General features: G+C 47.3%; 2 protein-coding genes across 6 annotated transcripts; both read left to right on the top strand.

The window, feature by feature from the left end:
- Positions 1-5,659: 5,659 nt before the first annotated feature.
- On the top strand, positions 5,660-17,121 carry LOC142824389 (interleukin-13 receptor subunit alpha-2-like). Of its 4 annotated transcripts, none has more exons than XM_075916254.1 (5): positions 5,660-5,873; positions 9,299-9,449; positions 11,917-12,068; positions 15,429-15,582; positions 16,591-17,115. In XM_075916254.1, exons 2-5 carry the CDS (start codon positions 9,371-9,373, stop codon positions 16,869-16,871), a joined length of 666 nt encoding a protein of 221 aa, XP_075772369.1. In that variant the 5' UTR covers positions 5,660-5,873; positions 9,299-9,370; the 3' UTR covers positions 16,872-17,115. The 4 variants fall into 4 exon arrangements, with proteins under 4 accessions (XP_075772369.1, XP_075772371.1, XP_075772368.1 ...); XM_075916253.1 differs by lacking the exon at positions 5,660-5,873 and adding an exon at positions 6,161-6,452 and having other exon boundaries at positions 16,591-17,120; XM_075916255.1 differs by lacking the exon at positions 5,660-5,873 and adding an exon at positions 8,225-8,545 and having other exon boundaries at positions 16,591-17,121.
- Positions 17,122-19,264: 2,143 nt separating this feature from the next.
- Positions 19,265-69,351, top strand: LOC142824388 (leucine-rich repeat and calponin homology domain-containing protein 2-like). 2 transcript variants are annotated; one of them, XM_075916251.1, is made up of 15 exons: positions 19,265-19,914; positions 20,188-20,282; positions 20,367-20,434; positions 20,660-20,764; positions 23,209-23,286; positions 27,492-27,560; positions 29,469-29,517; positions 30,801-30,917; positions 47,490-47,534; positions 50,533-50,583; positions 52,150-52,207; positions 54,754-54,866; positions 56,312-56,449; positions 56,760-56,837; positions 58,159-69,351. In XM_075916251.1, exons 2-15 carry the CDS (start codon positions 20,256-20,258, stop codon positions 58,276-58,278), a joined length of 1,116 nt encoding a protein of 371 aa, XP_075772366.1. In that variant the 5' UTR covers positions 19,265-19,914; positions 20,188-20,255; the 3' UTR covers positions 58,279-69,351. The 2 variants fall into 2 exon arrangements, with proteins under 2 accessions (XP_075772366.1, XP_075772367.1); XM_075916252.1 differs by lacking the exon at positions 23,209-23,286 and having other exon boundaries at positions 19,287-19,914.
- Positions 69,352-70,421: the final 1,070 nt, after the last annotated feature.

The following is a 70,421-nucleotide window of genomic DNA, read 5'->3' as shown; positions in this document are numbered from 1 at the left end:
CGAGCAGCCAAGTTTCAGGAGCCTTGAAAAACCCTTCCCGGGGTTTACTCCTCTTCCGCTGCTTCATGTGTGAGTTGTGTGGGAGTAGAGACGGCAGCTGCTGGATAGCTGTGGCTATCTCCTCACAGCCGCATCTTAAATCCCCGGGGTCAGGCCTAGCCCAATGCGGCAGGTTGTGACACAGACACCGCCGGCGGCTGGGCATTGTAGGGTTCCATCCTGAGGAATGCCCTGGGTGTGGGTCGGTGTGTGCCCTCCACCCCCCACCCCCGCGAGCTTGGGGGGAAACCAGACAGACGGATTTTGGAAGGGAAGGCGCCGGCGTGTTATGGTTCTGTAACGACCCCTTCCCACCAGAGTATAAACAACAACCAGACACACATCCCTTGCACTCCTAGGCCACGACTGCACTGGCCCCCGTCAGCGCTGTCACTTCCAGGCTCAGGGGTGTGAAAAAACACTCCCCCGAAAGCAACACGTTCAAGTGCCAGTGGGAACCGGGCTACCATGCGAGGAGCCGCGCCCCCGCCCGGTTAGCGACTCCCCTTATTCATACTGAAATATGTTGAGGTAGGGCGCACCCCAAACCGCCTTTCCGGGACCAGAGTGGAGGAGCCAGACACACTGATGGCCCATTCAAGGGAATCCCCTCTCCCCAGGCCATCCCAAAACACTTCTCAGAGAGGGCGTCTACAGTGGAGAATGTTTGACCGCTGGGAGGCTGCTGAACTTGTGAAGAGGGGAAGTGACATCATCACTCCCCCTGTAGGGTAAACTGAGGCAGTCCATGGTATCTTGCTGAGAACTGACAACTCAAACCTGAAAGTATTAGGCCAGCTTGGGAAGTAAAACAGTTCAACAGTTACTGTGACCCTGGTTCCCCTGGCAACCACATTCAAAACTGGCCTCACTTCGATAAGGCCGGTACCAAACAACCGCGCGGGATTGTTTTTCGTTATCTGCTTTGTTCCTAGAAAATAAGCTTAGATCCCAAAGATCACGCCAAGGCAATACCACCCCCGCAGTAGACGCATTAGATTTCCAGCCAACAAAATGACCATCAACATGTCTTTGTTTATGTTGGCTTATTTAGCTTGTTAGGAATAATTATTTGTATTAGTGATAACATGTTTAATCGGCAATGGGCGGAGATGCTGTGTAACTGTTGTAGACCATTGGCTTATGTTCATATCTCACTTCCACTGCTAGACCTATCAGATTACTTCTTCTCCGTCCTTCTGCTACCTATATAATCTAATGTATGTGTTGGTTCAGTCAGTGCTCACCGGGTTAACCCCTGATGGGTACTCCACCAGCTGTGTGAACCAATAAATCCTCTGCTTGTTTTCACCTGCACCCAGTGTGTCCAAGAATTATTCCCAACACCCCCTACAGCTCAACCCCTGGAAACGAGTCAGGAGCACAACCACCTCCTCATTTCAAAGCGGGTCCCAGGCTGAAGGGTGTGCTCCCCCCTGCCTGTTGAAGATCCATGACCTGTTGCTGCCACCGACATGGGTCAGGCACATCTTGATTCCCGCCCGGCGTGGTTTGCCAATTTCCCTCTGTTTCTGAAGTCCCCAGCTTTGGTCTCTACACCTGCTACTCAGAACCCCTGAGAACCTGGCTTCCTGCTGGGAAGCAGTTTAATATTTTACCTCCAGCCGCGTGTTTTGATTGAGGTGCTTGCGAAATCTCCGCTCCGGTTACAAAGTGCAGCGTGTGGCCCCCCCCCCACATTGAGGGAGGGGCAGAGTGGGCAATGAATTTACACCGGTCAGGGCTCTGACCGGCTGGGGATTAGAACATAAGATTGGGGGAGCCCCCCATCAATGGTTCATGAGTCTCTGGGAGCTATTCCGTGGCTCACGTGGGCGTGTCACCCTCCCTGTGGGTGTTTGTGTGAGTTCAGTAACTGCCAGAGGTTCGTGGCGTGACTCGATGTCAGTGAGAGGTCGCCCAGGTGGGGGCACAAGCGGGTGCCGCGGTTGCACAGACCAAATCAACCTCGCAGGACCCCATCCCAGTCACCCAAACCAGCTGGGGGCTCTAAAAATCCCGCCAGCCATGGGCAGCTCGTTACCGCGCTGGCCAATGACAAGTTGTGTGTTCTGTGGTCAGACGCCTGTGGACGGGTGTCCCCGGCGTGAGGCCCTGGCCGGGTGCTCAGAGCTGCTCAGAGCTGTCGCTGCGAGATCTCCCACCCACCACACACCAACAGTCACGCAAAGGTGCTGCTGTCCACGCCCACGGCTCCGATAGTCCCTGGGGTCACTGTTGGCCTGTCAGGGATGTCGGCAGAGAGGGCTGTGGGTGGGTACCCCCAGAGCTGGGTAATTGGGCCTGTGGCGCTCTCCGCCGGGGAGGGGGCGATGGGTTCCCTGTTCCCGCTGCCGTTCATGGGAGCGGCAGTTCAGGGAACTCGCGGGCTGAGGCCAGCGGCCTGACCCTCATCCTGAGGTAGGCACGGGAGAGGAGAGGCGCATTCGAAAGGGGGGAGGCAGAGGGCATCCGGAACGAAGCTGCCAAAGGCCTCGGCCAGCCCAGGTCTCTTTGTTTGCGAGGGGCAGAGGGCAGGTCTGCTGCCTGGCTTAGGGGCAAGGGGATCGGGGAGCAGGGTGTGGGCAAACAGCGGCCAGCGCCAGGCACGGGCTTGGCCAAGCTATCACCTTGTACTCCGGCTCCGGGGGTTTTTGTGTGTGGGGAGGGCCGGTGCGGGGAATGTTGGATTTTTATTCTGGCTTGACGTGTAAAGAAGGGCTCGAAGTGACCACGCAGAAAGTGGGAGGTGCCGGCCCCGTTGCTCAGAACGACAAGTGCTTCCTCTTCCCCGGGATCAAATTACGTACAAATAACGAATTGTCTCGGCCAATAAACCAACGCAGGAGAGCAGCCTCTCCCCCCTCCCCCCGCTGCCCTGCTGGGTCAACCTTGGGCCAGTGGCTCAGCACGTCCTGCCCCAGTGGTGCAACGCCTCGCACGGGACTGGTGCAGACTTTGTCCCCCCGGGCACGGCGGAGCCCTCCCCAAAGCAAACAAGCCGGGTTCGGAGAGCAGGGGCCCACAGCCAACACCTGGCTGCCTACCCCGCACCCGTGGGGGCTTCAGAAACGAGTCAGGCCACGTGCAGTGGCTCGTTCCGTCCGGGACACGCCCGTTAGCTGGGTCGGGAGATTTCACAAGGCCCCTTCCCCCAGCTCAGGTGCAGGAGGCCGGGGGAGAGTGAAGGCTGCTTCACTGCCCGGAGGGGGCAGCCCCCGGAGCTCAGAGAAGGCTGATCCTGCTCCCCGCTTGCTCAAGCCAAAGGAGAGAGTCTCGAGCAGGCTCAGGGCTCTTTGAGGGGGAGCAGGGTCTGTGCCCAGCAGCCCTTCCTGGCCGTGCAGCAGAAGAGGACCTGAGCGCCTGGCTCCCCGATGGAGTCAAAGCCCACCCTTCCCTTCCGCTGCTCGCTGCGCCTTCCCCCTCGCGCTCCTTCTCACGGCACCAACGGCTCCGGGCCTGCTCTAGGCCAGGGGATTGTTGCCTTGATTTTACCCTTCTGCGCCAAGGGAGGCGCCCCCAGGGGCTGGCTGCGGGACCCAGGGTTGCCGTTCTGGGGAGGGACAGTTTGTGCTGCTGTCGCGGGCGGTTTGGGAGCCTCTGTGGGAGCCGCAGGCAGCCCCAGGCCGAACGCGGTCGCAGGCCTCTCTGTCTATCACCCCACCATCCCCACTGGAACCTGCTGCTTCGCCGGCTGAACACTCCGGAGCCCTGGGGGGAGCTGGGCAGAACCCCCCTGGGCGAGGGCGGGGCAGGCACGTGGCTAGAGCGCTCAGCCCACCCGTGGCCATACGCCTGGCCCAGCTTTGTCGCCCAGCAGCCACGGCACAGCCCGAGTCGGCCATGTTCACGCTGCGTGTCGGGAGCCCCTGAGGTGGGGGGAGGGCGATTTTCTGGTGCTGTCCTGGCGAGCGAGTAGAACGGCCACTGTCCCGTGCACGAGGGCTTTGCCTAGAACAGGACAGCGGTACAGAGCCCCGGGATTTACCCACAAGCTAACTAAGCAACAGCTCAGGACTTCTCATCATGAGGGGCTTCTAAATACAACCCCTCCCCCCAATCTGTAATTGCGTCCTCGTCTAGGCACCGGTGGATGCGCCAATCTAAAACGTCTTCGTTTCTACTTGCGGTGTCCTTCCTGTTAGACTCACGCACAGCTGGGGGGACGCGGTGGGGCCTCTTCACTTGACATCGCTCAGGGCCTCAGCACGTCTTACTCCAGCCCTGCTCTCCAGCTCCAGCGGCCTCCCGTTAACTCCCACAGGAAAGGCTGAATAGCCACGGGGCGCCAGCTGGTCCTGCAGAGCGAAGGGGACCGGCCTGTTCCCCTTGTCCCTCAGAGACCGCTCTGTCCTGGCACTGACACGTGCAACAGCGTCCCCGCACCGATAGTCTGGTGGCAGAGTCACCCCCCCGCTTGGCGCAAACATTTACAAACCCTTCGTTCCTCCAGGCTGTGCCTGGCCTGCACTGAAACGCCCCAGCTGTGTCACTCAAAGGTGTGACAGCCCCACACCCGTCCGTGTGGGGTAGTTACGCTGACCTCCGTCCATGGGCAGTCAGTGACGCTGGGCTCAGGGAGGCAAGCCCCTGGCCCCGCCCCCGGCCCCGCCCCTTCCGCTAATGTGCTAATTTAGGAAGGCAAAGAAGGGGCTTTTGTTACGATTCCTCCCCCTTCCCACTTCCTCTTAGTTCAGTGTCCCTTCCTGGCTCGAGCAATTGCCATGCCCTGAAGGATGCAACGTGTGACTCATCGCTGGAGAGGACGTTCCCACCAAGAATTGCTGATCCTCGTATTCCAGCCCTGTCCAAAGAGCTCCAGTCGGGCGACTCGTGGCAGGGGACTGGACTCGATGACTCTTGAGGTCCCTTCCAGTCCTAGTGCTCTAGGATTCTATGTCAAATGCCACCATCCCACTGGGCTTCATTTCTCAGCTCCCATCAAGGGTGCCCAGCTGGACTCTTTCCCGGCGGCTGGGAGGGGTTTCAGACATACCCTTCCCCTGCAGGGACGAGGCAGAATTGAGGCTTTAGCCCTGGCTGTGGCCTGGAGGCGTACACATCAGGTGCAGATCTAGTGTCCGAAACCCCTTTTGGCAGTGAGGACTGTGCCAGAGTCAGGCCAGTGGGCTACAGGGGGAAAATACATTAGCTCCAGATTAAACAGGTCCCTGTTCCCAAGGTAAACTAGGAGGCTGCCTCGACACTGGCATGATTTTGCACAAATACTTTTAACGGAAGAGTTTTTCCGTTAAAAGTATTTGTGCAAGAGAGAGTCTACACTGGCATGTGCCTTTGCGCAAAAGCATCCGTGCCAGTGTAGACGCTCTCTTGCGCAAGAAAGCGCCGATGGCCATTTTAGCCATTGGGCTTTCTTGCGCAAGAAATTGATGTTACCTGTCTACACTGGCTTCTTGCGCAGGAGAGCTTATCCCTGAGCGGGAGCGTCAGAGTATTTGCGCAAGAACCACTGATTTTGTACATTACAACGTCAGTGTTCTTGCGCAAATACTCGCGGCCAGTGTGGACAGGCAGCAAGATTTTGCGCAAAATCTTGCCAATGTAGACACAGCCGGAAGGTCAGCAGGACCCTGCTCGAATCAATCAGGGGCATTAGGCCGCTGGAAGCAGCTGGAGCCAATGAGGGAAGGTTTCCAGAAGCAAGTGAGTCATCTTAGTCAGAACATCAGGGGCCAATTAAGAAGCAGTTGAGAGTGGTTAAAAAGGCTCCTCTTCTGCTAGCTCAATGTTCATGAGGCACTGAAGCGAAAAGGGCTGAAGGGGCCTGGAGGAACAAGCGCAAGCAGGTACCCGGAGGAAGACCCTGTGGAAAGGTTGGTGCTGGGGAAGGGGCTCAGGGGGGTGTAGCTGTCCCATGGCTGTTACCAGCATCATTACAGGCAGCTGCTAGCACAGGGTCCCTGGGCTGGAACCTGGAGTAGAAGGCGGACCCGGGTTTCCACCAATTCCCCATTTCAGGACAAGGAAGAGACTGACTTTGGTCCAAGGGTTTGCCCTCCCCTGTATCCCAGGGAGGGGCCCGGGGCCCCAGGCTGGCGGGTGCTGAGACGAGCTCACCAGCCGGCGAGCAGCGTGCAGCCTGCTCGGGGGTGAGGAGGTGCCGGTGACACGCCCTGCCCTGCTGCCAACCATGCCCTGCCAGTGGCCTGTGTGCTCGGAGCTCAGACCCCCTGTGGCTCCAGGCACCTGCCCTGCCCCCCAGGGCCCTTGAACAGGCTCTCGGTGAGGCAGCTGCCCCCTTGGCCAAAGGCAGAGAATGATGCAATCCCCCGTAGGCAGCAGGAGTCCTGTCGTGGCGGCCAAGGACAGTCCCTCTGCCCACATAGGCAGGCTGAGGACTCTCCGGCCTTCATCCGGCGCAGCGGATGGCCCAGGGGCTGAATGGGCAGCCGGTAAAGCCAAGGGCCCTGGGGGTGGGGAGTTCTTCCCTTCAGGGCAGGGTGGCTGGGCTGGGTGGTGCTGGAGAGGTGAGCGCCGGGGCTCGGCGGCTCGGGGCCAGGGTGCGGGGCTCGGCGGCTCGGGGCCAGGGTGCGGGGCTCGGCGGCTCGGGGCCAGGGTGCGGGGCTCGGCGGCTCGGGGCCAGGGTCCAGGGCTCGGCGGCTCGGGGCCAGGATCCGGGGCTCGGGGCCAGGGTCCGGGGCTCGGCGGCTCGGGGCCAGGGTCCGGGGCTCAGCAGCTCGGGGCCAGGGTGCGGGGCTCGGCGGCTCGGGGCCAGGGTGCGGGGCTCGGCGGCTCGGGGCCAGGGTCCGGGGCTCGGCGGCTCGGGGCCAGGGTCCGGGGCTCGGCGGCTCGGGGCCAGGGTCCGGGGCTCGGCGGCTCGGGGCCAGGGTCAGGGGCTCGGCGGCTCGGGGCCAGGGTCCGGGGCTCAGGGCCAGGGTCCGGGGCTCAGCAGCTCGGGGCCAGGGTCCGGGGCCAGGGTCCGGGGCTCGGCGGCTCGGGGCCAGGGTCCGGGGCTCAGCAGCTCGGGGCCAGGGTCCGGGGCCAGGGTCCGGGGCTCGGCGGCTCGGGGCCAGGGTCCGGGGCTCGGCGGCTCGGGGCCAGGGTGCGGGGCTCGGCGGCTCGGGGCCAGGGTCCGGGGCTCGGCGGCTCGGGGCCAGGGTCCGGGGCTCAGGGCCAGGGTCCGGGGCTCAGCAGCTCGGGGCCAGGGTCCGGGGCCAGGGTCCGGGGCTCGGCGGCTCGGGGCCAGGGTCCGGGGCTCGGCGGCTCGGGGCCAGGGTCCGGGGCCAGGGTCCGGGGCTCGGCGGCTCGGGGCCAGGGTCCGGGGCCAGGGTCCGGGGCTCGGCGGCTCGGGGCCAGGGTCCGGGGCCAGGGTCCGGGGCCAGGGTCCGGGGCTCGGCGGCTCGGGGCCAGGGTCCGGGGCCAGGGTCCGGGGCTCGGTGGCTCGGGGCCAGGGTCCGGGGCTCGGCGGCTCGGGGCTCGGGGTCCGGGGCTCAGCGATCCTGCTTGCACAGAGGCTGCTCGATTCCTGCCTGGTCTGTAACAAGGATGCTGGTTCCTGTGGGCCGCTGGCAGGGCACCGGGGCCAATTAGCCGGAGTGTGGCGAGCGATGTCTCCCTACACGTTCGGGACGTACCGGTTCTGCTGCAAGCCCAGCCACCCCAGCCTGGCGGCTGCCCCGGGCGCTGGCTCCAGCTCTGTGCTGCAGCGGAGGGAAATGCGGGAGCTGAGCACTGGGGATGGGACAGGAAGGCCGGATGCGGTTCCTCACTCGGCAAAACTTCCCCGGACTCTGGCAGAGGCGCCGGGGGGGGGCGTTTGAAGCATTAGTCCGGGAAAGCCCGAGGGGGTTTGAGGTCAAGTCTCCCGCAAATCCGGGGAACTTTCCAGGCTGCTCTGCGCTTCCCTCCCGGCTCCTAGCGCGGGACCTGCCGGGAGCGGGGGGCTGCGGAGCACGCGCCGTCCCAGTCGAAGTGTGGCTGTTTGGCAGGCGGGGGGACGCTGCGGCTTGGCCGCCCCCTCTGGTCCCGGAGCGGGGAGACCGGCGGATGCTGACCCAGAGCGGGGCAGTTTGGTTTGGCCGCCTGGGGCGCTCCAGGGTGGGCGGGCGGCGGCGGCTGCTGCCCACGGGGCACACGAGACGGCCCGGGCCTGGGTCTTGCTGGGACCCCAGGCCGAGGCCGGAGGCGCTCTAGGGAGCAGCGCCCGGGTGGCTGCAGGACGCGATGCAGCGGGCGGGGGGGACGCTGCTCAGACGTGCCCGGCGGGGGCAGCTTCCCGTGGCCTGGCCCCAGCGAGCCGGGGGGCGGGCCGGGGCTTGGCGGGTCTCGGGAGGGCGGCCCGGCCCGGCCCTGCCGAGAGGAGGAAGCAGGAGGCGCTGGGCAGCGAGGGGGGAGCAGCCGCGGGGCAGGCCCGAGCGGAGGGGTTGGGACGGGAAGGTGAACGAGGAGGAGCGCGGCTGTCGGGGGCTGGCTGCGGCCGGAGCGAGGTGCCGCTCTCGCCCCGCCCGGCGCACAGCGAAGCGCTCTGCGGGTCGCCCCGCGCCAGGTGAGCGGCTCGGCGCCTGGACAGCGCGGCCGGGGCTGCCCGGGGGCCGCCGCTCGGGGATGGGGGCGCGTGTCCGTCTCCCCGGCCCCGCCCTGACTCGCCCTGGCCCCCGCGCACCCGGGGCTGCCGGTTCCCCGCGCGACACGAGCGGTGCCGGCGTCTCCAGAGCCCCGTGTGCGCGGCGACTGCGCCCCGCCACGGGGCCTTTCCGCGCCAGCGCCCCCGCAGCCGGGCCGCCCCACTCGGCAGGTGCTGGGAGCCAAAGGAGCTTTCAGAAAGAGACTTCTTCCTCCTAGAAAGAGGGTTGTGAATGTCGGGAAACCCCCCTGCTCTTTGATTTCCTTTCTAAAGAAGTGATCGCAGTGTGGACGGAACTCGGGTTTTGTCAGAATGGCCATTTTTCTGACACAACTCTGTAGTGTAGACATAGGTGTGGGTAGAGAGAGGGGGGGGGGGGGAGAGCTCTTATTGACCTACCTTCTGCTGGGGAGGGAGACCAGCTTTCGAGCTGCACAGTGCTGGGTAAGCTTGAAGCCTGGTCTCTCGCCAACAGAAGTTGGTCCCACAAAAGATATTCCCAGGCCCACCTTGTGTCCCCACTACGCTGAGACGCACCTGGCTACAGGCAGCTAGGACCCAAACTGACCAAATGCTCACCAGGCTGTCCTGGTGCTCGCAAGGCAGGTGAAATCTGCTTCGCTGGGGTAGCTGGCTCTGCGCCTTAACTATTATTCCGCCTGGTTTATTTTGCAGGTTTCTCCGGTGCAAATATTTTCCCAGCGCGCTCCAACTTCCCCGTGGGAAGCGTTGAGGTTTTCCCCACAAATGGACGCCCGGGGGATTTGGGCTGTCCTCCTAGCCCTAGCATGGCTCGGCAAACGTTCCTCCGCACACCAGACATCAGGTAAAACAAGGAGCATTTGTGATTACACGGGGCAGAGGTGGGCGTTCGAGAGAGGCTGGTCTCAGTGGTGACAGAACGAGGAGCAATGGGCTCAAGTTGCATTGGGGGAGGTCTAGGTTGGAGATGAGGGAAAGTTTTCCCTCAGGAGGGTGGGGAAGCGCTGGGCTGGGTTCCCTAGGGAGGGGTGGAATCTCCATCCCTAGAGGTGTTTAAGTCCCGGCTTGACCAAGCCCTGGCTGGGTTGGCTGAGTTGGGATTGGTTCTGCTTTGGGCAGGGGGCTGGACTTGATGACTCCTGAGGTCTCTGCCAACCCTGGGATTCTATTGTCTAACGCTCGCTTCAGATTAAACAATGGGCAGAACTTACCACAGTATCTACAGAGCACAGCAAGGGTCCGCGAGGGCCAGTCCGTCTCCCCACTGTCAAGAGACCGGATTTGCTGTGTCTACATTATGATGACAATTATCAGAGAGGTGGCCTGTTGCTCCGAGCCACACCGTAATCGCAGCCGTCTGGCTCCCTGCTGAGCCTGGGCCATCCACACCGGGCTGCTCACAGACCTTGCGCTGAGCTGGGAAAAAATGGGGCCCGACAGCATTTATGGGGTTTTGGGGCCTTGGCTACAATAAGCCAGTCCTCTGCGAGCCGTTCTCCGGCAGACTCCCCCAGGGAGCACTTGGACTCTGATTTAGGAAGTCGTCTTCCATTAAAAGAGGCAGCTGCAGGCAGCTTTCCTAAGGCCGCGTGGAAATGGGAAGCATATGTGAATTTTGGCTGAGAGCAGGGAAGGCACAGAAGCCTGGGACCCGCAGGAAAGCGATCTTTAAACACTGCACTGAACCCCGTCTGTCGGCCCAGGCAACGGTGAATAATCGCTGTCATGTGACCGCATCGGCACAAACCCCAATTCTCCAAATTGTAATCCCGGGTCTCCAAACAGTGCGTAGAGGGAAAAAGAAAACCCCTTAGATGATGCGAAATCGACTCGGGACTGATCGAGGAAAGATAAGTGGCAATGAAACATACAAAGCCAAAGAACTGGGAACGGCCTTTTTAAAAAATACGCAATGTGTCTGCAAGGCACTCTGCCGTGTTCCGGTACGGCAGCGACTGTCATGTAGCACGTGCTGGACATTTGTAAGTTGGCGTGAAAACAAGCCTAGAAGTGCTTCTGTGTGATGGACAGTGCCCAAAATAAGAGATGATTTTGGTTTGCATCCTAGGCTGCCCCGGGGGGTACGGTCCTACATCCCCGTGCTCCACAGAAATCTAACAGGCTGAATTGAATATTTAAGGAGAGATGGGCTTCTTGTCTGTGACTTTGGGTAGCTACTGCATGTTCTCTTAAAAGGGGAAAAACCACTGTAAGAACGGCCAGACTGGGTCAGACCAACGGTCCATCTAGTCGGCCGACAGTGGCCAGTGCCAAGTGCCCCAGAGGGAGGGAACACAACAGGGAATCATCACGTGATCCTGCTCTTGTCGCCCATTTCCAGCCTCTGACAAACGGAGGCTAGGGACACCTTCCCTACACAGCTTAGCCATTGATGGACCTAACCTCCATGAATTTATCTAGCTCTCTTTGAAGCCTGTTAAAGTCCTGCTCTTCACCACATCCTCTGGCAAGGAGTTCCACAGGTTGACTCTGTGCTGGTGACCCCTAGTTCTTATATTGTGGGAATAAATAAATATTTTTCCTTATTCACTTTCTCCGCACCTGTCATGGTTTTATAGACCTCTGTCACATCTCCTCTTAGTCTCCTCTTTTCTAAGGTGAAAAGTCCCAGACTTTTCCATCTCTCTTCATATGGTCCCTGTTCCAAACCCCTTCTCACTCGTGTTGCCTTTCTCTGAACCGTTTGCAATGCCAATAGATCTCTTTTGAGATGAGGCGCCCACACCTACACACAGTATTCAAGCTGTGGGTGCACCATGGATTCAGAGGCAGCTGACTTGTGATGGTTCTGCTAGCTCTGTCCTTTGAAATTGCAAGCGCTGACTGCAACGGAAAAGCGGAGCTGTGATGTTGCACAACAAAGTTCGGAAGCCAAAGCAGGCAGGGGAGTGGGGTTCCTGCACGTCCAAAGTGGCTTTCCCGGCTGTGTTGGCGTGTGCAGGGAGGGAGTCGGGGGCGGGCGCGTGAGACGTCGCCTTTTCCCCGGGAGCAGCGTTAGGAACCTAGAGCCTGGCCAAGGTCCAGCTGTCCCGGGCAGCCTCACCATTCCAGTGGCTCCGACATTCCTGCTCACCTGTTCTGCACTGACCGTCCTTAGACACTTGGACCCGCGCCTGGGAAATTCCTGCTTCTCCGGCCGGCAGCTGCGGTTTTATAGTGGGGTCGTGACCTCGGAGCAAAGCATTTTGAGACTCTGTGGCTACAAGGCGACGTCTCCAAGCACGATGCCGGTTTGCGCTTTTTCTGTCTCTAAAGCCGCTTGCTTTACCCAACGGCTTTTTCTCTTTCAGTCGAGCGTCCCCGCAATCTTCAGATAATCGACCCTGGGCTCCTAGGCTATCTCCATCTCGAATGGCTGCCGCCGCCTTCCCTGCCCACGCTGGACCAGTGCACAGTCAAGTACAAGTTAAAGTACCGCAGCACGGGGGACGCAGACTGGCAGGTAAGGCAAAGTGCCGGGCGCGACGGAGCGCGTTGCTCCTGCTTCGATCCCTCTGCTGCTGCCGCTTCTGGGAGTGTTCATGACACCGAGCTGGGGAAACAGTTAAAGCCGCTTCCTTTGACACGGTCAAACGTTAGACCGACAAGATGAATGGTGCAGCCAAGCGGGTCTGGGAACAGGCTGGGAAATATGCGAACCGCTCAATAACGGCAGCCATGGCGCGGATTCAGGGCCTGCAGCCACCGTCACTTTCACTTCGCATTCAGTCCCACGACACTCGAGCGTTTCTTTCGCCCAGGGTGGTGGGTTTTGGTTGCCACTGACACCGGGCTGGGGAACCTTTTTTGGGTCGGGGGCCGCTGCCCCCCAGCACAGTCAGTCGGGGGCTGCACAACACGCCACCCCTCCCTGACGTGGCCCCTGACTGAGGAGGAGAAAGAGCCCCCCCCCCCCACGTTTTCCTTGCACAGGACGCAGGCGAGTCGATTTTGTGCGCTCCAGTCCCATGGGGAGGCAGCAGAGGCTGGAGTGCCAGGCTGGGCACTCAGCGCCGTAGGGCCATTTCCAACACCCCCCGAGGACAAGGGGCATCTCCCCAGTGCCCTCGGGGCTCACAGAACAGCCACGAGGGGAGAGCCAGAACGCGGACTCGCAGAGGGCAGCCAAATGCATGGGGACCAGCCTGGCTCACCCTGGGCGTGGACAGTGGCGTCTACACTGGGCACACTGTCATGCTGCCTTGAGCTGGTAGGCCACAGACTTGGCTGGCTGACGCGTCACAGGAGAAGAGGGAAGGGCGCTTTTAACCACTCCCCCAGGAGAGCAGGAATTAAATGGGTCGGGAAAGGGAAAATATGCGGTTCCTCGTGTCTGGGTTTCTCTGCTTTGGTTGGAGGAAGTCAAAACTTCCGTGCTGTAGGGACATCGGAGGGTGCTCGTTTTTCTACCGTTATTTTAGCAGCTGCTCAAAAAAAAAGTATCAAAATAGGAATCGTTGTTGATAAAGGCCAGCATTCCTTCCATTAGCATGGGCGATGGGGAAGAAATAACGAGACAGCCTAGGCAATCAGAAGCCGGCTCAGATGAGGCAGCAAAAATATTTTGTAAAACGCAGCCCAGGAAGACAAACAGCAGCAACACATGAAATACTCAGCGTCCTGCCAAAAGTTTTGATCTGGGCAAGGCTTGTTAACTAAATTACTGTCCCGGGAGCCCAGCGCGCACATGAGCTGAAAGACGGAATCCCAGAACCAGAGGGCTTCTAAAAAGGCCATAAGTGTCCGAGCACCTCGCAGAAGCGAAATTAGCTGGAGATGCTTGTTGGAAACACATGGTTCTTTTGTTATTCACAAGCCGTGAGTGTGCATGTCCATTACAGGGGGGAAGGTGAGTCAGGAATCTGGCGATGTTCTCTCTTCCCTTTTTTCTGTGAATAAATCCCCCTCCTTTCATTTGAATCCTTCTCTATTTCACCTCCCTGTTTAAGCCCTGGCTTGCTTTTTTTTTTTTTTTTTTTTTAACCAAGTTGAGAGCTGGTTTGATGGATTTTCATGTTCAGCAAATATTGTAAAAGCATCAAAACCTGTAAAAGTGCAAGATCGGATGGGAACTAAATCCTAGCTTCCTCGCATGGTCAAGCATTAACTAGCTCTATCTTCCTGACCTAGGCTCTGTCTACACTTCTAAGTCAGCAGCGTGTTAACACGGCAGGGTGGTCCCAGACCCAGCCCTGGGGGAGAGATCTCCCAGCGCTCTAAGTAAACCACTTCCATGAGGGGAGTAGCTCATAGTGCTGGGATCCTGTTTACACTAGCGCTTTGCAGCTTAGAAAAGAGGAGGCTAATGGGGGGATATGCTAGAGGTCTATAAAACCATGACTGGTGTGGAGAAAGCAAATAAGGAAAAGGTATTGACTGGTTTCCATAACATAAGAACTAGGGGTCACCAAATTAAACTAATAGGTAGCAGGTTTTTTTAAAAAAAAGGAAGTACTACTTCACCCAGTGCACGATCAACCTGTGGAACTCCTTGCCACAGGATGTTGTGAAGACTAGCACTTAAACTGAGTTCAAAAATGAATTAGCTAGGTTCATGGAGGTTAGGCCCATCAACGGTTATTAGCGAGGTTGGTAGGAATGGTGTCCCGGGACTCTGTTTGTCTGGAAATGGGTGACGGGATTACCTGATGTGTTCCCTCCCTCTGGGGCATCTGTCAGTGGCCGCTGTCGGCGACAGGACACTGGGCTGGATGCGTCTCTGGTCTGACCCAGTGTGGCCGTTCTTGTGCTGTAACTCGCTGTGCCGTGTGTGTTTCGGAGCCGCACAGGCAGGACAGGGCAATGCAGACGAGCGCAGAGGGAGGTTGGTTGCACTCTGCCACATGAAGATTGAGAGAGAAGGGAAGGGGGGTGGGTGATTCATCTCCTTTCTGCTGGGTGGTGCGAGGTCCATCAGGCCGCACAAGCGCTAGCCATAGCATCTCCGTTCCACTCTGCGCCCCGCCCTGGCAAACGGCCCCCGTGGCCGTGAGACCCTTACAAAGGGGGCAACGGGCCCTGGGGGCTTGAGGGCAGACGCCTTCCTTCTGGGCAGGTGGGTCCGCCCTTGTCGACTCCCCTGCAGTAGCTGGTGCTGGCTACTGTGAGACAGGACACGTGGGCTAGGCCGTGGGGTGACTGGCGGGGTTTCGTTAGGGTGCCTTGGAGGAAAGCCACAGCCTCAGAGCAGGGGTGGGCAATCCTTTCTGAACGGGGGGGGCACTTCATGAATTTCAGGAGTGATTGTGGGCCACCCCAGAAGGGGCGGGGCCTTAGGGGCGGGGCCAGGAGACTGCTCCCCTGCCCACAGACCCTGATTGGCCGGGGGAGCGGGAGAAGCGGGTGAAATCTTTACCCTCCCGCTCCCACCCTGCCGCCCACCCCTGGCAAGGGGGAGGAGACTTCACGTACTTGCCCCGCCCCCAGATCTTGATTGGCCTGGGGGGGAGAGGGGCTGCGGGTTGGATCAAAGGGCTTGGCGGGCCTGATCCGGCCCACAGAGGCTGACTTGCCCCCCTCTGGCTACCTCTGCCTTGGAGGGAGGTGCAGAAATCTGAACTGGTGGGTGCTGGGTAAGTGCTGGGTTGTGCAAATTCGGTAGAAATGGGAAAGATCTGGTGTGTGTGTGTGTGTGTGTGTGTGTGTGTGTGTGTGTGTGTGTGTGTGTGTGTGTGTGTGTGTGTGTGTGTGTGTGTGTGTGTGTGTGTGTGTGTGTGTGTGTGTGTGTGTGTGTGTGTGTGTGACTTTGTACAGTGCAGAGAACAAGCAAACTGCTGCCGGTCTGAGGCCCAGCAGCTTTGTGCGATGTCGTGTCTCCTCCCAGGTTGTTTTTACGAAGCGATTGAAATTCGGGGGCAGCTTCGACCTCGGCAGGGGCGCGGAAGCCCGGGTGCAGACGCTGCTGTCGGGCCGCTGTGTGAATGGCTCCGAGGTGCAGAGCGACTGGACTCACGCCACCTTCCCGGCGGCAGCCCACGGTGAGGAGCCGGCTGCTGTTCCACGCGCCCCCTTCCCCGCCGCCGACTTCCCTGGCAAACTGGGGAGCCCGGCCGGCGCCGCGCCCATGACACTGCTGTCCCCATGCGGCTCCATCGCCAGAGGCGCAGCCGAGCCTGGCGGGGGCTAGATGCAGAACCCGTTCCATGGTTTAGCTGAGCAAACTGTGACTGGCTATGGAAGGGTTGTGGACTTAGGGCGGGGGGGGGAGAACCGAAGGTCTGGGGGCGGCTCCCAGCTGGCCTGGAGCCGGCCCCTGAGGCTAAGGGCTCCCCCTCCGCCGTCACACCATGGGGCTGGAGCACACAGCGTCTACTAGCTTGGCCCCCCCCCCGCCCCGGCTCTGGTGTGGGAGGGGCATGTGGGGGAGGGTCTTGGCCCCCCAGGATCTCGTGTGTTACGGCCCCGATCCTGCTCCCCGCGGGCCTGGGTCAGTTGGCACCGGCCACCCGCCGGTGTTGTCGCAGTGTAGACACGTCCCTGACCGTCCGGCCCCCCGTGCCTGTGCCCTGCTAGCAACCCCTGGCTCCACCTCCCTGCCCACACGCGGGCCTGTCCACACCCTGCCGCCGGAGAGCCCTGCCTGGCAGCGTGTCCGGCAGGGTGACCAGCGGCGCTACCTTCCCCTCCGCCTCTCGAGCCCCTTTGCAACCGGCTGCAGGCGGGAGAGGTCTGGGACGCGCACCCAGCCGGGCCCTGCTGCCTCCTGCACCGAAATCCGCCCAAAGGCAGCAAGGGGCCGCGGTCTCTGCTGAGCAGTGCGCCAGGGCGGCTGCCCACCCTCACGCTGCCGCGAGCTCCGGGGAGATGGGGCTGGGCTGCCCAGGCTCGCCGCAAGGGAGCGTTTGGGGAGCCAGGCCGCCCCGCGGGCACTCGCCCTGGTGTTCCCGTGGTTGCATGTTTCCCTCGGTCGGGACGGCCCGGGGAAGGGCGGGGCTGTCCCTCGGCTCCGCCCACTAACCCGCTCGCCTTTCCTTTTCCGTGACCAGGGGACCCGGAGTCACAGATCCGCGACTTCCACTGTGTCTATCACAACTGGGAGCAGCTCACGTGCACGTGGCGGCCGGGCCGGCTGGCTCCCCCCGGGGCTCGCTACCAGCTGTACTATTGGTACGTAGCAGCGCGCCGGGCGGCAGGCCCTCGGGACACACAGTGCGCTAGAATCCCAGCCACCCGCGAGACGGGGAGCAAAGCTGGGCGGGAGGGGTCTGCAAACAGCCTCCGTCTCACAAATCCAGCAGAGACGCGCCCGAGCCGAAGGCGAGATTGAAGCGCCCCAAACGCCGGAGCTGGAGCCGCAGTTTGCAGCTTGGTGCCTGCTCTCTAAACTTGCCTGCCCCAGGGTCTGACTATCCCCGAGCGGTCAGTGTCTGGGGCTGGATTCTGCAGCTCGAGCCCGTCTCTACAGCCGCATTGCTGCCCTGCCGCGAGCGCAGGATAGCCCCATGGGGACACGTTCCTCCTGCCGCTGCCCCGCACCCGCCTGGCGAGAGCCTGGAGAGGCCCAGCTGCCATGCTCGTGGTGCCTGAGGCTGAGTTCTGGGGAGGAGGGGGAAGGGTCTGGCCATGTCTCCACACCCTGCAGAGCCCGGTCCTCAACGTCAGGGAGGGCGTCCTCCGCGGAGAGCACAGCACGCACGGCCCGAGGCTCCCCGTGTGGGTTTCGAACTACCGCGGCCCGGAGAGCACTTCCTGGTTTGAATCAGCTGGCGATCAGAATAGCATGCGGGCGAGATTATGCTAATGAAGCGTGGGATATTTAAATCCCCGCTTCATTAGCAATTTTGGTCGCCTACATTTGCATCCCTAGTTCGAACTAGGGTGCAAGTGTAGACGTACCCTAACAGAGTTTAAAAAAGAGCTAGATAATTTCCTGGAGGTTAGGTCCATAAAAGGCTATTAGCCAGGGGATAAAATGGTGTCCCTGGCCTCTGTCTGTCAGAGGCTGGAGAGGGATGGCAGGAGACAAATCGCTTGATCATTGTCTTCGGTCCACCCCCTCTGGGGCACCTGGTGCTGGCCACTGTCGGCAGACAGGATACTGGGCTAGATGGACCTTTGGTCTGACCCCGTCTGGCCGTTCTTATGCCCCACTTCCCCGGGCTCTGAGCATGTGAGAGCGAAGGGGATTCCTCCATTAGCCCTGCTGGTGGAGGGGGACTTTGTAACCCTGGGATGAATCCCCGCGGGTGATGCCGGTTCACTAGTGTCTCTCCTGCGTGGCGTGGCCGGAAGGAAAGGGCATCCGGTCCTCTGCAGCTTAGGGTTAGTGGAGAGACAGGATTGTCCAGGTTTTCCAGGAGCCTGGCCTCCGGGCACGGGCGCTTGGCCATCTTCCTGCTCCACGCGGCCTTGTCGCGAGAGAACGTTCCGGCTGTGCGGCTCCACCGCAGCCTCCGTGTTCTCGCACGACGCCAAATGGCGCCACAGCCGCACCCCAAAGGACGCCCGTCCGCTGCCTGGTCGGGTAACCTGGACATGCCTCTTTCCTAGAATGCCGCAGGCTTAGTCACACGGCACTGCCTGAGTCAGGTCGCCTTTGTCAACATGTTTTGCATCCGGCTTGTCCTGCGACGTCATACAGGAGCAGATCAAAATACGAGATTTTTCTTCTGCCTCCTTGCCTGACTCATGAGCTAGCTGCAATTGTTCATCGGACCCCTTCTCCAACAGGAAATGAAACAATTTCTTTCTCTGTTCCAAATGACTGTTCACTCTCCCCAGCCAGGGAACACAGAGGGCTGTGTCTAGTTCGGGGGGCGGGGGGGCGGGGGGGGGATTGTATGATCATTACTATTGATTCACTCTGAGTAACGATGGAAGAGGGCTTCTTAGTGTACGGTGGGATCGACCTCTCACGTACTTCACTGACTCATTGGCTTGTGACTCTGCCTCAGTGACCTGCCAGACCTTTCTGCAGAATGGGCAGCTGAGCAAATGTGTCCCAAGCCCCCGATTGCAGTGCGGCGTGTCACAGCATGTCCCTCCCTGCTCATTGTCAGGGTGTCTAAACTCCCTGGTGCAGGTAGCTTGTTGGCACTGACTCCTCTTAGCTTGGCTATAGACATCCAGTCTCCTGTCTAGGTTTCTAGGTCCTGTGGTCAGGGTCTGAAACGGGTCTTGGGCTGGAGCCTCCACCAAGCATCCTTGCTCCCTGGCAGTCAGCCTCAAGTGAGTTGGGCTGCTCCCTTTTATAGTGAGGCAGCTGTTGACACATGCCCAACACGGACTAAGGGACACGGACTAATGCCCATAATGTGAGGTTAACCCAATCTCGCCTAGCCTGGAGTATGCACAAACCATCATGGTCCCTCTGAATAGCTAGCCCTTGCACAGTGTTCTGTCAACCCATCTGAGCTTTCTAAAACAATTGTGGCTTCTTTGGCCATTTTCCGATAAAAATCCAAGATCGGTTTTTATAACCAGGAACAATTAATTTGACAGTTGTTTTTGTCTAATTTCTTGTTTTTAATATAAATTGAAGTACAGTGTATATTTCTTTGCATCAGCTGTTTATTGGAAGCTGTTGACTGACTTTTTAGATATATATTTATGAGCAATATTTGAAAACTATAAGGGACTTTGGCGCTTTTGTCCTATTTTTTCAATAACTTTTGTAGCTGTATAAATCTGTATAAACGACTACAGTTTGAGTAACAGAAATACTGAAATTGAATGCAGTAAAATTAAAAACTGGGACTAAGGGAAGATTTAAATATAGTCTAAAAATATACTTGCAAATTCATCTGGAGTATACTTAGATTGTAGGAAATTGTGAAGTGTGGTAATATTCCAGGATTATGTCAAGAAAGATCAAAATTTATTAGAAGTAAAGTGGCCACACAATCTTAATGGACAAACCCAAAGCTCTTTTAATTAAGTGGGGTTGTACTGGGTGATTGTATAGAGAAATGTTGCTGTGTTTCTGGAACTGTTGATTTGGTAGGTGACACACTTTGCTCAGTTAAGAGACCGGTGGTCCTGGAGTTGTGCTGCAGAGCACTTGTACATGACAAGTGCTGTTTTTCAGATGAAACAAAAAATGTCTAGACCGAACTTTGCATTCATATAAGTTTTTCACCTGTATCTCCCCTCATAGTAGCCTCCTTAATGTCACCCAGATTCTGTATTGTTATTTGTGGCTTTTCAATAGACTGCATAATTATTATACCAGTCAGGTTTTAATTCTGATTATTTGCAGCCATCTGATGATGACACAATCAGCCTTCACTCTCAGGTATCAGAATCGACAAGGGAACAGACAATAAGGAACGACAATCATTTAATAGGAAGTAAATTTGACTCCCCTAAAGGTAATTTTTAAATACACAGGAATGCGCTATTGTTTGGGGTGCAGATAATTTCTATTAAGCCCTGTACAAGATTAAATAATGGTGTATTAGAATTGTACATTTACACTTTAAGCAACATTGTAATAAAATTATAAATAGAACACTAATATGCAACAAGAAAAAAACCCATCTCTTGAAAATCTTTTCCAGATATAGCAAGAGCTCCCTGCATTAGTTATATTTGACTGTGTTACAAATACCTTTTATTTATTTTTCAAATTTAATCATCCGTAGACCAGGAGGTGTATGATTACATTGACCCTAATGCAGAAGATGCAGCCATTCCTGAGCAAGATGTACAAATGGGACCATTTGTCTACTACCTTAAGGTAAGGTAACTTAAATGGAAAAAATTAGATGGCCGGTCTTGGTTATTAATGTCTAAACTCTTATTTTTTTCCATTCTATATAAGGAACGAGGAAAACACCCTGAGAAATCACAGAAAATAGAAAGGAATGATGAGTGGGGAGAGGAAAAAAGGTAGGCCTTCTAGACATCTCTTTAGAATTCAATATTTCCAAGACATAGCTCTGCAATAGTGGGTACAAGCATCTCTGGTTGGGCAGAAGATCAGTGTGTAAGAAGGGTTTTTTTAAACTGCTGTCAACTAACATGATCATTTGCTTAAAAAAAACAAGGCCCCAAGAATGCATTCATTTCCAGAACCGACTGAAAACAAAAAAATTAGCCGAATTAATCTTTCAGGCTTCAAAAAGAGAAGCTGTTGGCAGAGGAAGATGATGAACTGAAAGAGGTGACTGACTTGAGAAAAATAGCAGCTCAGCTACTGCAGCAAGAACAGAAAAACAGGTAATACAAAATCCAAATAAGTTAAACAAGTTGTGTGCCATATTTAATTTATATTTACACTGAAGGTGTCTAGTTAAAACTCATTGCTATGTTAGAGCTTTGAGGCTAGACTTGTGCAATTAGACATGAAACAGTCAAGCACATTCATGCAGACTTTTTAGGTGTATGTCTTGCATGGTTTTCATACAGCTGCTAGATGACAGAGAAGCAACAGTGTCCAAGTATACCATCTATATTGTGATAGCAATTAATTTTTTCATTGTTCATTGGGAGAAAAGAGGAAAACCATTTGATGTTAACATTTTGTTTCATAATGTTGAGTTAGTCATTGGGTACTAAACACCTGATCACATAGTCAATGGAAATTAGTAATGTCATTATTGTTATTGTGCTAAAATGCTCTATGCTTAGATTATACATGAGTATTCAGCACTATGTGCTGCTTCTGTGTGGTTGGTTATTTTTGTAGAATATGAAGTTTTCCGTGAATGCAGAATACCAGATTTTAGAGCCATGGTGTCCAACCAGTTCTGAAGCAGTAGCCACTTTAGAAAACTAGCCACACTCAACTGGCCAAAAAGCCACATATGGAGCATAAACGCCTCCATTTGGACCACAACACATAACATTTTGTTAAAGTATAAGGAAAGAGGACTCTTGTTCAAGCACGAAACTTTTACATGATAAAACACATAAACAAGTTGAATATCTGTAGTCTGTCCTGGCCATTTACTTAGCTGTTAACGGTTTCCATTGGGCATTGCAGAGGAAGGGGCTCTTGAGAGAGGATTCGGAGTGGGACAGGAGAGTGGCTTTATGGACCGCTTTGTGCAAGGTATTCTACTTATAGGTGTAGCAAGGCAGAAAATGAAATGGTGCCCATGGAAATGGAAAAACAGGTGACAGAGGCTAGCTACCGTATAGTGATAAGGGGGAAGAGAGTAATATGAGAAGATACAAGGGAGGATAAGTGGGGAAGGGCTGAGTTAACAATAAGGATCAGAAGCTGGGATTTGATGTTAGGGAGAATGGAATGTAATCAGCGCAATCCTGAATGGAAGGGCTCTCAGAGGATTACATGGGAGAGTCATGGCATGTTGGCAGATGGGTTTCTGGGGGTAGTATTCAGTGATGGTGAAGAAGTCACGTATTATAAAGAGCATGGCACAACTAAGAGGAGTGAAAGTCTATGTTGTCGGGGAGTCTTTAAGGTCGTGGGATTTCCCACAAATTTGCTCAGCTGTGTAGGAACAAACCCGAACGAAGCAAGAGTGTGTACAGTGATGTAGCAAGATTATACATTGCATAATTGGATGAATACCGTTTAATTAGTGTCTTAAATTTCAGCATAGCTGGGGATGCTACACATCTGTTTTTCATAAAGCATTGTGAAGGATATCAGTGCTGATATTGCAGCTGCGTATTGTCAAGCTTTAGAAACTCACCAGTTTTTTTTAATCCCCATTGAGTAATTATTACATCACAACTAATGAATTACTGTTAGCTGAGTTTAATATTAATTGTGTGAAAAGATATGACTGTTTCTAGAGCTTAAATTACTTGTAATTCTAATTTAATGTATTTAGGAATGTGGATGTCCACAGGGAAGGGAAATACAATTAAGGGGGATAAGTAGGAAAGTAACGTTTAGTCCTGGTTAGCTGGCATCAGGCAAAAAAATACTCATAGAAGAAAATATTTTGAAGCCTTTCTGAACGATAAAATATTATCAGTATTTAAAAATTATAGTAAATGTTTAAAAAACATTGTCATATTAGGTTTTTAATGGTGATCATTATATTGGAAAAACTTTTCCTGTGAAGATCGGACTTCTAACCTAGTGCTGTTTAAATTACTTTTGCTGTTACTATTCTGTATTTAATAATTTAGTTCAGAACTCTAAATTCTGCTTTGGTTGGCATTGCAATGGTTATACTTGCATGAACCTGTTGATTTGCTAAGCTTTCCTTCTGTATCTGTGGCACTTGCTTTTAGTATTTCTGTCTATTTTTAAAAATGTGGAGACGAACTCAGCATTGATTTAAACTCTATGCAATCAGCACAATACAGCAAGATGCAAGTCAGCCCTGATTTTTGGCTCATAATTTTTTGTGAATCTATAATTCCTTGTAGTGACAGCAGTAAGAATTGGAATTTGAGATTAACAGTTGAAATATTTCTGGTTTTGAATCTGCAAATTTGTAAATGTTTGTATTAAGCCATTCTGACCTGAACACATGGACTGCTCTAAAATTTGTGCATCCTAATAATTTCTTATTAACTGTAACTCTGATCACTTAGCATGTTTTCTTTTTAATCCTGTGAAATCTATCCTCTCTTTCCTTTCCGCTTGCTATACTAATTACTTCCCTGTCCTCTCCCATCAACTTCTCCTGCTTCCTTCTTCCATCTCTGGGTTTGGTGTACATGAAATGTGAATGCAGACGGAGACCATTAAGCTATAGAACTTCATTCAGTGAAAAACTCTTCCAGAGGACGAGGGCTGCAGGACGTGCATCCAGGTATCTAATGTTTGTGGAGCTTAAAAATCTAAAGATCACATGCTATACAGAATCCTAGAACACTAGAACTGGAAGGGTCCTTGAGAGGTCATCGAGTCCAGTCCCCTGCCCTTACATGATCAATTCTTGGCTTATGCAAAATAGAACAAAATAATTGAGTGAATTAGTGTAGAATATTTAATGGCCAAAAATTGATCAGACTAAATTATTATGAAAATGTAGAAGTGTGTTTCAGAACACTAGGTAGCTTAACATTAGCTATTCAGAGGTAACTTCCAATTATAAGCTTTTTTTCAGTTTCTACCACTAACTTCACCAAACTTAAGCAGCCAAGCTGAAATTTTAAATATTATGTCTTGCCTTAAATTAAATTTTAGGCAAAGTTCAAGATGGAGGGAGTGGTAAACAGTAAAAGCCGTGCTGGGTACAAGAACTTCAGTATTGGAATATGAAAGGCAGAGACATATATGAATTTGGGATACTGCCTTGAAAAGAAAGGAATCTTTCTGGCTATTGATTGTAGAGTCCATATGAATCCAATACACCACTTACTGCACACACCAAAGTCTTGTACACCTGGCATATTCTTCAGAGACTCCTTTCCCTGAACAGTTCTTGAGTATTTTAATTTAAGGGGACTTTGAGGCAAAAAAATCTTTTAACATCCAGTTAAGGTGTCATGACACAATTTTTCATTTGGCTCAGAAAACACTTGAGAATAAAATAGTGTATTGAGGAAACACAACCATTAGAGAACCTACAGAGGCCAAGTGAAAGTTCCATGTTTAAAAACAAAGCTCGCCATTAAACTTTGGAAAGTAAGCCGAGGTAAGGTCAGCTTTCTGTCATTCCTTCTAATCTGAAGTTGGGAGATGATGCTGTAATTGTCATGTCTGTCAATGGGAGACTAAAAATCTGAGTGATTTCCATCTGCCATGCAAAAACCAGAGCTTCATGATGGTGGTCAGATGGAGATTGCATACACTAGTTTGTACAGCAATATTCATGTAATTGTCAAGACAATGGGATCTTACTAAACAGAAAAAAATAGTGGTACTCATGCCATCTGTTTTACAAAGAAATTCTGATGTATTCTTCTAGTGATAAATAAGGCCAGATTCCCTTCAGCTACTGATTGTTGTGTGTTACAAAGAGTCAGGCTTCAGTATGAAGAGATGTGATCTGTATAGAAATAGTGGAATGTGCCCTGCTAGCATCATTCTGAGAATAACTTGAGTTAAGAATTTGTGAGTGAGTTGAAACCTTCATTTTGCATTCCCTGCAATTTGTTGGCTTTAAAAAAAAATAAAATGGAACCTTAGTGTTGGAGTTATAAGGCTTCCTACTATTTGGTGATTTGTTTGGTTTTTGAGGAAAGTATAAAGTTCTCGGGGGAGGGGGGATGGAGATACTGAGAAATGTTGTGAATGAATTGATGACTTTTTCCAGTTCAGAGCATTTTACCTTGAACTAGGGATAAAAGCGACTAATTGACTACCCGATAAGCATATGCTTATCAAGTAGTTGAGTAGTGACTCAACTAGACACTTCCCTTCCACCCTCCTGTTGCCTCTCTCAGGGAGGCAGCAAGCGGGGAGAGCAGAAGCCAGTTCTGGGGCGGAGCCAGCTTAAAAGCTGGTTTCCCCCAGCACCGTCTCCGCCAGGGTGGGGGGGAAGAGGCGTGCATAGCAGGGGGACCGGGCGCGAGTGGCTCTTAATACATTTAAAAGGCAGAACCGCAGCGGGGTTGGCTCTCAGGGCCAGGCACTAACCCTGCCGTGGCTCTGCAGTTTGCCCCCTTTTAGACTAATTGAGTAGTTGATGGAAATTCCATCGACTTCTCGATTAGCTGGTTAAACGCAATTTAACATCTCTATCATGAACTGTTGGGTTTGAAAACTTAGTAAATCTAGATTAAGTAACTTCCATGCAGTTTTATATACAGGTTGTACACCATATTTTCCCAGTGAACCTGCAAAAATCTGTTTGGCTCTATCATTCAGTCTCTCAGAAAATTCAAAAGGCCCTGACTAGTCAAACAACTGACCACAAGACTGATAAATAATTAATTTGATATTATGTACCACTGAATTTAAGAGTTTGTTTCTGAGTAAACTATTCCAAACTATTTTCAGTATTGGGGGTGGGAAGAGATCTGAATTTATTTTTGCCAAGTATATTATTTAAAATATATTTAAACATCCATATAAAAGTCGTGATTTTTAATGATTGAATGTATCAATGACTGGTATAATTAATAGCAATAAATGGCAATATGGCATATAATTAATGACAATATGCACACATCTTTAGAATGGTCTCAAATGGCTTATTTCTAAAACTGCATGTAATAGGGTATGTCTACACTGTGGTAGTATTTTTGGATACTTGCAGTATCCCAAAATAGCTATTCTGCGTCTTTGAAATTTAACAGGCTCACTATTCCGACATCCCTGTAAACCTTGTTTCATGAGGATTAAGGGACATTTTGGAATAGTGTTTTATTTGGAAATTAACTTGAAATAAACTATGCAATTTGCGTAGCTGAAATTGTGTAGTTTATTTTGGGCTAAGAGTGCAGTATAATTGCACCCATAGTTTAAAATGTTTGACTGGCTTGTTTACATAAAATCATTTTATTTACAGTGATAATTTCAGTTGTGGCATCAAAGGTTTTTTTTTTAATATTTAATTTTATTCCAAGGGTCTTATTTTGCTATCAGTATCCTCTAAATTGCCCTCTGACTTCAATGGGAATATTTCCTGAAAACTCATGATCCTAAAATGGTTTAATTACTTAGCACAAAATTTTCAATCTTCTGTAAGTATTTGTTCTGGAGAATTGAAGTTGTTTTTTCCTATCTCAGAATGCCCCAAAATATCCAGTCTTTGCTGACTGAATCTTGAGAATGTGAACTGGAGAAAGTGTATTTTCCAATTAGAGGTCAGTCTGCATGACTTTGAGGTAAATGAGATTGGTAAAGTAACAACACTATACAAAACTTACCCTGCCATTAAAAGGTAGTTATAATACCAGGAAGCTGAGCCTCTGTGATAAGGTTGAATGGAAACCTGTGATACAAGTCAGCAGTTAAAATAAATTCACGGCTACTAAAGCCGTTTGTAAGAGAGCGGTTCATCTGTGACTTAAAATGTGGGTGGCCATTTTGCTTTTCTAACTTTACTTTTTCTCTTCTAGTACATAGCTGTTTTAAGATTATTATAACTGCTGTTGTCACTATTATTATTGAGCTCCATGTTTGTGTCATTTCAGGCTACACTTTTTCTCAGTCCTGCTCACCATGAAGTCAATAGACTATTACAGTGCAATATTTTCTGTTCTAAGAATTCAAAAATCCTAAATCAAATCCCAAAATACACTGGGGCTTGCTTGAAAATCGTTCAGTTATTGGTTTGCCTCCCTTGTTTTTAATCCTCTAATGGCAGGGGTGGGAGGAAGGGAAGTTGTGCCATCTCCTTCCACTCTGTGACTCTGGTGCTGTTTAATAATCCACCCCCCAATACGCACACAGCATAGGCCACCGGCTGCTTTGTGGGGGGCTCCACTTGCCCTTTCCAGGGCTCATGAGAGTAATTGCCATTTTATTCATCACCATTTTGCTCCCTATCATTTTTCTGATACCCTTCCAATTCTCTGCAGTCTCCTGCTCAAAACCCCAGTACCAGACTCCTGTTTATTTTACATTTCTCCTGATCTCTCTGCCGGGCCTCACTAGCCTTGCACATTCTTCCTGAGTGCTCCCAGTCTTCATTCCCATTCATTTTCTCTTCCCCACATCCCACTGGCTCCTGTCTTTGCTCTTTTGGTGAATGACTGCTCCTCTAAGCCAAAGGCAGTGGCTCTAAACCCAGTTAGAACAGTTGGGTAGTAGCCTCTCTCATAAAAAATGAGGAAAGACACCTTGCTTTTCCTGAGATCACGCAGCATTGTGCTTAGGGTTGGTTTTGTTCGGAAAAGAAATACCTGCTATTGTGGGATTTGAGAGCATAGAAGTTGCTGTTGACTTCAGTGGATATGGGACTGGGCTCTGGTTTCTTTGTATGAGCACATTCAGATTCTATGTAAAATACCACTTAAATGTTCAGAGTATTGCTTTGTAGGAAGAGTTTAAGGGAAAAGGTGTTTAAGGGAAAAGAGGTTGCTAATAAGAGAGCTGTGAGATAAATGTGTGTTTTCTTTGTAGGCTTCTTAATCATTCAACCTCAGTAAGCACAAGAAACAGGCCAAAACAGACTGTGGAATCTGAAAAAAGGTATTAAGAAATGTACTGGGTTTTTTTAATAATACTGAAATCATGTCTTTGGTGATGAACATGTTATACAGGAGAGTAGGGATGTTAACATATAGTCCTTTAAACTATATGCCCTGAGCTTATCAGTTAACCCAAATGACTGCATGCACGTGCACCCACACACACCCTTGCTGCCTCTGGACCTAACCCTCTTCCCCCACTGCCTCCCACAGAGTACAGGCAGTCCCTGGGTTACGTACAAGATAGGGACTATAGGTTTGTTCTTAAGTTGAATTTGTATGTAAGTCGGAACTGGCTCCAGATTCAGCTGCTGCCACTGAAACTGACCAGGGGCTGACAACAGGAAGCTGGAGGCAGAGTTGCTCTGCCTCCAGCTTTCTGGAATCAGCCTGATCAGTTTCAACAGCTGCTGAATCTGGAGCCTGGGACAGAACAGCTGGGGCGCTGCCCGGTAGGTTTCCACAGGACCAACCAGGCAGCACCCCAGCTGCTCCACCCGAGGCGTCCCGCAACAAAAGCCTGGTCTGCTGGGGGGGGGGGGGGGATGCCGCCTGGGCGGCTTTGCTCCTGTCCCCCTGGTCTGCTGGGGGGGGCAATCAAAGCCGCTGGACCCCCCCAGCAGACCAGGGGGACAGGAGCAAAGCCGCCCAGGCTGCGGGGGTCCCGCTGCCTGGGCGGCTTTGCTCGGGTGTCCCTGGTCTGCTGTGGGGGTCCAGCGGCTTTGCTGGACCCCCCCAGCAGACCAGGGAGACCGGGAGAAGCTTTTCTTGCCCCAGAGGACATGGGCGGCGACCCGCCGCCCATGAGCTCCGGGGCGAGAAAAGCCTCGTTCGTAAGTGCGGATCCGACATAAGTCGGATCCGCGTAAGTCGGGGACTGCCTGTAGCAGGGGGACAGGGCGGGGCAGTGGGAGCTGGCTTAAAAGTTGACTGCCCCACGAGCACTGTCTTTGCAGAATTGGGGAGGGTTGGCAGGATGCCAGAACAGTCTTTGTCTGCTAGGAGCTTGGGCCCCCCGTAGACTGGAGCTGCCACTGCCCCACGCTGCTGCCTCTGTATTGGAGCAGCAGGCAGGAGCCGGTCTGTATGGGGAGCCGATTTTTAAACTGGCAACCCTCGCAGGCAGGCTCCCGCCTTCCACCCCGTGCTGCTGTGTCTGATACAGAAACTGCCTGTGCGCCTGGTCCTACTACATTTAAATTGCAGAGGCACAGCAGGGACAAAAATGTTCCTCTGCCCTATTGTGCTGAGCCACATGTGAAGACTAACCATATGGGCAAAAAGCAAAACTGACTATATAACAGGGCTGTTGCAGAAGGTAAAAGCTCTGGAAACCATAGATAATTTTCAGTTGTAGTAATCTTAATTCTTAATATTCAGTTTTTAAAAAGTATACACGCTTAAACTGAAAGTGCCCGTTCTAAATGGCATTAGAACAGACTTTATTTTTACTGTTACATTTGAATAACATATGTTTCTCATTCTTACAAGAAGTAATTCAGTTCCACAATTCACAAGTAATATTTTATAGATTAATGTTATCAGTTATAGTATGTACTGGAAACAAACTTGGAAACTAATAAGCTTAGTATGGTAAAACTATGAAGGAGTTGAAATGGATTTGAAATCTCAAATTTAATTACATTTTAATCAAATGCTCACAAAGTTACTTTTGATAGCATTGGTTATAAAATTGTTATGCAGCACACATCAAAACAGTGTTGATAGCCATGTGTATTTTAACACTGCATTCCAACTGCTAAAAATCGCCTTAAAACAACAACAAAAATTTGATACTTGTATAATATATTTGGCAGTCTTGTTGTTAAAGTGTGTAATAAGTAGTAATTTAGCTAATTAAAATCCAAAAAACTATTTGAATGTGGGTTTGTTTGTTTTTGTTTTTAAGCGTCTCAACAGATGAAACAAATTCTCCAGTATCTCCTTACAGCTGGCAGGTAAATATGTGCATGTAAAATTGTATAGTCTTTATTAGCCCTTGATAGTCATTTCATCCACAAATGAGCTACTGGTACAGCATAATTTGCACAGTGCTTGTGTGCCCAAATGTATTTGTTTACATGTACCAATAAACAAGTATTCATAATTGTGGTTGCAAATGTAAAGGTAATCTAAAAACATCCCTCTTAATGCAGACTTCATTTTGCATCACATTTTTAATACAGGTGGGTTTTTTTTCCAAACATTGCTTATTAATTTCAAGATCTTTGTACTGGTTTTAAGGCATTGTAGGTCTTCATTTCATCCTGCTTTATTCTTATATCGTTTCTTTGTCTTGTGTGTATCAGATTTTTCTGTTTTCTTAAGTTTTAAATATCTTGCTTTTTATGCTGAGGTAGGAAACACCAAAAGTCATGTGAAATATTTGTGATCAAACTCTGAATCTTTGGTTGTAGATTTCTATTAATTTTTTCTTCATTTTATGGTGCATCTAGGTGCAATACAAAGATTGATTTATATGCATTGTCCTTGTAGGTAAATATTTCCGTTTGCAGCAGCATCTTTCATCTGTAGTGGATATGAGAATATTTGATTTATTTAAATTCATTGATTTTACAACTAAGCCTCTTCTTGTCTCCTTCAAATCATCTTAATTTACATGTTATAAAGATGGATATTTCTATAGTGTCATCTATTTTCATACATTCCATTCTATGTAGGAGTCATAAGAAAATACTTAAAAAAAAAAATATCAATGGATAACTGAGTTGATGTGTGAAATTATTCACACCTCAATTTGTATACACAGTAGCTCACTGTGTGCTCAAATAGGGTAATCATACATGAATGGCTGGTCACAAATCTACCTTTCCATTTGCATGCCTGTTAGTGGTAAGTATATACTGTATAGTTTTGGCACATGCCTAATCTGTGAAAATGAGGCTCAATGTGGATAATCAAGAAAGCTGTGATTATTTTTTTTAATTAACAATTTTAGGTCATCATTAAATTTACTCTCCCCATATACAGTATAACTTACTTAGAATCTTAACTGCTAAAGACAGCACTTAATTCCACCAGTCTCTGGTACAGGTAAATGTAAGTGTTGTAAAACTAAAGTGTAACAGAGGCAAATAGGGCCCAAGATAAATAGTATTTCTATTTAAATCAATTTTGCTGTTCAGATTTGCCCCATAATGTAATTTCAGTATCCTCATAATCCGATGTTCTTTCTTAATGTTTAAATACGTGCTGTCTAAAACATTGTTGAACTTTGCAGCCCCTAGAAAATCAAAAGGAACTGACAGATGAGCAGCACTGGCCAGAAACGCAGCCTGTTATCTGGCAGAATGAAGAGAGGAGGAGGAGCAAACAAGTTAGAAAGGAATATTTCAAGGTATTGTTACACATTTTCTCATTTGTTGCCACTTTTCCATCTTTGAAGAACTAATGTTTCTAGTTACGACTTGAGCTCTTTTACTGTATCCTAAAGGAAGACAACATATTTAGCTTAATTATCAGCAGATGATAATTTGATAAAAAGTGATAATGTATCTTCTGGTTTACACTCTGCTGTAATTTGCAGATGTATGTATATCGTCTAACCAAATACATATTAACAAACAGTATTTTAAAGTACAGGCGACCCCCGCACTTATGGCCTATTTGGTTGCTGGAGAGCCATTGTAAAGTCGAACCCATTTTTCCCATAGACGCAATGATAAAAATGGGGGTTCCATTCCCGAAACTCTATTTCATGCTCTAAAAATGCCAACATTGACTATGGAAATGGAGGAAAAGTAAATAAAACTTTTCTAAAAGTGCACCAAAAGACTGAAAATAAAGTTTCAGAAAGATTGGATGGCTAACAGTTTGCAACTATCTTGAATTATACTTAGCCATCCAATCTTTCTCCTAAATTGGTAGCTGAAAACTTTATTTTCAGTCTTTTGGTGCGCTTTTAGAAACGTTTTAAAAACGTTTTTTTAATTATATTTTTGGTCTTTGGGAGGGGTTGCTGGGGGGGGGAGGGAGACAGGAGACTGAGCTGGCGGGGTGGGGCAGGACCCATGGGGAGTTGTAATTAGGCCTTGTGAGGGGGAGGGAGAGCCGCGGGGGTGGGGTGTTGGGATGCGGGTTGGTGAGGGCCACGAGCTGCATGGGTGCCAGGAGCCATGGGGTGGTGTCAGGACACGGCCTGGCAACTTGCTGGGGGGGGAAACTAGGGGGAGCCACAAGCTGCAGGGGCTCCAGGAGCTACTCGGTAACCTGCGGGGGAGCCGGGGGAGAGGGGGATGAAGCCTGCTGAGGGGGGGTGGCCTGGCGAAGGGGGCTGGGAAGCTGACCTGGCAGGGTGTGGCCTGCCAGGAGGACTGTGAGCCGCACGGTACAGAGGCAGGCAGGCCCACATGTAGGAGGTGGCGGGAGCGGCCTGCCTCATCACCAGCCTGCCAGTGTGGGGCGGGGGAGGGGCAGATGTCCTGTCACAGAGTCAGGTGGGGCTGCCTGCAGAAGCTGGGCAGCTTGCTGAGAGCCAGAGCGTGCGGGGGCCGCCTGCCTTGTCAAAGTAGCCAGGCGGCAGAGCACACCTGCTGCAGGAGCCAGAGCTGGCAGGACAGCCGGTGTATGCGCAGCAGGGGCAAGTCTAAGTTCCTATTACAGACGGACAAGAAGACTGTCTTAAAAATAGGTCGTAAATGCGGGGGGGCGTAAGTCAGGGGTCACCTGTATTGTGGTGTAGGCACGATCATTTCAAGTATTATGAGCTATATTTCCCTCTTGCAAAATACACAGGTTTTCTTGGGTAACTAAATAAAGGGGCTTGATGGCCTAGCTTCTCTTTTAACTTGCACCTGAGCTGTGTTCTCCATTTCAGTATGTTTAGGTTAATACATATGCTTCCAGGGCAATTTGACAGTACAGGAAATCTAGGAACACTACGCTGAGTGATGAAATGCTGCTTACTCTTACAGCAAATGTAAACTTAAAACTGTGTTCCGAAGGCAAAGAATAAAACCTAACACAGAATCCTCCCAAACATCCATCATTTCTTTTCATCTTACCCTCCGTCTCAGGCTTAAAACCACAAAAAATATGCAAAACTGTTTTAAAACAAATGTTTGTGCAATTTGTTGCTTTTTGCACAGTCTAAGAAAGGTATACAGGACATCTCAAATTGCCGTGTCCTGGAACTGTATGCTAATAACACGCTTAGGCTACATCTGCACTGCTCTGTTTTGCGCAATAAATATGCAAATGAGGCAAAGTGTGGAATATTTCCGTGTCTCATTTGCATAATTAATGAGTGGCTACTTTTTGCGCAAGAGGCTTTTGCACAAAAAGGAGCTGTCTACGCTGCTCCTTTTTGCGCAAAACCCCCCTCTTGCGCAAGAGCCGTTCTTCCACATTTATTTTCAGGAAGAACATGGTTGACTTAGTAACTGTCCTTTACTGCATTAACTGAGGGTGAGAGAGAGAGAGGAAATACTCTGAAATTAATTCAGTTTGTTTGCAATGTGTAGTAATGGTCACAAGATGTCAGTGTCTGCATGATGCAAAATAGGCATGAGATTGCAAGAAACAGAGCAGCTGTCATTTTTTTTTTACTTCTATAGATAATTGTGGTTTGTGACAAGCTTCAGCTTGTCTTATATTTATAGAATGGCCAGTTTTAACAATGTTACAGAAGACCTAAATAAACTGAGTCCAATAACACATTTCTTTGAATGCAGGTCCCTCTGTTTGTTCAACTGTGAATACATATGTGCTCCATCCTCCTCAGAATGGGGACTTACTGCACGTAGTGTCCATTCGTCCACATCTGCTCCCCTGTTCTTGTGCTGCCGCCGAGAATATGGGGGCGAGGGTGTGACGTAGCGTTGGTTCCTTGCTGGTTGCTATGCTGGGCAGTGGGCTGTGGGTGACCTCCACTGGCTGCTGGCTGTAGCATGGCCCAGCAGGGCAGGGGATGAGTCGTCATTCAAGGGGGCTCCGAACCTGTCGGACCAGTTATCTCCCAGGGAGCGGAACAATGGGAAGAAGGGGAGTGGAGCCCTGGCTGGGGGAAGGGAGGGACAGGGCTGGAAGTTAGTTGTTGGTTTCTGTCTGGTATCATGGAGGAGGCAGCTTAAGCTACAGGCTGAGATTTAGGGGCCCAGTCTCCCCCATCTCAAGGGGGGCTGAGGCATCCTAGGCCTGGCCTGTGACCAGATGACATCTGTGCTGTGCTGTATCCTGGAGAAGCAATAGACTCCCTCTATTCTACTGGCTGGTGGAGTCTGTTCGTGCCACTACGGGAGTGCAGGAGGCGGGGGACCCCAACGCGCCTTCACAGGGGGGCTGACTGACTGCTTCTCCAGTTCTTTCTTACCACTGCATGGCCTGAGTCAGACTCTTCCATTGTTCAGAGCTGATGCTTTTTTTTTTTTCATGTTGTTTATTGTTGTTCAGTGTTTACTAGTTAGTGTTGGATTCCACAGCAGGGAGATCCTTTCCAATTTCCAGACGTGGGTCTTAGATTACCTTTAGGATACCCGGTTTAAAAATCCCTGTCTTCTCTGCTCATTCCCTTTTGGCCTGCAACAATAACCATTACTGCTTCTACTGCCTTGGAGAAATTCGTATCTCCATTAAATGTAGTAGTTGCTGTGCTTTTCTGTGAGAATGTTGGCTTTGGAAGCACTTTATGGCGTGCAGCATCCCCAAACAGGCCCAGACTGGGGAGACCTTCCTTTCCATCATCCACAATTGTCAAGGATTGTGTCTCCTAATACTGTATGTGATTCCAGAGCAGAAGGGGAAGTCAGAGAAGGACTCTTCGGCTGGGCCCGCCGGTGAGAGTTAGGGGCACTCGGTTTTATATGTAAAGGCAGATCCTCTCCTAGATCTTCTAGGAGAAGAGATCCCTCCCTAGCCCTGTCCAAGTCACCCAACCCATAAGAATTTTGGCCCTCCTAAGTTGCGTTGGCATGTTGAGAAGAGCAGGACTCCCTTCATACCAGTTTTCTGAATTCCAACATTGTGTTGCCACCTAAAATGAAACACTGGGACACAAAGGACCGGGAACTGCCAATAATATTGAAAACTACAAAGTTCGAGACTAATTTACCAGTGGTGCCAACACCAACAGCATATGGAACACCACCATAAGGAACAGCAGTCTACACCTATTCTACTTGAAGGGAATGACAAGACACAAATTTTGAAGATGAATATGATTTATAGTGTTCTAGATGATACCTCCATCCAGCAAGTCCCACAATTATGCTTGTTAACAAGATGTATCCTTAGCAGGGGGAGAGACATAACTGCAGTAATCCAGGGGTCTGGGAGAAGTCTATCCCCTATTCAGATCGCTAGCTGCAGTCTCCTCTCAGCAGATCTGATGGCGCTGCTGATGGAGCTAGATCCAACTTTTTCATCTTCAGGATCGTTAGATGTACTACAGTGTAACCAGCTCCTCCCCCACTGAGATGGGTTCTTCTTCTCGGTACCAGTGCTACCCAGTGCCTTAGGGAGCACCACAGACCTCTTTCAACCCTTTACACGGCCTTATTGGAACCCTTAGACAAATACCTGGAAACCATCTCTTTCAAGCATGATTTTTCCGACCCTTCTGTTCTAAGAAGTGTGAATCCCCCTAAGCTCATGGAAGAAGGGGAAGATGAGCAGGATCCATCAGGGCCAGAGTTCTGATAGAGATATTGTCCTTGTGTCTTGATGTGGTAGATACTCTGGCCACTCCATTGCCACTGGCCAACTATTGAAGTTCCAGGAGCTAATAAGGGCAGTAGTAGAACAGCTCCAAATCTCCTTAGAGGAAGTCCAAGATCTTGAGTATAAGTTCCTTAGGTATCCTTCAATCGGCAGGCTCCTGTTGATTGATCTCCCAGTAAATGAAACCCAAACTAGGGAAATATACATAAACTAGGGGAAAACAGCCTTAATGGAGCTATTGTAAGGTGGGTGCAAAACTGTTTGGAAAACTGTTCCAAGAGAGTAGTTACCAGTGGCTCTCAATCAAGCTGAAAGGTCTTGATGGGAGTTCTCCTGGGCTTGCTTCTGCTCAATATCTTTATCAGTAATTTAGATAATGGCATAGAGCTCTTCTGGAACTGAGAGCAGAATGAGAAACTTGCAAAGCATTTCTGTTGTTCATACAATCCCAGCACTTTGATGACTGACAACATAGCTATAGGAAAAACTTAAACAACAACAAAAAGACTAGTAGCACCTTAGAGACTAACAAAACATGTAGATGGTGGTATGAGCTTTCTTGGGCACAGCCCACTTCTTCAGATGACAGGAGTATTAGAAGTCCAGATCCAAGAATAAATAAGGGAGGAGGGGATGGGAGGGAAGAAGGAAAAAAAAGGAGAGAAAGAAAAGGGGGGGGGGGGGAAGAGGGGAGGAAGAAAAGAGAGACCAATGAGTAGATGAGCTTCAGGGGGTAGCTGAGCTAGTAGGGGGGGGGGGGGGGGAAGAGGGGAGGAAGAAAAGAGAGACCAATGAGTAGATGAGCTTCAGGGGGTAGCTGAGCTAGTCTGTAACAGAAAAACTTAAAAAACAAATAGTCTAGTAGCACCTTAAAGACTAAATAGTTACAAGAAGCTGAGGGTAACCATTAGCACCTCCATTGTTTGGTTGATATCTGATTTGTGTTGTGGCCTGGTAATCACGACATATTCATAGACCGCCTTATTTTGGTCTATGAATATGATATTCGTTTTAGTTAAGTAATAGTTTTATGTTCTTCTATCTTTTAGTATTGATTTGAAATATGCTGTTAACACAAGGGGCCTACAGAATCCAGATTCTGTAAGATGGCTGATGGCAATAAGACAGAGCCGGCCCAAGGTATGGGCTGACCAGGCTACCGCCCGGGACACCCCATTGTAAGGGGCACCGTGCGGGGCTGCCGGTCCGCACGCTTGGGGGTGGGGCTGGCCCTACATTAAGATATAAGTGGGGAACAATATGCTTTGTGCTTATAATTTTCCATAAAGGGGTGAAGCAAGAGTCTGCTGTCAGGGCAAGTTTTATTTTTTGAGCCTTACCCGGAATTTATGGTATAAATCTGGTAGCATGGCAGTTATGGGTGTTTCATCTCTTGGCGCAATTCAAACAGATGAAACCTTGTTAACCTTAGTTTCCGTATAGTTGCCCACCTTTTATGTGTGGTATAGGGGCAGCATCCAAGAAAGCCATCTGGCACCCATAATGAATATTCATTAGATACCCAGAGATTTCTTTCAATTAAAGGTGGTACCCTCAGAAATCTTGGGGTGTTAAGCCCTGTTATGGAAAAAGGGTGGTATATCCGGTATGCTTTGGTGCCCAAAAAGGTATTTAGGCCAAGGGGTTTAAAGAGAACGAAGCTGCAATCTGATACTTCGCGGAAAGAAAGCAATCCGTCCTGGGTCATGTAAATACAAGGTTAGAGAAACTTAGAACTTATTTCTATTCCTCTCTTTTGTAACGGCTTCTTTCCCTTTTTCTTGTTTAAGTCTGCTTATAGGAATCCTACCAACACTTGCTCCCAGGTCTCCAGGGGATGGGAAGCCACCCTTCTCCATTCAATCTTGGGATCCTTGTGTGTGTAGGAATTATTATTATTACTATTATTATCGTTACTTTTGTATACTTAGATAAGTTTGGGATTAATTGTGTTAATGAAATCTTGGGAAGGAATTCAAGTGATTTGTGTTCTTGCTGTAGTGTTTGCTGTGGTGATCATAATCATTATTCCACTAGCAATAAAACTGTTTTCTATTTCATTCCCTGAGTTGAGGTGTGGTTGTTGTCCATTGCCTGTTGACCCTCAAGAGGAGGAGCCTTGTGGTTCCACAGAATTGTAATCTGAGAGAGAGGATGAACTTAGATCTACTCTGATCAGATTGGCGAGCCTTATCCATCCAAAATTTCACAAAACTCTTTCACAGGCTACAGAGTCCATTAATTTTTTCCCATGGAGACTGTCCAATTTGGCCAGTATACATGGCAGTGGGGGCATTGCTGGCATTTGATGGCATAGATCACATTAATGAATGTGCAGTTAAATGAGCCTCTGATTTGGTGGCTGCTATGGTTGGGTCCAGTGATGAAATCGCTGGTGTAGATGTGCGGGCAAAGTTGGCACTGGGGCTGATTGCAGGGATGGGTTCCTGGATGCTTATGATGTAGCTTGTTGTGTGGTTATTGGAAAGAATTTGTTTGAGGTTAGGGGGTTGTCTAGAAGTGAAGATTGGCCTTTCCCCCAAGGCCTCTGAGAGTAAGGGGTCATTTTCCAGCATAGGTTGTAGATCATTGATAATGCTTTGGAGGGGTTTAAGTTGTGGACTGTAGGTGATAAGTGGAATTCTGTTTTCTCCTCTTGGTCTGTCTTGAAGTAGTTCATGTCTGGGTACCTTTTTGGCTCTATAGCTATAGGTTGAACCTCTCTCGTCTGGCACCCTCGGGACCAGACCAGTTCCAAACGAGAGAGTTTTCTGGACCATGGGAGGTCAGTGTTTTCTAGCAGCATGATAACACTTGCACTGCCTACTGTGCTTTTAGGGGTACATTAGAGCTAAATAACAGCATGGAACACTGAGAGCCAGGACTGGTGGCTGTAAAAAGAAACTTTACGGGGCCATGGGAGACTTGGCCACATCCATGGAAAGTGGACATCTTGCTAACTAAAATCATTCTAGACAACAGAGGTTTCTGGATGAGAGAGGTTCAGCCTGTACTGTTTTCTGTATAAACAAGCTGGGAGAGGCATGGTGCATTCCCCTATGTATAAAAGTGGTCAACTTACACAACTTTTGGTATTTACAGAAACATGTCACTATCAGCCATGTACCTCCTGGGCACTGAGAATTTGGGGAGGATAGCTTATGCAGGAATTTTGCCGCCAGTGATGAGTGGGAATTACACAATTCAGTAGTAAACAGCATCCCCACTCAGAGGGGAACACCTGCTTGAGACCTCTTTGCCTTTCAAGGAAACAGGCAGTGCAACATATACTGCTCTGGGGACCACAAGGTCAGTGTCCTAGAGATGATGACCTCCTCTTGCCTTGGACAGATCACTTCAGCTGAGCCTTCTACCTTGTCCCGTTACTACCATAGGTTCTACTGATGATTCAACTAGACAAAGCAGAACTCATCCTCATTACTCCCAGAGAACTCAGACAGGTCTGATTTCCTGGCCTCCCACACGACATCCTGTTGACCCAGAAAAATGGACGTCAGGCATCACAGCCCCAGTGCTGTTCATCTCATGGCTTGGAATATGGATGTACATTGAGCCTAGTGTGTTCCTGCACTGAAGCTGAGCAAAGCATTCCTAATAACGATCAAAAAATCTTCACGCAGAAATGTTACCTAGCCAAGCTGAAACATTTCTGTCTGAACCCAGCAAAACCATACATTTAAAAGAACTCCACTTACAGCAAGGCAAGTAATTTCCCTTGCATAACTTAGATGTGTTTGTCATGCTGCAGCTGTCTGCCTTTATTCTCAAAAATCTAGAGCGAAAATAAGAATATTGCTTGAAATTCTACTGTGGTTTTTCCCTACAATCCCTGAGAAAGTTAACTATGTTCCTAGAAGCGCATCTGACAGTTTACAACAACAAAGCTACATGACCACATCCCTCCTTCCACTATATTTTAAATTTCATCACCCAATTAGTCAATACGACACCTTTTTAGAGATGCTTTTAATTCTTGAAGAAAAGCCGAAGACATTCACTTACCTCATTCAAACAAATTAAATTCATTATCGTATTGGTGAAGGTGAGATTATCACCAGTGATTGCTGTTACCATTGAGAGGCATACTTCTGATTGCCAGCACGATCAGTGGCCAGATAAGACCCCAGTTCTGAGATGTGTGTTGGGAACTGTAGTTTCAGTCATGCGGTGTTGAGTCATGAATGATTTATCTAAAATAAATAGTCATGTATACTGACAGCAAAAATTATGATGTGGTTAATGTGGTTGGCAGAAGCATTGAAGGAATGAGTGCAATATTTTATATTTAAGCTTTCCTGCTTTGTGGTGAGAAAAAGTAGACAAGCATTAAAGCGACGAAGAAAGCTGCAAGAGACTATGGGTTTTAATAGCTGCCCAAATGTCTGTTGGAAATAGTTTGCTGTATAATTCTTCCAAAACTGCCACAGACTAAAGAGACTATCTTAAAGATGCAAATCAGTTTGCAGTAAGGGACATCGCAGAGTAGGAAAAATGTATCTGAAGTAAGGCCTTGCAAATATACTCTCCCATTACCCTCACATCATAAATACATTGAGAACAATAAGGATAGGGAACTGTTTCCTAGTATTAGCATGCCTCTCATTGTGGTGCTTAGACTAAAGCCTTGTCTACAGCTAAACCAGTTATATCTTCTAGAAAGGACTTTTGCTATTAGAGCGTATAGCAGTTTTGTGAGCAAAATAAACATACAGCCAAAAGCACTTCTTTAATGCTGTAGCTGTCTGTAAATATCTTAGTTCCAGTGATATGAAAGCCTGTTAATCCAGCCTGTCTTATTTTGCTATACCAGAGAAAGCTAGGTTAGCCATGCACATTACTTTTGAATTTGTGCTCAACTTACACATCCCCATGCTTTCATACCGTGATCTGTGCCTATTTGTCCTGTTCTCTGCGCATGTAGTTGATTCCATTCTGTCTACTTGATTATCCTGATATGTCTTCTCACATGATTTCATTATCATAGAACACTAGAACTGGAAGGGATCTCGAGAGATCGAGTCCAGTCCCCTGCCCTCACAGCAGGACCCAGCATGGTCTAGGCCAGTGGTCCCCAACCTTTTGAGGTTGTCGGGCGCCAGGGGGCAGGGACACTTGCGCACCCGGGGGCGCCCCCCCCCCCCAGCCGCATACCTGGGGCCGGGCCCCCCCCCCATAGCCACGCGCCCGGGGCCGGGGCCCCCTCCAAGGGCCGTGCGCCATGTGCCCGGGGGGGACCATGGGTCTAGGCAATCCCTGATAGATGTCTGTCTAACCAGCTCTTAAATATCTCCAGAGATGGAGATTCCACAACCTCCCTAGGCAACTTATACCAGAGTTTAACCACCCTGACGTTTAGGAAACTTTTCCTAATGTCCAACCTAAACCTCCCTTGCTGCAGTTTAAGCCCATTGCTTCTTGTCCTGTCCTCAGAGGCCAAGGAGAACAATTTTTCTCTCTCCTCCTCCTTTTAGCACCCTTTTAGATACCTGAAAATCGCTATCATGTCCCCTCTATCTTTTCCTTTCCAAACTAAACAAGCCCAGATCTTTCAGTCTTCCTTCATAGGCCATGTTCTCTAGACCTTTAATCATTCTCGTTGCTCTTCTCTGGACCCGCTCCAGTTTCTCCACATCTTCCTTGAAATGTGGTGCCCAGAACTGGACACAATACTCCAACTGAGGCCTAATCAGCACAGAGCAGAGCGGAAGAATGACTTCTCATGTCTTGCTCACAACACTCCTGTTAATGCAGCCCAGAATCATGTTTGTGCGCTCTTTTTTTGCAACAGCGTCACACTGTTAGCATTGTGTGTGTGCTAAAGAGTGTGGCAGGTAACAGCTGATCAACACACATCAAGCTTTGGAGTTCAGGTCTGGGCTGCCTCAGACAGTGCTGGGTCTAGGTTTGCGTGCCAGAACTAAGAACAGGGATGCTATCTCCTGTTTCCATAGGACCTGGTCCTCATTCAATGCACAGGATGGACCTTGTGGGGATGAACCCGGTTATCTAGTGAAGAGGCTGTTGTCTGTACGTCCCATGCTTCATTTGTTTCAGAAGTTGAGAGGTGTATATTGAATGAGGCAGACACTTGCACAAATAATGTGGCAGTTGAATTCATAATTAAGGCAGTTGAATTCTGCTCTTTAAAATGTAATGGTTACCGGCCTTTGACTAAAGGATGTCTAGTTACATATAATGATACTTTATCGTGGGCTAGGATCATTTTCAATATCAAGTACCTCTCTTCAGCCCCAGGGTGTTCTTAAAGGTAGTAATGAGGATGTTGGCTGCGTGTGTGTTCTTTCAGTGTGCTGTCCAGGCTCTGTGCAGATGGCATGTACAGCAAACCTCAGTAGATCTGCCCAATAAGACCACAGCATTTGGCTCAGTAGCAAAGGCACATGGCCAGGATTATTGCCGATAAAGCACAATTCTAGCTCCCTGAATCAATGTCTACAGTTACACTAGCACATGATTGCCCATAACAATGGACCGGCTCAGTCAGTGGCGAGACTTTCCAGACAAAGGCACTTCCTCTAAGATCCGTCTTTACACACCTCCAGAAGACTTACCCTGCATTGCTCAGGTCCTTAACTCAAATAAGTTGTTTTTCATTTTCTTCATTTAAATCATTATTCTGAGATGAAGGTGGGGAGGAGGGGTTCAGTCTGCAGGCTGCCTTGGGGAGAGAGGACAACCCCAGCCCTTAATCACCACAGTAGCTTGGGGCCAGGTGAGAAGCACCTCTCCATGGTCGCTGCAGCTCCAGCGGGCACAGCCAGGTAGGGGTTCATGTCTTCCAGTTAGGGGACAGACAGGCAAACAGACCAACTCTCTGAAATATATAGAAGTTCCCCATCTCTGGGCTCTCTCCCTCCCTCCCCCTGTGGTCATTGTACAGTATAACTCTCTCCTACCAGACCCCTCCCTTCCCATTTTATGAAAAACAATCTAATTCCATTCCAGGCACATCCCATTGCCTTGGTGCAACCAAACCTTTACCTTGCTTTAAAATATTAGAGGAAACTGCATACCACATTTGGAAGTCCTATCTTCTCCATTTAGGAAGAGTTCTTGAACAAACGTACTCATGGACGGACAGACACTGTCGTGTGGTTTGATTTATTTTAGATCTAAGAAAAACCAGGACACTCCAGGGCTACTTTCTCACTTTCTTATTTATTGCAAGCTTTAAGCAGTTAATACAGTTGTTTAAGTTTTACAAGCCTTAGAAACAATTACCATAGAAGTAAAAGCTTAAATATTATACATTCTAAAGCAACTAATAAAAGCAAATGCAAAGTAATGCAAAAGCAGTTAATAGAAGATCTACTATAATACAGTCATAAAGCCTAGTTCACTCACACTTCAGCCGTATGCTACCTGCAGTACCAGGCAGGAGGTCCTGGTTCCTTTTCTTCCCACACAATGGCAATGTCATGCTCTGGGTTGCTGGTGTGAAGGGTCTGTTACTTCTAGTTGCATCCAGCAGGACCTGTGGGTCAGTCCTGCCCATTCCCTCCCTTCGATTGTTCTTACTAAGCCCAATTTATAGCAAAGCCAGACTTGGTCATTCTAATATATTTACCAATTGATTATGTATTGTTGGATACATAAAATGCCCAATACCCCTCTTTGGGGTACATCCCGCTACTCAGGATGTTACTTAAAACTGTGCGTGGTTGACAGTTTCATGGCTGCATCTGTACTTTTTGCTTATCAGAAACAGAAGTACCAGTACAAGGTGCTTGTTGTGTGTTCTTGACGTGGTCATGCGTTCCATGCTTAATCTGCATTTGTTATTGAAAACATTCCTTCCTCACAGCTTCTCCCTCCCACACCATGCCTGTGTGCTATGTGCACCAGACTTGAGACAGGCCTGAGTGTTGCTTTTAGGGATCCGCGCTCTGGACAAGGCAGACATCACCAGTTATTGCCAGGGCAGGGTAGTCTAGGCCCCCCTGCAGACACACCCACATCTCAGTGGTGGCAGATGGCTGAATGAGGAGCAATGGTCTCAAGCTGCTGTGGGGAAGATCCAGGTTGGATATTAGGAAAACTATTTCCCTTGAAGGGTGGTGAAGCACTGGGATGGGTTCCCTAGGGAGGGGTGGAATCTCCATCCCTAGAGATTTTGAAGTTCCAGTTTGACAAAGCCCTGGCTGGGATGATTGAGTTGGGGTCCTGCTTTGGGCAGGGGGCTGGACTCGACCTCCGAAGGTCTCTGCCCGCCCTGGGGTTCTATGATTCTGGGGTGGGGGGTTGTACCCTTGCATCATCTTTTGGGGGGGAGTGTTAATACCATACTTGGTATTGGGGTGTTCTGGTGCCGTCCCTCTGGAATGTGCTTATGTAAATGTCCTGTGTTTAGCATTTCGTAGGACTGTGCATGGTTTTGCAATACCAGCCCTGTTTGTGCCAGAGTCTGTGAGGCCACACACAGGCAAAGCTTGACCTTTGCTAACTGTGTTTTATATTTGTAACGCTTGGCCTCTGCTTTTGTTCAAGTCTAAGGCCTCATAATGAGTCTCTGATGCAAGACCTCTTGCCTCAGGGTCTATTTCTACTATAAGTGGCAGTGGCTGCTTATCTTCAGCAAGAAGCAATGTAGTCTTCCTGTGTCTGAAAAGCCAAGGTCCAGTCTCACAAACCAGTATTAATTTCAATCCAGACAGCTCTTTCTTCCAGAACCGGCACTCCAGGTAAATGTAAAGGTATCCAAATTAGCCCACTTCAGTTCTGATGCCTTGTCAAGTGTAAATAAGAGTCATTTACAGATCATGCGTCTTGCATGTTTTAGATCAGACCCTTTCCCTGTACTCCAAAGCTATAAAATTATGGAATTGCTGTATAGCTGGCCAGATTCAGATCTCAGCTGCTTTCCTGGAATCCAAACCTATTGCTCAGCAGTGGCTCCTTCCAGGACTACAAATGGGAGTTGGACTCTCAAATCCTTCATGGAATATCCCAGAGGTGGGGGCTGCTTCTTATGGACCTGTACACCACATCCACCAACAAGAAGTTCCCATTGGAAGCAAGACTGAAGGGAAAAACAACTGAGGAGAGTTGCAAGTATTTCAAAGGGATGTTGTTAAGGGCCCAAAAGCAAACAATTCCGCTGTGTAGGAAAGATAGAAAATATGGCAAAAGACCAGCTTGGCTTAACAAGGAGATCTTGCATGATCTCAAAATAAAAAAGGAGTCTCATAAAAAATGGAAACTAGGACAAATAACAAAGGATGAATATAGGCAAGCAACACGGGAATGCAGGGGCAAGATTAGAAAGGCAAAGGCACAAAATGAGATCAAACTAGCTACAGGCATAAAGGGAAACAAGTTGTTGTTAACGGTTCTAAATCCTGCTGGAAAGGGATAACAAGTGGAGTTCCGCAAGGGTCTGTTTTGGGACCCGTACTGTTCAATATCTTCATCAATGATGTAGATATTGGGATAGAGAGTACGCTTATTAAGTCTGCAGATGATACCAAACTGGGTGGGGTTGCAACTTCTTTGGAGGATAGGGACATAATTCAAAATGACCGTAGCAAGTTAGAGAAATGGTCAGAGGTAAACAGGATGAGGTTTAATAAAGAGAAATGCAAAGTGCTCCACTTAGGAAGGAACAATCAGTTCCATACATACAAGATGGGAAGCGACTGTCTAGGAAGGAGCATGGCGGAAAGGGATCTAGGGGTCATAGTGGACCAGAAGTTGAATATGAGTCAACAGTGTGATGCTGCTGCAAAAAAAGCAAATATGATTCTAGGTTGTATCAACAGGTGTGTTGTAAGCAAAACTCGTGAAGTCATTCTGCCGCTCTACTCTGCACTAGTTAGGCCTCAGCTGGAGCACTGTGTCCAGTTCTGGGTGCCACATTTCAAGAAAGATGTGGAGAAATTGGAAAGGGTATAGAGAAGAGCGACAAGAATGATTAAAGGTTTAGAGAACATGACCTATGAAGCCAGGCTTCATGAACTGGGCTTGTTTAGTTTGGAAAAAAGAAGATTAAGGGGGGACATGATAGCGGTTTTCAAATATCTAAAAGGGTGTCACAAGGAGGAAGGTGAAAATTTGTTCCTCTTGGTTTCTGAGGACAGGACAAGGAGTAATGGGCTTAAAGTGCAGCAGGGGAGATTTAGATTGGACATTAGGAAAAAATTCCTAACTGTCAGGGTGGTCAAATATTGGAATAAATTGCCAAGGGAGGTGGTGGAATCTCCCTCTCTGGAGATATTTAAGAACAGGTTAGATAGACATCTGTCAGGGATGGTGTAGACGGAGCTTGGTCCTGCCTTGAGGGCGGGGGACTGGACTCGATGACCTCTCGAGGTCCCTTCCAGTCCTATGATTCTATGATTATTTTCCTGAAGAGGATGTCTGAGTCACCTTCTTTGGAAGACACCTTTCTGCTTCATTGAGCAGAAGACCCGTTCTACATATTCACTCCAAAACTATTAATTGTAAGGGTGATGAGGCAGAACAAGGCCAGGGTTACCAGCCGAAGCACAGATGTTATCTTTACCTGCTTCCCTTTTGAGTCTGACTGGCACTCAAGCTTACAGCAGTCCCAGGATGCAGCTCTTGTGCTTCACCCCAGCCTAGAAGTCCTCCGTCTCTTAGATGGGGCATGGGATTAGGCTCCAGCAGCTCGACAGTAGACTGCATAATATTAAAGAGGAAGGCGCTAACGCTAATAACTTCAGAAAAGGAAGAAGTTCAACCACTGGTGTCACAGCCACTGCCTTTTGCCTTTATTTAGTCCTCCCTCTGTCATCTGTTATCTGCTGGATTAAAAAAATCAGGCTTATCAATCAGCTCTGTTAAAATTCATCTCACTGCAATACCAGCTGTTCATTCTCCACCATTGTTGTGCATCTGATGTCCTTGAGATTTATTCAGGGTCTGGGGAATCTTTACCCACAGGTTAAGAATCTTGCTCAGTCTTCAAATCTCAACTGGGTACTTGGGTACCTTATGGGACCTCCATTTAATCTGTGGTGACCTGCTCCTTGCTTCACTTACTAGGAAAGTTCATCTTCATAGATATCTATCACATCAGTCCGAAAGCTAGAGAAATCAGAGCCTTCTTGGTAGACTCCTGCATTATTCAAGGGCAAGGTCTCTGTGTGACTGCACCCAAAGATCTTATCGGAAGTGCTGCTGAACTTCCATTTTAAGCAGTCTTAACCAGTGTTTTTTCCCTAAACCACATGCATCTCCGCTGATTTCCCTTTATATGTTAGCAGTATGATGGAGGTTATCTTTTTATATGGATAAGAATATCTAATTTTGGCAGCCACCTAGACTCTCTAATGCATGATCTCTTAGTGGATGGGTCTCTGGCTAGTTTAGTGCTGGCTATGATGCAGCTGGTGCTTTGTCCCCCTACAGGACTATAGCGCACTACAAGATCACAAGCAGCTCCACAGCATAACTCAGAAATATTCCAGTTGAGAGATGCAGAGGTGCCACCTTTCTTCTAAACCCTACGCTGTCAGGTCTGCTGCAGCGCTTGGTGCTCTTGTACTGTCTGTGGCCTGGGACTTGATTCCAGAGGTCGCTCACTCCGTCTCATGGAGCATGCTGCTCCGGAGTCAACGGACACAAAGTACCCATAAGGATAGTACTCAAAGAAGTAAAGCTGTGCAGTAACTGGTGTCCTTCGAGATGTGTGTTCCTACGGGGGCTTCACTACTGCCTTCCTTCCCCATTGCTTCAGGTTGTTTTGCTTGAATGTGCAGTTTTCCCCTGCAGCCCTGTGTGCCCTCAGAGTGTGGCATGAGATTGAACCGTCTATGATCAGGCCAAATGGATACTATTGATGGAAAATCTCTGATGAGGACATATGCACCTGCTGTGGCGCACCTTAAGGGAGGGACAGCTCAAGGAACCAGGTATTGCACAGGGTGAGAAAACATTTGCTTCTACTTCAGTAGCATTGCTTGCCTTCAGATGACTTTTCGAGTACTAAGTAGCTTTGCAGCAGCTCTGTGACAGAGGTTAGCATTAGAGATGGACAGAGGTAAGTAACATGAGCTGCTGAGGAGCATGTCAGGAGTCAGTGGCCATCAGGACTAGAAACTACTAGCTCCAGTCCCGAGCTCTTCACCATTTAATAATGCTTACTGAATGCTGCCTGTGCATCTGTCAGTTGGTCTCTCCTAGGGTCCATCTGAGACACATAAAACTCGTGTGTCCTGTTTGAAAAATAAAATTTGTTTCTGTTTTGCAGTATAAGTCTTCCAGAAAGTGTTCGAGTGGAAATGAAAATGATGAGGTGAGACATGCTGGCGGGTGGTAAATACTTCAGAAAACTCAGTATTTATCTGTGTTATTGCATCACCTAGGATCCCAGCCACAGGCGGGGTCACGCTGTGGTTGGTGTGCTGCAAACATTCCAGCCTAAGTTCAAAGAGACCGTGATTGCATGCAGACCGATGGGTGCACAAAGGAACAATGAGGCAATGGAGTATGTGCAGGATTTGTACACATTAGTAATAGTCCAGATATTAAATGGAACAACAGTGATCTGTAGCCTGCTATATACACACACATACTGTACACAGTTATAGGTGCTTTGGATGAAGTGTCAAAAATTAATCACTATTCATTGCAGTGCTGAACAATAATAGACTATAATTTATTTAAATATTTTGGATGTTTTCTAAATTTTCAAAGGTATATATTTACACATATGTGTAACAATACAAAATGCCCAGTGCTCACTTGATATTTATTTTTTATTATGAACACTTGCACTGTAAAAAAACAGAAGAAATACAGTTTATCTGACCGGTCCCGAACCAGGGAATCTTCCAGACCAGGGGAGATCACTGCCGGCCCGGCCCCTCTGTTGCTGCCAGCTACAGGGCTGGGCCAGCATTGACCAAGCAGGGACTGGGGAGGGGACATTCGGGGAAGAGAGGGGGTGGTTGCAGAGCCTCATAGCTGGGGGCCAGGTGTGCAGACCCGCAGGAGTGCACCGATACCTGTGGCTGGCGGGCTGAGTCCTGGCCCCCTATACTGTGTCATCATCTGAGACTGTTATAACATGAAATATATGGCAGAATGCAGGAACAACAGAGCAGCAGGCTTACTATTCTTCAAGGAGTCCAGTCAAAAATTTAATTAATACTTTTTTTAATGAGCATGAAGTGGAAGCATTTCTCCTGGAATGGTGGCCCAAGCATGTAGGATCATATGAATGTTTAGCATACCTGGCATGTAAATACTTGGTAATGCCAGCCACAGAAGTGATATGCAAACACTTGTACTCATTTTCAGGTGCCGTTGTAAATAAGAAGCCAGAAGTATTATTTCCTGTAAATGTGAGAAACTTGTTTGTATTAGCGACTGGTCTAGACGGCACTTGGTCCTGCCTGAGGGCAGGGGACTGGACTCAATGACCTCTCGAGGTCCTTTCCAGTTCTAGTGTTCTGTGACTGGCTCAACAAGAAGTAAGTCTAAGACAGGCCTGCACAACTCGGAAACTGGCGAGGGCCATAATACTCCAAAGAAAACAGCTGCGGGGCACAAGGGTAGGTTTGGGGAGGGAGGGGTGATACTTTATTAAGAATTTTTCAATTAAATCGGGCCTGCCTAACATACGGCTCCCAATGCCCTTACCCTCTCCTCTCCCAGCATCACCCTGTCCCCCTCCCACTGACACCTCCCCTCCTGCCCTTTTCCTCATTGTCTCCACTTGGCCCCCTGGCATTTGTCTCTCTTGCACCCTGCCCCTTGGTGCCTTCCCCTTTCTCCTGACCTGCCCCCCTCCCCTCAGCACAAGCCCCTTCCCCTCCCCTACCTGGCTTCTGCCTTCCAGTTTAAGGGGCTGCCGGAGCCTTTTTGAATCCAGTGGTCGCCAGCCATGACGTCACGCCGCCACATCTGCCGGCGTCCCACCCTCTGACTCGCGCCCCGCCTCCTCGCACTGGAGCTGCGTGGAGGCAGCCCGGTGGTGAGAATCGCTGCACTTCCTCCTCCCTGGCAGCGCTCGTCTCCTCCGCCTGGCCGGCGGATTGGATGGGGCCGCGATGCCAGTAGTCGTCACAGGCCGCACAGTGAGGCCTGGTCTAAGAGGACTTGTAGGCTCTTGTTTTACATTGTTTTGGTTTTGAGTGCAGTTATTTAACAAAAAAAATTACATTTGAAAGTTACGCTACATTACTTGCATGAGGTGAATTAAAAGTACTGTTTGCTTTGTTTATCATTTTACAGTGCAAATATCTGTAATAGATATATTGAGCATTGTACTCTTTGTATTCTGTGTTCTAATGGAAAGCAATATATTTTAAAATATAGAAAAACATCCACAATATTTAATAAATTTCAATTGGTGTTTGTTTAATTTTGCAGTTAATCACATTTAATTTTGAGTTAATCACATGACTTGTCTGTGATTGGCAGCTCAAGATAATACCTAATGCATTCATGTTTAGCATTTGAATGTCTGGAATACAGTAACTAAACCGTTAACATTATTTTTTATATTCCTTTTTTTACCCCCATTTTTTGGTCTTGTTTTTCATTTCATTTTCAATATTTAAAGCAAAACCACTGGCAAACCATTATGTTGTCCGTTACCTTTCCATCTGCAAGGTCGGGGTTGCTGAAATATTCTTCCTTCACCATTGTCTTTTAACAATATGGTAACACACAAAACAGTTCTTTGGATTATTATAGGAGTTACCAGTTCAGCTCAAGTGTGAATGAAAAGATTAATATCTAATTAAAATCTGGAGAAGAATTGTATAGTGTAGAAAAAGCTGGATTTGAAAGAAAGATCCATTGACAACTTGCATTTTATTTTTGTGACCATCTTTAAGGAAATCTACACTAGTTCCAGTCTTTTTAGATAACCAAAATACTATTTCTAGATAAAGGTGTGTACTCTGAGACTTTAAAAAAAAAAAAAAAAATTTACAACTAAATGAAAGGGGCTATATTTTAAAATAACATTAGCTTGAAAATGAAATAAATCGCAATGTATTTAATCAAGGATAGATTTAAACAATGTCCTGTGTATTGAGGTGTTAAAAATGTTTTACAATAGAAAAAACTCATTGTCAAATTATTGCTGTTATACATGTATGGAGTTTAGCTGAGTTTCAGTTTTCTTCATTTAGTCACTACCACATTGCCTGACACACACTTGAGGAAAAAATGTTGCGTGGGTCATGTGTCTTTTGTATGCGTTTTCATAATTTCATGTTAATACCCAGTTAGAATCATAATTTTCATTTTATAATTTCATCTCTTTGATTTCTTTTTAGCAAGACAGTGATAATACTAATGTGTCCCCACAGTCTCCTGTTTCATTTGAGGTACAAGTTTGTGTTTTGTTTTTTCTTTCAGTGAATGTTTGCTGTGTGTGCTAATTTGTTTTCATTGTGGTTCATTGTGTAAAAAATGCGTAGCCCTTGGCCAAATCAGAAAATGTTAATCAATGAGCTTTGCTTTGAAAGAGGAATTGAAATGTATGCACTTGTGCAATAACGTAAAAGCAGAATTAAATAGGAACCAATGACAGATTTCTTGTTAATTCCCTTAACTTGTCCTGCCTCCACTACCATCATGTCTGTCTTTCCCTCTCTGGTTTTTTTAAAGGTTGATCTATAAGAAAGAAGCATTTATTTTCTGCCTATCTTACTCTAGCAGACGAAAATAGCTACCGAAGAGAGAAATCAAAGCTGCCGTATTGAACAGAGCGTCAGTCCAGGCTGACCTACAAGTGTAGTTCGTCAGAGTGTTAGAAATAAGTTCTAGGTTTAGGAGCCCATCAAGTCCACAAAGAAGCCAGAGTTGTGAAAGGCCCCCCTCTAGAGAAGGGGTTTTACCCCCACAGTCCTGACTGCCTTATGCATTTTTTGCCCTGGCAGTGTGCTTCTCTGGCTGCCTGAGGCCTAAGACGAAAATGCTTTGTGGCTTGACCAGGATGTTTGACAGTGTCAGTTGCATTACAGTAGAGACTCAGGAAGTTAGTCCTGAAGGTGCTGCAGATCTACTTGTTTTTTTAAAGTTACAGACTAACACAGCTACACTTCTGAGAGCAGGAAGAAGAGACACCCAATGAAGCCAAAGCTTTCCATTCACTGTCAGATAGAGGTCATGATGCTGTGGATGTCTCCTGTAGACAGTGGAGGATTTCAAGCTTAGTAGGGATCTGAAGCACATTAGGGGACGGAGGAGTTGGAGTCTCCTTTCGCCACCTTTAGGGAGGGAAGACACCATTGTTCCAGCTTCTGAAAGAAATTTCTTCTTCAAAACAGAAAGATAGTCCCTCTTGGATTCATTCCACTCATCCCTCTGTGCTCCCATGGGTGTTCACACTAGATCATGATCTGCACTGTCAGAGCAAGGGAGAGACAGACTTGGAGTAGTAGCACTCTACCTGCAAACAGCTCAGCTCACAATTACCTACCTATCCTGTCCTTTCCCATTGTTCTTTACGTGGTTCTGGCCTTGCTTCTACACACACGAGGCACCAAGTTAATGAACATTGGCTTTTATAAAGATTTAGTTAAATTGATGCTTGCCTTTATGTGGCTACACTTCATGTGTGTGTCCATGCAGAGGCGTACACTGGTTTAAACTGATTTAAAAACAGATTTGAGTTAAACTTGTACCCTTTTTGTGCTTGGAAGAGCTTTTGTCTTTCTCTCCTCTGTGGATAACAAGGCTTCCTTTGCTGCTTTCTTATTACAATGTTTTCCACACCGTTATAGCTTTTCAAACTAGTTAAAGCAGATTCTCCTGTCTTGTAAAGAGGATCAAAATGGATGTTGTGTTGTCATGGAAACAAAAGTTTATGGTGTGAAACCTATTTTTTTTTAATTTCACCTAAAATTGGAGAAAATTGCAGAAAACCCAATTTATTCTCTCTCTGACAGGATTATGAAAGGGCAGACGGTAACTCTCATGCTCCGTTTGGCCTCAAACCTAGGTCAGGTAAGGTGGTTTTCTCTAATATAGTATGCCACAACCAATCTTGCTTCCACATTGGAGCTTGAAGATAAGGATGGCAGAGATGTGATACTGGGACTCTGTGCAACAAATAGAAGGGGAGAGGCACTGCCCAGGACAGTGTCCATAGTTGACCTATGGCAAATACCCAGTTTGGAGGGGCATGCTTAGCTGCTCTGCCGAGCTCATAACTGCATGGTCCCTAAGCTTCATACTGATTTCTAGAGCCCTGTTAGGATACAAAATTTGTATCTGCATCTGATCTGCAAACACGGTCTGAATATTCACATACAGGTATCCATGCATGTAAAGCGGCTGTCTGTGGATGTGTGAGGTTCTATTGATTTGTCTTTTGTTTCTTTGGCTACCCTCTGCAGCAATGCTGAGGGAGTAGAGGGAGACAATGCAGAACCGCCACTTGTAATCAAGGGCTGGGAGTTTCACTGAGAGGCAGGTTATTGTCAAATGCCTATAATCGTTTGGCTCAGCACATTAGGTTGGTTTGTCCTTCGTACTTCCAGACAGCTGCTAACTCCCCTTAGAAAGATTGTGCCATATTTGAAACAGACCTTAATTTTCTGAACTCTAGGAAGCAAGTTTGCAAATATTTTTAGTTAGTGTTTTTTTCTGAGGATTGCATCAGTCTTATGCATGTTCTAGATTAAGCATTTAAAGTATAGCTGTGAAATGCCACCTTGGCCATACAATGAGGAATTTCACGTGAACATCTGGGAGTTTCTGAGCTCATTGGGAAAAGCTTGCCTTACCTCTTTACAATATCGATTCAGGTCGACATTTTGCTGTCTTATCTTATTGTTCTTTGTTAATATTAGTTTGTAAATACTCAGTACCAACCTGCACCCTTCAGTTGGACATTTAGTGTCTTTGTGGCCAGTTCATTCTCTAATGTGTAGTGCATTATAAAGAGAGGAAGTTTTAAAGAAGTTTAGGCTTTGGGTATTTCTATAGATTTGGTTGCTAAGATACGAATATACATTTTTTAGGTGTAACATGCATGTCATAAAATGTCCAGAAGCAGTCTTGGCATTAGGAATAAGTTACATAAAATACCTATTATTGGAGATGTCTAGATTATTTCCTGCTAAACCAAAAAAAAAATAATAATTTACAATATTCAAAATATTATGGAAATTTTCCACGTTAAATACTGTAAAGGTGTTGGTATTTGCAAGCATGAGGAAAATTAAATAGTCACCTATACTTTTTTCCCCACCGTGTAAAGTGATAAACCAAATGCAGGCTAGAATATTTAATGATATTCTTTCCCTTTCAGCAGTGCAGCATTAAGAAGTTTGGTCAGTCAGAAAATTCATATTCCAATTCAGGTGGGCAAGAGGCGGCCAGTGGGCTGATTCTGGCCCACCAAGTCACCGGATCCAGCCCATGGCCACCTCACCAAGACCCTTAAGCATAGAGCAACTCAGAGTTTTAACAGCTGGCTGCTCTGTCCTGATGCTGGAGAAGGAGGGGGATAGCTCTGTGTTCTGGCCCTCTCTCCCAGCAAAATCTCTCTGTTCTCATTGGCTAGTTTCTGGCCAATAGGAGCTGAGAAATGTTGCTAGGGTCAGAGGCAGCATGTGAAGCCTGCCTCGGTCCTCCCGCTCCCCCATGCCTAGAGCAGACACATATGGAACAGCCAGCTGACCAGCCTGGAACTTCAGCAGACATGCAGAGAGCCTGCCCCAGGTTCCTGCAGGGCTGCTGGCTGAGAGCTGCCTGTGTAAGCGCTTCCTAGCCAGAGCCTGCCTCTGGCACCCTCTCCCTTATTGCCCCCCCAACTACCTGCCCCGGGCTACCACCCAAATCCTATGTGCCCCCTTTCCTCCTCCCAGGTCTCAACTGCCTCCCAGGCCTTTTACCCCTTCCTAAAGCACCTCCCCTGGTCCTCTCCTGCACTCCAGTCTCATACCCCAAATCACAACCTCCTTCTTCACCCAAACTTCCTCTCAGACCCCACAACCCCTCCTGCACCCCACCCTAAGCTCCCTTCTGCATCCAACCTTCATCCCAGACCCCACACCTCCTCCATAGAAGTGAAGCCCTTGACCACTTTCCCAAAGTCTTGGAGTGGCCCCCCATTAAACATTATTGCTACCCCTACTCTTGCTTGTGGCTTCATAAACTTTCCCCTGTGACCTGTTTTTAAATATTTAAAAAAATAATTTAAGGTTATAAATAAATGTAAGGAGTTCCTTCCACAACAGTTCTACCCGGGGCTACAGTTAAAAAGCTGTAAGAAGAGATATTTTCAAAAATGAGTGTGGTATGCCCTTGCAAAAATGAAAGTATAGTACTGTATCAGACAGATTTCCAAGCACAAATGCAGCCATTTGAAGGAAGAGCCAATGTGCTTAGCTTTGAAAATTTAACACCTAAAGACTTCATGTTGCTGCTAGCCATTGAGCCTTGTGTTCTCGTAGTCACTTCATCGGATTGAAACATACTTGTCTTTACTGATGTATTTTTTCCCCGTGGTGGTGGTGGTCCAAATATTGTCTGTTTTATCTCAGCTTTCAGCCGTTCCTCTCGCCAGGACTATGGATCAGCAGACCCTGGATTTACAATGAGGAGGAAAATGGAGCATTTAAGGGAAGAAAGGGAGCAAATAAGACAGCTTCGCAATGTACGTGCCTATGACTTGCTGTCTGGGCTCAGGCTGGGGGGGCACACCCTGTGTTCAGTGAGCTTGCTTTTGCTTTGCACCAGTTTGTTTTCTATTTGTTGTTATAAAACCTTTTCTGCATGGCCCAGGGATTGCAGACAGCGGTGCAAGGGTGATGACTGCAGTGTTGTAACTCTGCCTTAGGAGTTGGTACATAACAGGTTTGTCCTGCCAGGGTGGCAGAAGGATGGCAGTGAGGCTACAGAAAAGGGGATGCAGTTGGGATGCCCTTACACCATGTCAATCTGGGCCACACCTTTGGCCCTTGAGAGATACATGTTGCTGTAACATGGCACAAGGAGAATGGTGAGCTGTGCACTCTGGTGTGTATCGGAAGAGTTGGCCCTGGGTTTCAAATCCTGATCATTGAATAATCAAATATAATTTGCGGGTAGGACTTTTGCAGAAAAGAGTGTGGATAATGTCAGTGTTTTGAAGAAATGTTTTACTATATGGTTCTCTACTGGCAAACATTTTGTAAGTTATGTTCATTATAAAAAAAGTTTTACCTCTTTTTATGCTGTTATTAAATAGTGGTTAGACAATACTGAAACTTAGAACAGTCGGTTCTTCTGGATGTCTTAAATTAATCCTCCGATTGCCAGCTGCGGTCATTGGAGACTGTACATGTCTAAAGGACACATGATGTACAGCGAGTTCAATTAAACACCAAATCTGTCATAGATAATACCAGGAGAGCAGCTCCAGCTTCTGCTGTAGTAACATTTTGCTCATGCCCAGTTAAGGTGTTGAGGAGCAGTGCTCCTAAGGTGTATAATGTAGTGTGCTTCCTGCCCCTTTTTCCATGAAGGCTTGTTGTTTGGATGGTGGAAAGCACTTCCTCCTTCTCCCGATCTCTTGCTACACGAGTGTAGGTACTTCCATCCCTCACAGATCAGCTATCTCTTGTTGAATGGGTGACCCCTCCCCCCTACTCCAAAATACGCCTGTACGCCAACCCTGTGTTGTATGTGACCCCTCCAATAGAAGAAAAAAAAGTTGTTGCCCACGAATAACATGAATCAAACCCATAGCCTCCATATCTGCACGAGGCTAATGCTGCTTTTAGTCTGACATGTCTACCTACAAATCCTTCACCTTCAAAGAATTAATGTGCTAGCTCTCTATTCTATGGGCATTGACAGGAGCAGTAGATCTGCATGGGTGAACAGAGCACCATGGTAGCAGCTGCATGAGCTGCTACCTCAGTATACTTGTGAACATAGTCACATCATCAAAAACTGAGCTGGAGAAAAAACGGTTAATTATACAAAGACTGGATGCAGTAGCATAAGTCTCCACTTAGTATTGCGATTTTTAAACATGGATTATTGGATTATAAATGAAAGTAAAATTTCCTCAACTGTGGGACTGTTTTTACTGTGGACTTCTCTTCTGCTTGACAGAATCTTGAGTCGAGGTTAAAAGTCATTTTGCCAGATGACATTGGAGCAGCATTGATGGATGGGGTTGTTCTTTGCCATTTAGCCAATCACATAAGGCCACGTTCTGTTGCAAGTATTCATGTACCATCACCAGCAGTGGTGAGTCAGCTACATCATTTGTTTTTGATTGGAAGTGAAAGCAAACTGTTGGAAGTCAGCACTAGGAAATTGTGAATTCTCTTCCCCATATTAAATGGTTATATTATCAATTTCATCTTATTTTAGGATGCAATAAACAAGTATTTGTTGCTGTATTAAGGTTCAAGGGTTTAGTAGACTATTATGTACCAAGTCTTTACAAAATTAGTTTAGTAACTTGTTTTCTAATACAACTGTTACTATATTTGCATCATGATTATAAAGTCTTTTTATAAATGCATAACAGAGATCTAACATCCTATCTTTACAGCCTAAACTCAGTATGGCAAAATGCAGAAGAAACGTTGAAAACTTTCTTGATGCTTGTAAAAAATTGGGCGTTCCACAGGTATTAATAACTTTATTGATTAATACACTTAATAATCCCAGACAGGGTGAGTCAGCATTTATTTTTCTGGGTTATTTAGAGAGCCTAGTGGATAAAATAGCAAAAAGGGAGTTGGGAGTCCTGTGTTACATTCCTAGCTCTGCAGCTGGCTTGCTGGGTGACCATGGCCAGGTCCCTTCCAGTTTCAGGGGTAATGAAATTGATCATCTGTATAAAATGCTTTAAGATCTGCTAGTGAAAAGCACTATAGGGGGTGGGTGTGTGTGTGTGTGTGTAAGTGTAACCGGGATGAAAGGGATTTTGCAGATCACAAGGTGCATTGACAGATACGTGGAAGAAGCTTGCTTGGCTCTCATGTGCCTCACCTCTACTCCTTGTTGCTAGTCCCTCACTTTCCTTTTACCCATTTTCATTCTTCCATCCCACTCCCTTTCCCCCTCCCCCCCATGACAGGAAATATTATGGGCCAAATTTTCTTCTCTGCATGAGGGGACAGGAAATTCCATGAGTTTGTGTTTTCAGTAGCCGCATGACTGTTCTTCCAGTGGCTGTTTAACTCCACGTCAGTAGGACGGGGAGGTGATTTAACACTGAAACCCATAGTTCCGAAGTATAGCCCTGTACTTCTGCACTGCTTGTGCGCCCATCCTTCATATGAGCACAGCTCCTACAGAAGTCATGTTCCCAATGACTCCCTGAAAGGCTGCTACCCACAACTCCAATTTGGTAGAGCAAAGAGGTTCATGTGGAGTGCAGTGCTTGTAAGAGAATTCCTATGGGTTGCGTGGGAGGTGATTCATTTTTTAATTTCAACCCACCAGCAGACTGTAATCATCTTCACAGACAAATCATAGTGGAGCTTCTTCAGGGACAATGAAGGAAGAAGTCTGACACCGAACCCGCACTACCTTACCCTCGCTCAGTTTTGTTCCCCCATGAGAGCATCTAGGAGTCTCTGGCCCTAAATCTTCAGTAAACTAAAACTGTCAGAAGCTTCTTTATTCTTAAACATTTTCACACACACAGACACACACCCTTAATTTTTGTTTTGCTCTAATTTACCAGGTTTTTTATATTTGTGTGTAATTTTTTCACACTACAGTTATCAGATCTTAGGTGAGATATAATTAACTTCTGAGCACCTTGTCATACTTAATAATATTGCTGTAGAGGTAGATGCATATGCAAACTTATTGACTAGCGAAGATTTCAGAACAATCTCTAATTAGTCACAGTGAGTTCTTTGAGTGATGAAGTCTTCTAAAAGTACAAGCAATGCAGAATGATTGAAATATGATGCATGTACCATTTTATTTTTCAGGAAAGGCTTTGCCTGCCTCATCACATTTTGGAGGAAAGGGGTCTAGTGAAAGTTGGTCTTACAGTTCAAGCTTTGCTTGAACTACCTTCATCTAAAGCATCCCAGCTTTCCTCTGTCTAACGTGACTTTTGAAAACCAGGCAACTTATCATTGGTCTGTTGCTGCCAAGCAGTTCTGCTTCCTGAATGGGAACAGCCAAGCCATCAGAAGTAGTTTGTGCCCACACACTTTAAACAGAGCCTTACTTTGGAAAGATACATACAAACTTTAATTTCAAACTGACAATTACCTGAATATAAAGTTGTTCTGATGTTTTAAAACTTGGATGCACAAGAGAGTTTAACGGCATCAGATTCTGTGTCCAGGTAATATAAGTTCCCAGTTTTCCATTAATATTTCATGACCGTATTTTTAAAAGCTGGATTTTTTTTTACTATAAATGCTGTTTTGTTTTATAAAGAATAATATGCACAGCAAACAAAGCCCTACTATAAAAAGTTTGTCAATCATTTGGTTCAAGTGTAAAGATAAAACAAAAGCCTCGCTACAGTATGATGGTGAAAATCTGAGTGACACATCACATTGAATCCATTTTTGTTTCATATAACTCTATATTTGAGTTCTTTATTTCTTGCACTTCTGACTGTAATTTATATACTTCTAACATCTCCATTATTTAGTTGGATGTATAATAATTACACAAAACATTATATAGCAAAAAGGGTTTTTCCAACCTAAGTTCGTGCCAAACTATTTTTTTAGTTGTACTGTAGATTGTTTACATGTGAAGTGCCTGTGTAATTGATGACTCTTGATAGTCTTAAACATTTTTGCAATTTCTTTTTCTGAACTAGATGCAATGGGAATTTTAAAATATTTTAATAGTTTTTTGTAAGGTCAGTAAATGATGCTTCACATTTTTGGTGTTATATGTTTTAAGTTGCACAAATTAATTATGTTGTCTAATGATTGGAAAATAATGTAAATACATGTTATTTATGCTATTTAATTTAGTAATACCCAATCACTTTTGTTTTAATGTATTGTTAACAAAAATTGTCACTTTGAGTTATTTTTTCCTTGTTTGGGACAAACCATGATGTCCAGAGATAAATCAGAAGGGTGTGGGCTAGGGACCAGTACGTAATAATCATTAAGGATGTTTTGATAAAGCTGCCAAAATCTCAGGTTTATGCTGTGACTTTCAGAATTTTACATTATGTTGGTCCATTAGATTTGTACATTATCAGAAATCACCACAAGTTAGATTAAAAGAGGGGGCTAGGAATCTTTATATTTTTCCAGCGTTTACAGGTTTGTTTGAGAGGGACTTAATTTGGGAAAAACTGCCTGCATGTCACGTCGCACATTCACTTTGCACCAATGCTTCTCATTTGCACCATTGTCGCCAGTTATCAGCGGTTAACTCTGTGCTGAAAATGTCACACACTTTGGGATAAATGTAAAAACAAAAAATCCCACAACAGAAACTTTTTCATACTTGGCTAGATATAAGTACTTGCTTCTACATCTTTTCTGACTGATATATCCCCACAGTGTTCTGAGAACTTTCAAAATGATAGACAGTTGACTCCCTTTCTTTCTGATGTGGTTCTGTTTTTTTCCTTCCTCCCAAACAAATTTACCTTCTTAGTAAATATATGACTCAATGAAAAATGGTTGGTTCTGGGTCAGTGTGTTTTCAGACAGTTACTTTAGACCAAGGGGTAAAATTTTGTGTGCCAGATGATGTCAAGATAATTAATTGATGCTCTTTTGCCAATTGACCTAAAACTGTTTTGTTACATTTGGCTAAGGAATAAGGAAGAAAATATTGATTTGGTTTTTCCTTGCTGTCTTTAATTGAAGCAATAAAGCCAGGTGAGAAGACTGCCTAGAGCAGGGGGCTGGACTTGATGACCTTCTGAGGTCTCTTCCAGTTCTATGATTCTATGATAAGACAAACAAACATCTTGATAGCTAAAATATCTAGAAGATACAATTATTTTAATGCTCTTTAACTAAAATCCATTGAAATTAAAATAATTCATGGAGTTTTGGTAGCATATGCTGTTTATAAAGTGTATTCTGAGATACAGCTCATTAAAAAAACCCAATGCTCTCTTTATAAAATCATTCCTATATAACAACATCTGGTACTCATGCACAAATTGAAAACGGCTCATTAATGTTTGGCCATTAAAATAAGTTTAATTTACCTTTCCTCTAAATTATCCTTTTTATTTATCTTAATTCACATTCATAGGAGAGATTCATTTAAAAAATGAAGGGGTAAATGTATTCTCATTTTACATGCATGCAATATCAGGGAAAAATTAAATTTAGTTGAGATTAAAATGAACAAGCAAATTTAGTTTAGTAAGCAGATTTTGGGTTGTTACGTTGTGCAGGTACCGGGTTGGGGAGCACTCACCACCCAGTTCCTGCACAGCCGGATGAGCGCTCCCCCTGCCCCGTCCTACGGCTGCGGAGGAATCGGGTGGTGAGCTGGTGTGTTTAAAAAAAAAATTGTATACCCCGTGGAGGGGTGGGGGAGGGTGGGGGTTTGTAAAAACGAATATAACCCATGGGTTATATTCGCTAAATTACAGTAAGTTTCAGACTTATGTAATCGCTAAACTGGATAATGCAAACGCTTGTTGGACTGTTTAAATACGTTCACCAGTCCTCAGTGACATTTCAGTTTTCCAGATGGAATTAAGTTTCCTCTGCAAAGTCTGCTGAATACAACGCAAGCCTCACTTAATACCACTTCTAGTCAGTTTGTTTTGTGTATCTTTTGTGGAGTATTGTAATGTGTGAAGAGAGGAAAATGTTTTATGTCTGAATGTAAACACTAAGTCTAGCTGTCAGAGTAGTGTACGCTAGCTTCACTTCAAAAAAAAAAAACAAAAACCAGTTTTCCCTAAAGAGCTTTAAATAGTTTGACAGTTAAAAAAATACTGTTGATATCATTACTATATTTCATTTACATTTGACTGTTCATACGTACAGTGAAATAATTAAGAAATTTTTAATATTTAAAATGTTCATAATCATAAGTATTGCTGAAATAGCTTTGCTTTGTTATAGAAACTATCCAAGCCCCCGTTTACCCCCTCTGAAAGGAATCAAACCTGAGAGAAGAGGCGAAGCATGGAGGATACTCCAAGATTCTTCTTGGGGAATTTCCTGCTTATCGGGTCACATTAGAAAAGTTTGGTGTCCTTTAGAGTGAGCCCATAAATCTACAAGGAAAGGACACCAAGATCTGCATGGTTCTCTTCAGTTCCCCCCCCAGACGTAGTATGGCTTTGGAGCACCGTGCTGAAATTAGCTATGCTGCCCCATAGCCATTTGGTAGCGTACACCTGGGAGAATTCTGTGCCCCAAATTAAAAATTCTGCACAGTGTTAAAATTCTGCTTTTGTCAAAATAACATTACGTAATCACATCACTTTCAATTATTTGGGTAATTTGTTTCAAAACACCTTTCAGCAACTACGTCTGCAACAATGCAGACTGCCCAAAAGATTCCCGCCCGGAGGCAGAACGTTAAAGCCCTACAACAACCTAGTCCCTGTTACGCTGGCTTCTCCCTCTGAGCCAGGCTGTGGAGCACCCCATGGCCCATACGTCTGCACCACCTCTCCCCTCAGAGCCCAGCCATGGGGCACCCCCAGCCCAGACACCCTCACCCCAAAAAAATCCTCTGCAGGGTTCCCTGGTACAGACCCCCCCTACCCTGAGCCCAGTCACAGGGTCAGACACCTGCTCCCCAGCCCAGACACTTGCACCTCCTCCTGCCCAGGGATTTAGAGTCTCATGCTGGCTCACAGGCTTGTATGGAGTTTCCTGCATGCTGGGAACCGCAGCTGCCCAGAACATGCCCTCTCCGCTCTAGCAAGATCCTGTATTGGAGAGCTGGGCTTTGTTGGACCCAGTGGTCCCAAATGTCAGCCAGCAGTTCTGTAGCACCAGTTCTGCAGGGAAAAAGGGAATTCTGCACAGATTGTGCATTGCAGATGATGCAGGATTGCCCCAGGAGTGGTGGCAGCTTCAGAAGCGACTGACAAGGGATCCATGCTTTTAAGAGATGAAGGAACAATACCCCCAATCTGGAAATGGGAGAGGCATTACTGCCTACAGCCCATCTTTTCCCCCCACCTCGGACTGCCATCCCCACGACTGCAATTCAGAGGGCGAGGGAGTGGCAAGGTTCCTTAGGGCTCTCATGGATGATGGCTAGATTTCTGTGCACAAATCAGAGTTCTGACCGGGATGCAGTGTGGCAGGGCCTGGCCTTTCCCTCGGGTTAGTCCAGCCCGCTCAGTGGAAGTCACAGTCCCTGTCGTCCTCTCATAACAGGCAAGGAGAAAGCAGCCCAAGGATGCCCCCAGCTTTCATCATGGACTGTGATATTGCATGTTTGGAATTTTTCTTAAATGTCACTAATCACAAGTAGTCGCCATATAATACTTTTATTTATTATCTATCTCCATTTCTAGCTGCATCTGCTTACAGACTCACTAACTTTCCCCTCTCATGCCCCCAGTAACCTTCCCCCCATTAGTTTTTCACATGGGAAACTGTCACATAGTTCAGCAGTGAGGCGTCTAAGAGATCCCCACATCCTGCCCATTAGAAACACTGTTTCCATTCTGTGTAGGACCGTGTGTGGTGACACGGATTGCACCGTTTGGTGAGGGCTTCAGAGCACTCAGCATTGGCTTGACTTGAGTAGGACTAGTTATGCCAACAGTAAGAGCTTTAGGGAATCTCACTCATTAAGGCTTGACAGTTACAGTGCTGTAGGAGTTATTTACGAACTAATTATTCAAAGCCAAGTTACTGCAATAAAACCACAGTAAGGCATGTTTAGTGATTTATTACATGTCTGAACATACCAAAATGTTTTCTTTGGCCCCAGCATGTTGTCTTTTTCCCCATAGATGGACAGGGTATTGGCATGGCTCCAGTGCAACCCACAGGAATGTTGTGTCCTTCAAGGGGTAAGATTATTAGTGAGGTCGTTTCTAGTTGATTGTACCCTGTTTTAAGTAATGGCATTAAAGTGTTTAGTTCAAGGTGACAAAATGACTTCAACCTGTCAGAAATACACGTACTGACATGTCTCAGTGGTTTGCATATAGATAATTAAAGGTTGGAGTGGCTAGATCTGTGACTTTGATTTGCACTGTACATAGGACTGCAGGTCATTGACCGACAAATAGGCTCAGATATGTCCAGATTTTTAAAGCTCTTCCATAATATAACCAGGAAGGACCTACCTCAGAGGTGGCCAACCTGTGGCTCCAGAGCCATACGCGGCTCCTTGCTTAGGTACCAAATCCAGGGCTGCAGCTACAGGTGCCAACTTCCCACTGGGCTGGAGGGTGCTCACTGTTCAACCCCCAGCTCTGCCCTAGGCTCTTTCCCCCTAGGATCCTGCCACTTCCTACCCTCTCCACAGAGCCTGTCACACCCTTGCTTCCCCCCTCCAGTGTCTGCCACTGAGACACAGCTGATCCCAGTGGCAGGAGGAAAAGAAGGAGGCACTGACTGGTGGGGCTGCCAGGGGCTGGGATGTGCTGAGAGCGGTGGTGGGGAGATGAGCAAGGCTGGTGACATAGAACGGTGGCTCTTTGTCAATGTGCGTTGGTACATTCTGGTTCCTCCTCAGGTTTAGGTTGGCCAGCCAGACCTACATAATGTACTGCATAAAGGAGTAGGTTAAGAAAGGAATAGTAGTAATCGTTTAGCTGTATCATGAATTGTAAGGAAGTGCCAGGAAGACGGGAAGAGCTGCAGGGTCTCAGTGTGGACAAGACGAGGGTGCAGGAAGGAGCATTATTTTAGGATTACTAGGAACTAGGGAACCTTTCGAGAAAAGAAGGCCTAAAATGGAATCATCATTTCTTGCATGTGAAATTCAAACTGGTAGAGCGGAGCACATGGTCCATTAGGGATGAATTTAAGTGGGATATTCTATATCCTAGTGAAAAGGAGAAGAAAGAAGTTTGGAAAGTACATATTGGAGCAAGGGAGGAGCAGTAAAACATAAGAATCCCTTCAAATATAACACATGAATGAAAGCAAGAACTGAATAACAAAATGTAAGTGCTTATATAAAATATGAGACGTTTAAATACTAACATGGGTGAACTAAATTGCCGGGCATTAAATGAGGATATTGATATAATAAACATCCTGAAAACTTGGATGAAGATAATCAACGGAGGACACAAATACCAGAATCCAAAGACATATGAAATGATGAAGTCTAAATGGATTTTTTATTACTCAAGAAATAGATCTTGGATTCATTGTGGATAGTTCTCTGAAAACATCTGCTCAATGTGCAGCAGCCAAAATAGCAAAAAGAAATGAGAAACCATAAGGAAAGGGATAGATAAGAAGATAGTGTCATCGTGATATTACACACATTTGTACTACTGCATGCCTTTCTGGTCACTCCATCTCAAAAAAATATTAGAATTAAAAAAGATTCAGAGGACAGTAAAACTTATTAGGAGTATGGAACAGCTTCCATATGAGAAGAGATTTAAAAAGACTGGGAGTGTTCAGCCAAAGAAGAAAACGACTAAATGTGAGTGAGAGCGGTCTGTAGAATCATGACTGGTGTGGAGAAGTGTTATTTCCCCCTTTCCGTAAAGCAAGAGCCAGGGGCCCCAGGATGACATTAATCGGCAGCAGGCTGGAAACAGATGTTTCGCACCGAGCACAGCCAGCCTGTGGGACTTGCTGCCTGGGAACGCTGTAAAGGCTAAAAGTCTCTAGTCCTTTTCTGACCCTAGCTGTAAGTTCAAGAACCATTAGTGGCCATTAGCCAAGATGATCAGGGATGCAGCCCTGTGCTCTGGGTGTCCCTAAAGCTCTAGCTGCCAGAAGCTTGGACTGAAGGGACCAGGGGATGGCTCCTTCGAAATTGCCTTGTTCTAATCATTCTCTCTGAAGCATCTGGCTGTGGGCACTGTCAGAAGACAGCACATGTCCATTCTGCTCTTCCAGGCAAGTCCTCCGTAGGCCACTCTTCATAAAGGGCCACTCTTCTTTGCCTCTACCTGGAGTTTATCCCTAAAATAATTTGAGGTTCACATAAAACAAGCTCCTTATTGGGATTTTTCCCAAAACAGCAATGCTGCTGAGGAGGAGAGTGGACGTCACTCTCTTGATGTCCAACAGGCACTGGCACGCTGTGTGCAGAGAATGAAAGCAAATAGGAACCCACCAAGACTGTTTAGCACCTTATCAGAGCAATCAAGGACTCCAGGATTATCCATGCACAGACTCTGCAAAAGGAACTCAAGCTGCACCATCCTTTCCTCCCAAGTAACATGTTTCTCTCTCACATCTCGGAAGGGGGGAGAGCCCGATTCCCTGGAGTACAGACAAACCTCTACAACCATGGCGTCCAACCAGCTCTGAAGCAGTAGCCACTATAGTGGCCCACACTCCACTGGCCAAATAGCCACATTGTTTGAGCCAATTTGCCACATGTGGCTAATGGTTAGTATGTTGGACACCACGGCTCTACAGCATCTCTGAGATGAACTCTACTAGCTGTATCCACAAGGCAGCTACTTTGGAACTCGCCATATATTCAGATGCTACACGTTGGCCCATACCTGTGCTGCAGATATAGCTGTGGGAACAGACATGCATGCCCTCTTCATCCTTGTGAAGCAGGAGGTGGAGACTACTGCTTACTAATTTCCCATGTGTGGGGTGCACATAGGAGCCGTCACTCAAAGAAGAAATGGAAGCAGGTTACCTGGAAGTGGAGGTTTTTTGATATGGGTGGTCCCTAATTGTATTTCACTGCCCACTCCATCCCCTTTGCGGTGGCTGATGGCTGGATTTGCTGTAAGAACAGACTAAAAAAGCATCTGTCTGCACGGTGCCTTATACTCTTGGTTCAGAGCATGAGGAGAGCAACTGCACACATGTAAACCAACAGACGTTGCTTACTAAAAATCTTCAGAATCATGGGTGGGGCATATCCTTACCCACGTGTGGAACACAGATAAAGACCACACATCCTGAAGAACCTCTAGTTAGAGGTAAGCAACCTCTCAACCATTTTCTGCACTGAGTTAGTCCGAGGTGTGCATCCTTTTTGGAAATCCTGATCTGTTACTTCCAACAACTTCAGCTGAAAATGGCATGCTGGTTGTTTTAAAAAGTCTCACGTAAATAAAGGAATACCACTGAGCTCTGAAATTGTAAAGGGTATGGACCATTAGAACTTGTCAAGAGGATATGTACAGTTTTGTGGGGCATAGAATTTCCAGCAGGGTGTCTGTGGGCTGCACTGCAGACCAGATTTATTCAGAGGATAAGTTAGCCTGGTGCAGCAATGGGAGTGGGGAGAAGAGCGGGCAGATGGCTTGGAATTAGTGTAGTTCTCGGGGGAAGGCAACAGCTCCCAGTTCTGGACCCACGTCTCTCTGTAAAGGCCATAGCAAGTATAGAATTGGCTTCCTGAGTCTCCCAAAGGCTAGGGAATCTAGTCCTGCAAGGCGTTCATGGCTCGCTGCCTTAGCTCTGCCAAGCGTCCTTTCCAGCCATTCCTCCCACCCCTTGTGACCATGCTTGTGGGATGACAGTAACATCTGCTCGCTCCCTCTTCATCTCACTGATTGAGCTCCATGTTAGAGATCAGAAACAAGGGAGGGGACATTGAGGTCACAAAGTCCTTTTCGTGTATTTCCTTTTTGCCAGCCACCAAGGAAAGAGAGATCCCTTCCCATGCCTTTCTGGGCACATCTACCCTTCCTAGAGCATTGGGCAGCACCCAACCAGGGCCTGCCCCGAGATCAGTTCTGCAAACGAAATTCCTGTGTACACGTAAGGGGGCTAGGATTCGGTGGCTGAAAAAACCCAACGCCTCTTTTCTGGAGCAGTATCCTTTGCAGGGACAGCAGATAGTTATTGGGGGAAGTGAAAGCTGAGTGCGCATTTTCCAGTAATTTTCACACGCACACACAAAAATACTGTTATCCTGGACTCCTGAAAGGAATGTTCATCGAGAGAATGCAGTGCTGCGAACAAGAAGACATTTCCCTGGTGTTAGTTGCTTCTCTACTCCAGTTTGTCCTCATATGAAAAGAAACCGTGTTACCACTCCTGGCCATTACATGCCTAGCACATAGTTTAACATAATATGCACGCAATACATTTATAGTGGCATCTTCACACTGGTGGGGAAAACATGTATATCGAATGCACAGCATTTTTTAAAAAATACACTGTTTTATGTAGCTATTTTGGTGATATGCATGTGAAAAGAAAACATTACGCTTTTATTTCTAATGTGGAAATTGTTCTTTCCACATTGGCCCCGTGTCTAAAATCAAGATGCTTCCTTCTTAGTTTAATTCAAGTCAATGGCTTTAATTTTTACTTCGTAGACTAGTGCTTTGTATGGGTTTAAGAAGATACTTTCTATAGAGCATTTCTGTTAACACACACTGAAATTGTAGTTTTGTTACACTGTGTTTCACTGTCTTTTTTTGTTATTTTCTAAAACACACTTGAGTTCATAAAAGCCACTTGATCATTTTTAGGTGGAGGAGAAAGCAATAATGACCAAGATGGCATCAGTCACTATGTCTACACTGTAATGCTATTTCAGGATACTGGGGTGTCCCAAAATAGCAGTCCATATCTTAACAGCAAGCCTGTTGTTTTGGGCTCATTATTCCGACGTCCCAGTAAACCTCATTCCACAAGGAGTAAGGGATGTTTCTGAATAGCAACTTATTTCAAAATGTGGCTATTTCAAGCGACAATGCAGTGTTGATGCACCCTGAATGATTTTCTAATTGCTTTTAAAGTATATTGAAATTAACAGTTTTCGACAAGCTTTCTTTAAATCTAGCCTTCTGAGCCACACATCTGCCTTGAGGGCGGGGGGCTGGACTCGATGACCTCTCGAAGTCCCTTCCAGTCCTATTATTCTATGATTCTATGATCTGAATGCCAGTCCTCGAAAAGCTTTAGAAAACATCCTTATTTTTCTGAGAAGTCATAAAAAAGCAGAATTGTTGAAACCTCACACAAATTAAATCCTGATGGGTGATGTTCTAACCCATTGAAATCAGTTTCAAAACTCTGCGTGACTTCAGGGGAACTTCCCCAGAGCATGTATTACAGAGCAACCTATCTGACACAATCTGTTGGCACTTAAGATACAGTTAAGGCTTCCCTAGGGGAAGTGTAGTAATATCAAACAGCCAGACAGATCAAGTACATGGTGGTAACCACGCAAGTGTGTGTTTCTGTTGAGGGGGGGGGGGTTCGTTTAAATCAGTCATTTGCCTAGAATGGCAGTTTTTGTTTTGGGCCTGACCATGTAGCTGAGACATGGAATTGATGCTGGACCGTGGAAGTTCTGTTGGTAAAGCGCAGGAAGGATCAGGCCTTTCTTTGTAAGTATTAGTACAGGTTTGTTTAGTAAACCCGTATACTGTAGTAAGCATTGATAGGGCATTGCCACAAGAGGGGAGGTTTCCATGTGGCCCCTGTTTTGTGTTGCATCTACAGTATATGTGTGTACTGTCTGTGTAGTACGTACACAGACATTGTAAAGGGATTGTTTGGTGACTAGTGTGGGATTCATGTGAATTTTAACTATTGTGTAATCTGTAGAGCCAAGAACATGTGATTGCTTAAAAACCATGTTACAAGATCAGTTGGTCAGTATTCACATATTTTGTTTTGTACATTTTTTATTTCTTATGAAACTCAGAAAACACAATATAACCAAATCAGCAACATGTAAATGTATGCAAAATTTACAGTGATTCTGAGTCAGATATCTGGAAAGTGATCATATAAGTAGCAGCAAATGCTTAAATTGTGTTAAATATTTGTAACACAACTATTTGATATTGCATTTTAATCCATTCTGCATTTCATATTCCATAACCCTTATCCCTCCGTTTTGAAGTTCGCCTACATGTACAATTCTGTATCTTGAGTCTTTTAATTTTCAGGACTTCCATTATTGCTGGTGCTTCCAACGTGCATCTGTTTCTTTGGAAAACAACTCTACTGTTATTTTTTGTAAATAGTTTTGTATTGAATTTGCATGGATAAACCCCTCCCCCCGCCCAAAACCAGTGTATATATTCTATGTATAAAATACAAACTGTTTCATAACTTCCACGTAGCCGAGTTATTCATTTTAATCGTTTGTCTAATGATGTGTGACTTATCAAATTCTGATTTACCTGCTGTTCAGCCAAATCCCCTTTTAAAGCAGGGGTGGGGAACCTTTTTCCATCAGAGGCCACTAACCCACAACAAAAGGGAGTCGCGGCCACACACGGCGCGGATGCAAGCTCTAGGAGGGTTAGGGTGAGGAAGGGGGTTCTGACCTTGGCCAGGGGTTTTGGGGGAGGGTTCAGGCTGAGGCTAGAGGTTCAGGTGTGGGGGGAGTTAGGGTACTGGTTCTAGCCAGAGCCTGTTCCCTCAAGTGCTCCCAATTGGACGCACAATGGTGCTCAGGGAGGCTACCCCCGCCCTGATCCCATGCTGCTCCCAGAAGCTGCCACAGCGGCACTGCATCTTTCCTGCAGCGAGGCAAGCTGGCACTTGCAGTTCCAGCCTGGGACGGGGGGGAAGGGGACGTGCTGACACTCGGGGCTTCCGGTCCACAGCCAATTTCTGCACCACAGACCGCCCCAAAGAAAGCAGGGACCTGATCCGGCCACAAGTCTCCCACCCCTGTTTTAAAGGCCAGTGCTCATGTCTGAGGCAACAATGAAGAGTTTTTACAACACAACTTTTGTTCTCAGAGAACCATAGAGCTGGAAGAGATCGCAGGAGGTCAAGTCCAGCCCCCTTCCCAAGGCAGGACCAATCCCAACTAAATCAACCCGGCCAGGGCTTTGTCAAGCCGAGACTTAAAAACCTCCAGGGATGGAGATTCCACCCCCTCCCTAGGGAACCCATCCCAGTGCTTCACCACCCTCCTAGGGAAATAGTTTTTCCTAATGTCCGACCTAGACCTCCCCCACTGCAACTTGAGCCCATTGCTCCTCTTCTGCCATCTGCCCCCACTGAGAACAGCCTCTCTCCATCCTCTTTGGAACCTCCCTTCAGGAAGTTGAAGGCTGCTCTCAAATCCCCCCTCACTCTTCTCTTCTGCAGACTGAACAAGCCCAAATCCCTCAGCCTCTCCTCGTAGGTCATGTGCTCCAGCCCCCAAATCATTTTGGTGCCCTCTACTGGAC

Source organism: Pelodiscus sinensis, unplaced genomic scaffold (assembly GCF_049634645.1).
Source record: "Pelodiscus sinensis isolate JC-2024 unplaced genomic scaffold, ASM4963464v1 ctg53, whole genome shotgun sequence".
NCBI lineage: Eukaryota > Metazoa > Chordata > Testudines > Trionychidae > Pelodiscus > Pelodiscus sinensis.
This window is presented reverse-complemented; position numbering and strand designations above follow the sequence as displayed.

Excerpts from the sequence above, each read along its gene's own strand:
- LOC142824389 (XM_075916253.1), top strand. The coding sequence starts at position 6,426 with ATGGCCCAGGGGCTGAATGGGCAGCCG. Across the intron at positions 6,453-9,298 it reads AGGGGCTGAATGGGCAGCCG|GTTTCTCCGGTGCAAATATT; the intron begins GTAAAGCCAAGG and ends TTTATTTTGCAG. Across the intron at positions 15,583-16,590 it reads CTTCCCGGCGGCAGCCCACG|GGGACCCGGAGTCACAGATC; the intron begins GTGAGGAGCCGG and ends TTCCGTGACCAG.
- LOC142824388 (XM_075916251.1), top strand. The coding sequence starts at position 20,256 with ATGGGACCATTTGTCTACTACCTTAAG. Across the intron at positions 27,561-29,468 it reads ACTGTGGAATCTGAAAAAAG|CGTCTCAACAGATGAAACAA; the intron begins GTATTAAGAAAT and ends TTTGTTTTTAAG. Across the intron at positions 52,208-54,753 it reads TGGCCTCAAACCTAGGTCAG|CTTTCAGCCGTTCCTCTCGC; the intron begins GTAAGGTGGTTT and ends GTTTTATCTCAG.